This window comes from Malus sylvestris, chromosome 15 (assembly GCF_916048215.2).
Source record: "Malus sylvestris chromosome 15, drMalSylv7.2, whole genome shotgun sequence".
In the NCBI taxonomy this organism is placed as follows: Eukaryota; Viridiplantae; Streptophyta; class Magnoliopsida; order Rosales; family Rosaceae; genus Malus; species Malus sylvestris.
Window position 1 is genome coordinate 54375176 of NC_062274.1, and position 72089 is coordinate 54447264.

The 72089-nt window shown below is 40.6% G+C and overlaps 2 protein-coding genes and 1 long non-coding RNA gene across 3 annotated transcripts; 2 read left to right on the forward strand and 1 right to left on the reverse strand.

Annotated features, from left to right (window-relative positions):
- Nucleotides 1-7497: 7497 nt before the first annotated feature.
- LOC126605289 (uncharacterized) lies at nucleotides 7498-7989 on the reverse strand. Its single transcript, XR_007616908.1, has 2 exons — nucleotides 7837-7989; nucleotides 7498-7799 (listed from the first exon to the last, which is right to left on the reverse strand). It is a non-coding gene; the product is annotated as an uncharacterized LOC126605289 (long non-coding RNA).
- A 3174-nt stretch (nucleotides 7990-11163) lies between these two features.
- LOC126603114 (uncharacterized) lies at nucleotides 11164-27793 on the forward strand. Its single transcript, XM_050269859.1, has 3 exons — nucleotides 11164-11179; nucleotides 24855-25830; nucleotides 27408-27793. The coding sequence occupies exons 2-3, from the start codon at nucleotides 24921-24923 to the stop codon at nucleotides 27791-27793; spliced, it is 1296 nt and encodes a 431-aa protein (XP_050125816.1). The 5' UTR covers nucleotides 11164-11179; nucleotides 24855-24920.
- An 18-nt stretch (nucleotides 27794-27811) lies between these two features.
- On the forward strand, nucleotides 27812-29770 carry LOC126603115 (phragmoplastin DRP1E-like; the record flags this gene model as incomplete). The annotated part of the gene is made up of 1 exon (XM_050269860.1): nucleotides 27812-29770. A coding segment is annotated over one exon (1053 nt), but the record flags the coding sequence as incomplete, so codon positions are not given.
- Between the last annotated feature and the right edge of the window lie 42319 nt (nucleotides 29771-72089).

The window sequence follows — 72089 nt, forward strand, 5'->3', positions numbered from 1 at the left end:
GTGCATTTGGTTTTTCAAAGATGGTCAAACATGTACAAAACTAACAAGAGAATTAGGAATTTCACAAAACACATGTTAACTAAGTTCTTGATGATCATGGTTCAAATTTGATCCAATTATATCATTGGGTCGGGAAACTAACAAAAATCTAATTCAAAACAATAAGGGAAACAAGACAATATTTTTGGATTTTTAAATTTTCTGATTTTTTTAATTTTTAAATTTTTATTTAAATTTTTATTTTTTTTGAAATAAAACAAAACTAATTAAGAAAACAAAAAACAACAACACGGAAACAAATGAAACCCGTTCGTATTTGAAGGTACAAAAAAAATTTCAATTTGGAGATTTTTTTATACTCTTTACCCCCAAACTTAAACTGGACATTGTCCCCAATGTCAGAAAACACTATAATGCAAATAAAAATAAAATAAATAAATAAAAAGAAACAAAATAAAGCTGTTGGACTGAAAACTTCCCTAGTTTGCAGTAAAATCAAGCGATGACCCCCAAGCTAAAATTCTGCAATCAATTTCAAGGGTGGAAATAACCAAAAGTTCCTGCAAAGAAAAGAAATAATTCAGTTAAGTAACACAAGAAAATATAAAAAAAATTGCGAACGAAAAATTGAAAATCACGATAGAAGACAATGAATAGAACTAATAAGTGATCATTGGTCGTGCTTGTAGACTTTCCACAGCTTTCCTCTTGAATGGGGTGATACTTAGCTTTTTACTTGCAAGTGATGATTTGATGATATTGTACGGCGAAGCTTTGCTCTTTGGTGATGTTGCAGTTCCTTATTTGTTCTCCAAGCAGATGTGGCAGCTTCTCTAATTCTTCATCTCAGACTCCTTCTGCTGGGATGATTGTGCAAGCTGCATTCTTCTCTGCTTGTTTCTTCTGCACGACGGGCAGGCACGAGGGAGAGGTTTTGGTCTGTTTCTTTCTTCAATCTTTCCAAGTGCCTGCCTCTTGCTTTCTTTCTCCTTGTCCCTAGCTGAGGATGAATCAGCACGTTGTCTCCACATGCTTCGAGGTATCATTTTCACTTACGAAGAGGAAGTACCAAATGATGAAGATGAGTACTCGAGAGCAAGGCTTGGTAAGCAATCAGGAACAAGGAGAAGGAAGGAGAAAGCATGATATGAGATACTCTTGCTTTCAACCTTTATGATATGAAATACTTTTGCTTTGAATGGGTTGTTCGCAGGAGTATCCCAAGGAATGAGGAACACTGAGTAACTTAGGACGATTCTTTGGGAATGCATTCTCGGAGATGAAGAAGTGCTGAGAGGGTGTGCCTTTGCTGTGGAAGGCGAAGGTAAATACTTATAGGACTTTTCTTCACAACCGGAACTATTCTCTCACTCATTGTCGGCAGCCGGTAGATGGATGAATAGTACAAATTACGCGCTTTCTGACAAAGCTGCCCGTAATTTCCGCAAAGCTGCCAGTTGCATGTGACGAGTGACGACACGTCTGGATAAATTGATCTTTTGAAATCCGGGGTTTGGCTCGTGGTTTCTGAGCAAGCCCATTTTTTGAGAAATGAAACGCCTCTTTTGAGAAAAGAAACCGGCTTTTGAGAAAGGAAACTCCTCTTTTGAGAAAAGAATCAGGCGTTTGAGAAAGGAGCCCCGACTCTTCGATTTGCGAGATGACGCTTCTCTGAGGAGCGCCTCTCCGATTTCTTCTTTTTATAGAGGCGCTAATTTTGTTCCACAACACACTTGAGCTTCCTCTTGCAAACACTCCCTTCGTGCACTTCCAAAATCTTGATCAGTCCGACTCTCCTCTTTCTTCACCACCTCTGAAAAATGTCTGGCCCTTCCGATTGTCTTTTGGACTTGAACTGTGGTGAAGAGGCAGCTCCGCCTTCACCAGACAACATATGGCGCCCATCCTTCATATCCCCTACCGGTCCCCTTACCGTGGGGGATTCGGTGATGAAAAATGACATGACTGCTGCGGTGGTGGCCCGGAACCTTGTCACTCCCAGAGATAACAGACTGCTCGCTAGACGGTCTGATGAATTGGCGGTTAAGGAGTCTCTGGCTCTTAGCGTGCAGTGTGCGGGTTCTGTGTCCAACATGGCCCAACGCCTATATGCTCGAACCCGTCACGTTGAATCGTTGGCAGCTGAAATACAGAGTCTCAAGCAAGAGATTAAAGGGCTTAAGCATGAGAATAAAGAGTTGCACAAGCTCGCACACAGCTATGCCACCAGCATGAAGAGGAAGATTGACCAGATGCAGGACACTGATGGTCAAATTTTACTGGATCATCGGAAGTTTGTGGGTCTGTTCCAACAGCATCTGCCTTCATCTTCTGGAGCGGCACCGCGTAGTGAAGCTCCAATTGATCAACCTCTATTGCCTCCTCCTTCTGTTGCCCCGCCGACTGCTGAAGCACCGCCGACTACTGAAGCACCACCTGACTACTGAAGCACCACCTGACCAATGAATGCTATTAGTTCACACATCATTGTAAAATATTTTTAAGTTTATGTTTTTTTTTTTTTTTTTAATTATATGTAAATTAATGTAGAAAGACTTTGGTTAACTTTCCCCCACACTTAAACTAAATAACACAAACTTACAGAAATTAACCAAATAACACAACTAACTAAACAAAACAAAATGAAAGCAGTAAAGATAAGGGTGTAAGAATTCAAATCTGATTTGGTTAGCGATTCCAAAGTCTCCCTTCGTCGAATGCTTGGGTTGCCTCCCAAGAAGCGCTTGATTTAACGTCTTTAGCCGGACGAATCTTTCCTTTAAACTCCCCTCGGCTCCAAAGCATGGAATTTATCTTTTAATGGGAGGTGATACTTGAAATGATTCGGCAATGGTTTAAATTCAAGAGTGGGTGCCTGAATCATCAAAATCAGAAACATGTTAGTATAAGTTAAAATTAAAATTGGAGAAGATGGCTTACTTTCTTTTTCCGACATAAACTCAATGACAAACACCACATTGTTGAACATTTCCGGGACTTTGAACTTGGCCAGGTTTACTATGATGGTTGTGGCTTGTCCCGTGTCATCAAACTCAACTGCTTTGGGCTTGATTGTCTCATGCACAGCCTCTTGGATGTATTCTTGATATGCTTCAACCACTTCATTTTCTTGAATCTCTTTTCTTGGTGTGCAAGGTTCTTTGAACGTTTCAATACCATCGGGAACTTGTTTTGGTACACCAAGAATTGGGATACCACTTTGCACCTTTGGAAGAGCTTCCACCATGTCTTTTTCACTCTCTTTGATATTTGGAATCAAAAACCTGCAAGGACAAAGGACATTCGGTGGAATAATGTTAGAATGAAGTGAATTTAGAACTTCCTCACCTGAGTTGGATGATATAGGGATTTGAGGAGCTTGCAGCAAGAATTCTTCTAAACTGCCCAGGTCGTCCTCCTCCTCTTCTGCTTGCAGCAGCAATTCATCCATGTTCGGGCTGTGTTTGGATGGTTCTGGGACAGCTTCATCCTTCATGTCACCTTCCAAAGTGATGGCTTCATCGATTTCAACTTCTGCCTTTGAATTTTCAACAGTTGAGTTGGAGAGTTCACTTTGCTCTTGAATTTGTACCATGAATTCCATAATCTCTCCCATTTGACTCATCAATTTATCCAACTTCTTGTCTTGATTTTGTTGGTCCTGCGTCAAAGAGGTTAGTACTTGAAGAATTTGATCACTATCCATGGACATACTTGAATTTGATTGGAATTGTTGTGGGGTATGCGGTGGTGGCTGCATAGGCGTTAAATAAAACTCCTCAGATTGCTGCCAATATCCATCTTGTTGAGCTTCCTTGGCTTGATTTTGTGAGCCCTGCACCAAAGAATTTAATTCATTAAGAATTTGATTATAATTTATTGACGAACCTGAGTTTGATTGAGCATATTGCATAGGTTTTGAATAGAAATCCTCCTCTTGCTGCCAATATCCCTCTTGTTGGAATTGTTGAGTTTCCCCCCACATATAATTTGAATGATCTCTCCAAGCTGAATTGTAAGCGTTGGAAAACATGTTGTTGCTTGGTTGATCATAGCCTTGATAACCCCAAGCATCTTCATTGGCAGAAAATTGAGGACTTTGATATCCTTGCCCATAGGGCACATCAAGTGTAGGGACACTTGGCATTGTGGTCCGTTCGGCATTATGAGTCAATTGAGCAGTGAGCTGTGCCAATTGAGCTTGAATGGTCGCAAGTGCCATGTCTTGCTCCATTTGTACCTAAAATCAAAGAAAGAAAAATAAATCAAATATCAAAAGTAAAATACACAAACACCAATATAAACATAAACAAAAACAAAAATAAAGGGATTAGCAAAGTTGCTAATCCCCGGCAACGGCGCCAAAATTTGATGCGAGAATTACTTGACACACAAATTAAACCCTCTTTTGACAATTGTAGTATAGATGTAAGTAGGGTATCGTTCTAGGCCGGGGATTAGGAGGGATTGCTAATCTATTCTAAATTAAATTAAAAATATTAAACAAGACTCAAGGACACAAAACTAGGCTAAAAACTCTAATAACTCGAAACACACTTAGAAAGACTCAAAATAATGAAAACAATCAAATTAGACACTAGGAACTGAAATGGACGGAAATTAAATTAAAAGACTAACAATAAAGAAAACTAACTAAATAATAAAATTTAATAATGGATGGGTGTTTGGTTTTGATGAAAAGTAAATTAAACTTAATTAAATTACAGAATTGACAAAAACATAAAATTAAGGTGAAAGGATAGGTGACAGACTAGCTAGAGGGTTCTTCTCCACACATGACACATAAGCAACCTAAATTGATTTTCAGTTGTTCTTTCAATAAATTGTAAATCTCAACGCCCCAAATTAACCATGAATTGCATAAATTAATTCTCAGATTTTCCTTAAGTTAATGGATTGGATGATTGCATACGACAACCCAAAACATTCCCCACAAGTTCCCTACATGAATTGCATAATAGAGATACAAGCAAGAATCATTAAGTTCTATGAAAATCATAAGCATTAACGAGGCACTTGTTACTATGAATTGCATGAAACTTATGCCAAGAATTTACTTAACACGATTGTGGTTAACAACCTTCACTACTTGTGAATATAAGTTCATAACGATTAGGTGAAATTCACTTATATTCTAGCATCAAATTCATGCATGTAAATTAAGTATGCATCCTTAATCGACATACAAAAATAAGTTATCTATCAAGCAGTTAAGCAAATTAAATTACAACTCAGAAATCACAACTGAAGGTAATCAATTCATATTACAAATATATTCATGGTTTCGAATTAACCTCTAGCCAAAATAAAATTAATTACACATTATTAAAACAAAAATAAAATAGGAGTTTTGGAAAGATTAAACCGAAAGAAAGGATCTGCTGCTTGGACTCTGAACTGCATTTTCATGCTGACCTCCTGTCCGTGCTGCTCTCCCCGTCAGTCTATTATATTTTCTTCTGAGCTGCCAAAGGCAGCTTGGCTGCTTCTTTCCGTCCCTCTCTCTCCGCGCTGTTTTTTCTACAGCTGCCACGGGGCAGCTCTCTGCTTTAGTTTTCTGCTGCCGCAAGGCAGCTCTCTCCTCTTTTTTTTTTCTTTTAATCCGTCAGTGTGCACTCCACCTCTCTGACCTACTCTCCCTCTTATTCTTCTTTCATCTATTTTTTATTACATAAAATTTCACGTGTTCTATTTTTATTTTCTTTGCATAACAAATCCTATAAACACAAAAATAACGTAAATAGTTCAAAAATATAAGGAACTAACTAAGAAAAGACGAGTGAATTTGAAGTAAAAATATATATAAATATGATCCGATCACTCGGCTACATGCTTACAACAACGTATCACTCTTGCACTTCAAAAGAAGACCGTGCCCTTCTTAGGGACTCATTGCAGGAATTGCACCCCCCGATGGACCAACCATGCTCTCCAGTGCAAAGGGGTAAACCAATTCCCCGACAACCATATGCGTCTGCTATCCAATGTAAGAGGATAAACTAATTGCTCTTCAATGTGAGAGGGTAAACCAATTCCCTGACACCTACATGGGTTTGTTCTCCAATGTGGGAGGATAAACTTACACTCCGAATATCCAAATGTGGATGAGCCGAGCTGCCCTGGTATAACTTGATGCACGATGGCTTGCGCCAAGATTCTAAGAAGTAGCCAGAATGGTCTTTTTCAAGGCTTAGCTAACTAAAGGATTTTAGGTTTCTAGGCCTAATCCGTGGGGAACCGGGCCCCAAGAACCTAAAGGACATAAGCAATGCGACTCGCGTAGCACTACACCCCAGTGCCATAATCCGTGGCCCCAGTTGCACAGATGCCCTTGGCTTTAGCCAAACCAAGTAGTCCAAGCAGTGGTCTGTGCCACAAGACCTCCTCGGCCCATGCCAAGCCAACTCCTGGCCCTTACCAGCCTACGTGCCGCACCACCCCGACGGCTGCCCCGTGATAACACTATCGAAGAAGAAGACAAGGAAAAATAATTTTTTCTTACTTCGGTGCGGCATGGAGAAGACGAAGAAAGCAATGAAAGATGGTCCTTTGCACGGGCAAGTGTAGAAGATTGCTAGGGGAAAGGGAACAAATATCCTCTAGCTTTCTTTCTCTTGTAGGGTAGAATAAATTGCTCTCTAAAGGTGATTCAATCATCTACTTAAGGTAGACTTAAATAGACTTTAGAAGTGATTTATTTCCCTTTCCTAGAAGGATCTAATTTCCAATTAAAGAGGGACTCTACATCAAAATTAGAAACAATCCTACGTTTCCTAAAGCAAGAAGATCTCTACATCTGCTACCCTTTCCTGCGAGCAGCCCAACAAGTATGGGGGCATTTGTGGAGCCAAAAATAATCAAGAAGAATATGAAGGCGACACATGGATTCTAGGGTAAAAAGGACAAAATTACCCTCAAGGAACACCGAAATTCCTACCTGCGAGTAGTGGACAATCATCCCTCAATCAAGTCAAAAGTGCCCAAACTAAGTATTTATTTATAACCTATTTCATCCATCCTCATCAAATCTTCTCCACAAGGTAACCCCTAAATCATTCCTTTCTTATTATATTAATTAGCTAATTAATTGATTAATTATTCAACTAATTTCCTAATTAAACACAAATCATGAACTACACCCACAAAACCATCCAAGTGGCTGGTCCATCTCCTCCCAAGGTGGACGGCCACACCCCTATATAAACACCCCCATTCTCTCCAAAACCTAATTCCAATTCTCTTGCTAAATTCTCTAAAATTTCCATACAATTTTCCCACAAAAATCTAACTTTGGCATCAGAGGTTCTTCAGCCAAAGCCCCCTGTAGACATCGAAATTTCGGTAAAATAAATGTTGATAAAAAAAAATTAAAATTTCAATTTTTATGTGTCACATAAATTTTACACATAGCATGTGACTAAACGAAAAATCAAAATAAATCGGAAAAGTCATCAAACAGGACTGTAGACATTGAAATTTCGTTGAAATAAATGTTAGCCATCACATTAAAATTACATTTGTAAACATTGAAATTTTAGTGAAATAAATGTTGACCATTGCATTAAAACTACAACCTTCACCCAAATTCACCTACAACATACACCCAAATTCACCTACAACAATCCATCCAAATTCACCTACAACCTTCACCCAAATTCACCTACAACATACACCCAAATTCACCTACAACAATCCTACCCAAATTCACCTACAACATACACCCAAATTCACCTACAACAATCCATCCAAATTCACCTACAACCTCCACCCAAATTCACCTACCCAAATTCACCTACAACATACACCCAAATTCACCTACAACAATCCATCCAAATTCACCTACAACCTCCACCCAAATTCACCTACAACAATCCACCAATTCACCTACAACATCCACCAAAACAAATGGATGGTGGTGGTTCATTCCCAAAGCCTATAAATAGGCTCCTCCATCAAAGAATCAAAGGAGGATTTTTTAGATACACTTTCTCTACTCCCAAATTGGAAGAGAAGTCACACCACACCAAAGCCTTGAAGCCTCGAAACTTAGAAGCTCTCAAGCGAATCCCGAAGGATCAAGAAAGCCCTCTTCGTTCTTCGTGAAATCCTCCTTCAAGATCAAGCCCCAACGCCCCTTGAAGAACTTCCACCCATTCAAGATCAAGCCTCGACGGCCCTTGAAGAAGGTGTTCATCGTTCATCATCTGTTCGTCCAAGATCAAGCCTCGACGGCCCCTGGATCAACAACACTACATCTACATGTTTCAAAGATAGAATCAGAGGCCAAATTCGTAGAAGAGATTGTAACCCCTAAATCATCAAACACAAATATTATTTTGTACACGTGTTCTTGTCTCATTCATTGCAGGAATTCCGTGTTTACAAATTTGGCACGCCCAGTGGGACTAGTCTCTACCTCTCATCTCTATCTTTGAATCCGCAACAAGCACAAATGGCGTCAAGGAAGGCCCAAGTTGTTCTCGCTGCCAATGCAAGAAACAAGAGCGTCATCACGGCAGGGGGCATCACTTCAGGCATCATAACTCGAAGCAAGGCAAAAGCTCTTTCCGCCGCCTCTTTCGCCCCTTCGTCAACTCCGCCGAAGGCACAAGAGCACCCGAGGTTCGAACCGGTGATCACCCTGGCCTCGCTCAGGGCGCCAAGAGAGGAAAGCCAGAGGAAGTACTCTGAATCCTTACTTTCCGATGCCGACTCAAGCAGCGGCATAGCTATGCAAGTCATGGTTACTGGAACAACTTCAATTGAGGAGCAGCTGGCTCAGATGAATGAAGCAATCGCAAAGCTCACAAGGACTGTGGAGGAAAAAGACCTGCAAATCGCAGCACTCGTTAACCAGCTAGATGCAAAGCCCGATGAGAAAGTCAGGCAAGGGGATAATCCAGTAAAGAAGGAAAACGACGAGGATGAGGAACCTCCATTGGAGAACGTCGAAGAGACGCTGAAGCCAGACCAAGCGGCGACACTCATGGGGTCTCTCTCTATCCAGCAGCTGCAGGAGATGATCGCCAACACCATCAAGACGCAGTATGAAGGAAGCTCACATGATTCCGTACTATACTCAAAGCCCTACTCCAAAAAGATTGACGCTTTGAAGATGCCGAGGGGTTATCAACCACCAAAGTTTATGCAGTTCGATGGAAATGGGAACCCGAAGCAACATATCGCCCACTTCATTGAAACCTGTAGCAATGCTGGAACAGAGGGAGACTACCTCGTCAAGCAGTTTGTGCGCTCGCTGAAAAGTAACGCCTTTGACTGGTACACCGACCTCGAGCCTGAGTCTATCAACAGTTGGGATCAGCTGGAAAAGGAATTCCTCAACCGCTTCTACAGCACGCGCCGCACCGTAAGCATGCTGGAGCTGACCAGTACGAAACAGTGGAAGGAGGAACCCGTTGTCGACTACATAAATAGATGGCGTTCATTAAGTCTGGATTGCAAAGATCGGCTCTCTGAAACCTCTGCCATTGAGATGTGTGTTCAAGGCATGCACTGGGGGTTACATTACATTCTCCAAGGCATAAAACCAAGAACGTTTGAGGAGCTGGCAACGCGTTCCCACGACATGGAGCTGAGTATCGCCAATCACGGAAAGAATGAGCCGATCACCCACTTCAAGAAGGATAAGGTGTTCGCCCCGAGTGTAGACAAGGCCGGAAAAAAGCCTGCCAAGGAAACTTTTACTGTCAACACTACCCCCATCAAAACCCCATCCATGCCTATCAAAACCCCATCCGCGCCTGTCAAGATTTCCTCCAAGACTAAGGCAAAGGAGACAAAGAGAAGTGAGCCTCCTCGCACCCAAGACAAGTATAAAAACACCTTGAGAGAGTTGGAGCAAAAGACGTACCCTTTTCCTGACTCAGACGTGGATGCAATGTTAGATGACTTGCTGGAAAAGAAGGTAATTGAGTTACCAGAGTGCAAGCGCCCTGAAGAAATGAATCGAACGAACGATCCTAGATACTGCAAATACCATCGTATCGTAAGCCATCATGTGGGCAAATGCTTCGTCCTTAAAGAACTCATCATGAAGCTAGCGCAACAAGGGAGAATCGAACTAGACCTTGAGGACACAGCCGCAACACATACTACTACAGTGGCGTTCGGATCTTTCGATCCTGTGCCTCTCCAAACAACACCCGACCATTCCTATCAATGTGCAAGCTACACGGCGCCTTCTACACAACCATCGCCGGGGGCAAACGAACAAGATGCGTATACCGATGATGATGAAGGATGGACATTGGTGACCTACAAAAAAACAAGGAAACCAAAACCACAAGCCACAAGACCAAAGGTGGAACAAGTGAGAAAACACCGTCGCCGCAACAGTAGGAAGCCTAAAAGAAACGTAAAAGTCGATAAGCCAACGTATGCTGGGGAACCCGTGGAGCAAGAGCCACGCATTCCTGTCTCCTTGCGCGAGTACTTCCCGAATGACTTCTTCCAACAGTGCACTATCGCTGCATGCCATATGGTCGAAGTAGAAACGGAAGAACCTTCAAAAAGCAAAGATACCACCACTGAGGGAGAAAAAACTCTCACGCTCGAAGAAGGTCTGCCAACACACTTTAGCATTGAGGAAGCGCTACGATTACCAAAGAAGATGCGAATAGCATTAGCAGCGGCCTTGGAAAGTCCCAATGAACATGAAGTGCAAGAAAGCAAGAACGAAGACTTGAAGCTTCGGCCACATGAATGTGCCACATGTTGTGCCATAGAGGACGCAATCCATTTCACCGACGAAGACTTGCTGCTAGGATCCAAGCCTCACAACCGTCCTCTCTTCGTCTCTGGGTATGTAAAGGGGCACAAAGTCAACCGCATGCTTGTGGATGGTGGATCAGCCATAAACATCATGCCAAAGTCAACAATGACTACAATCGGCATCAAGGCGGATGAGCTGTCCCTAAGTCGTCTACTAATCCAAGGTTTTAATCAAGGAGGACAAAGAGCGATGGGCATGATCCGAGTGGAGATGACTATTGGTGAACTCAAGTCGAGCACGATATTCCACGTGATTGATGCAAGAACTTCCTACGGCTTACTCTTAGGAAGGCCTTGGATCCATGCGAATGGAGTGGTACCGTCCACCCTTCACCAATGCTTAAAATTCCACCGAGAATGAGTGAAGGTGATCTATGGCGACACCAAACCATTCACTGAAGCCGAATCACATTTCGCGGACGCCAAGTTCTACATGGACGAAGACGTGGTGCCCCAAGCTCTTCCAAAAGAGATCAAATCCACGGGCAAGGCAACACCTAAAAAGCAGGAGCGACAAGCCATGCCCAAGAAGCAAGAAGAAGAAATTATGCCGTCTTCGAGCAAGAACGATAATGAGCTGGCTAGACGTGCAACAACAAAGGGGAGTATGACGCCCTCAAATGGACCAAACACACCCGTCTTCCGATACATCCCGATGTCGAGAAGAAAGAATGGTCAATCTCCGTTCGAATTTGGAGCACACAAAGCCGATGCACAGCGGCATATGGATAATGTAAAGTTGCTCAAGACGAAGGCAGTTTTGCCTCTGACACAGCTAGGCAGCACTAAGGTTGCAAGACTACCACAAGGCTTCATAAAAGCTCTACCGAAGGGGGTGGAACCAAGCTTTCTCCCAACCCAGAGGACCGAAGAAGGTTTTGATCCAAACGCCTATAAACTCATGTCGAAAGCTGGCTACGACTTCGCTTCTTCTTCGGATCATGGAAAAAATATTTCAGACACCGTTAACAATAAAGAACGTGACCTCACCGAGACTCAAAAGAGGTTGAAGAAGCATGGTTACGGAGTTGATAACAACAAAGCTGGACTTGGCTTCACACCAACTGCACCCGTGAAGATCTCAAGCAAAGCGAAAAATGCTAGCACTCAACACATCAGCGTGAGTATTGAACAAGATCATGATGAGCCTAAATCCACCCCTTGGACGTCAGTATTCGATAGGATGAATCGTTCAAGACCCAGAATGTCAGCACTTAATCGCATTGGTGGTCAAAACCGAACCTCCGTCTTCAAGAGACTTAACATGCCAGCATCCCAAAGCTCTGTTTTTGAAAGGTTGTCAAAACCTAAGAGGCAAAGCAACACGACTAGCTCTCTTCCTCGTCAGTCAGCTTTGGAAAGACTTGAAGACAACAAGAAGTTTTTTAGAAATAGGAGGACAGTGTCAAAGGAAGAAAAGCTCGACATGATAGCAGAAAAATGTGATATTCGAAGCTCAATTCCTTCAAGGATGAAGCGCCAAGCAATCTTGGAGGTGGACACAAACGGACCACTGAAAGTAAGAAGGCGCACCATCATCCACACTGGACAATCTTCATGCCAACAAGCCCAAGAGGATGTCATTGAAGAGGAGATCCAAGGCATCTTCCTCGGCACGATCCATAAAGACAAAGAAGATGAAATCCCTAAGGAAGACGTCGCTTCTGGCTCTTTCGACTCAAAATCGCCACCTCGATCGCTGGGGGCATGCTCCAAGTCAAGCGAAGTTGAAGGAATAACTCATGTCACTTCAAAGAAATTACACATGAAACCTACGTCGCATTCACAAATGCACCAGTCGAAAAGGGGGCAAGAAACTATTGGTAGCACACTTTTAAGCATAGATGAAGCTGAGATTGATAACATAAACGAAGCCGATTTAATTCAAGAGGTCATGGATGCAGGACGGAACTTAAATGTTGCCTTTAAAAAATCAGGGGAACTCCGCGCTTACATAGATTTTCGTAACCACAACACCCGAAAGGATGACACCGAAGAGGAATTCCAAGATGTCTTCCACATCACGATCCAAGAAGGCAAAGAAGATGAGATCCCCGAAGAAGATGTCACTGCTGCGCCACCGCAACTTGAGGATGGGGGGCAATCCACGGTCGATGATCTCAAGGAGCTCAACTTAGGCACAAAAGAGGAGCAGAAACCTATCTTCGTGAGTGCGCTGCTAAGTGCAGACGAGGTAGATGAGTATTACCAACTGTTATCAGAGTACAAAGACGTCTTTGCTTGGACTTACAAGGAAATGCCCGGCCTTGACCCTGTCATCGCTGTACATCATCTTGCAGTTAAGCCTGGAACGAGACCAATAAAGCAAACTCAAAGGCGCTATCGATCCGAGCTCATTCCACAAATCGAGGTAGAGATTGACAAGCTAATCGAAGCAGGCTTCATTCGAGATGTGCAATACCCCAAGTGGATCTCCAACATCGTCATCGTCCTTAAGAAATCTGGACAAATACGTGTTTGTGTAGACTTTCGGGACCTCAATGACGCTTGCCCAAAAGATGACTTTCCCTTGCCGATCATCGAAATCATGGTGGACGCAACCACTGGCCATGAGGCACTGTCATTTATGGACGGCTCTTCTGGATACAATCAAATTCGTATGGCTCTCGAAGATGAGGAACTAACAGCATTCCGCACTCCAAAAGGTATCTACTGCTACAAGGTGATGCCCTTTGGTCTAAAGAACGCTGGAGCCACATATCAGCGAGCAATGCAGAAAATCTTCAATGACATGCTACACAAAAACGTAGAATGTTATGTAGACGATGTGGTGGTCAAAACAAAGAAAAGATCAGATCACTTGAAGGATTTGCGAGTAGTGTTCGAAAGGCTGCGAAAATACAACCTCAAGATGAACCCGTTAAAATGTGCATTTGGCGTCACCTCTGGAAAGTTTCTCGGCTTCGTTGTCAAGCACCGTGGCATTGAAGTGGACCAATCAAAGATCAAGGCCATTCAAAACATGCCCGAGCCAAGAAACATGCACGAGCTGAAAAGTCTACAAGGACGACTAGCCTTCATCAGACGCTTCATCTCCAACCTTGCAGGGCGTTGTCAACCGTTTAGTCGACTCATGAAAAAGGATGTCCCGTTCGTATGGGACGAAGCGTGCCACAACGCTTTTGAAAGCATAAAAAAATATTTATCAAGTCCACCTGTCCTGGGGGCGCCTGTGCCTGGGAAACCACTCATATTGTACATCGCCGCTCAGGAAAGTTCAGTGGGAGCACTCTTGGCACAAGAAAACGAATTCCAGAAAGAAGGAGCGCTTTACTACCTGAGTCGAACACTCACTGGCGCTGAGTTGAACTACTCCCCAATAGAAAAAATGTGCCTTGCCTTGGTGTTTGCCATCCAGAAACTCAGACATTACATGCATGCTTACACCATCCACTTGGTTGCTAAAGCTGACCCGGTTAAATACGTCATGTCCAAGCCAGTTTTGACAGGGCGACTAGCTAAATGGGCGTTGATTCTCAATCAATACGAGATCATTTACGTCCCAGCTAAAGCCGTCAAGGGACAAGCATTAGCAGACTTCCTTGCCGATCATCCAATCCCAGCCGATTGGAAAATCTCAGACGACTTGCCTGACGAGGAGGTATTCTACATTGACATATTCCCGAGATGGACGATGTTCTTCGACGGATCTGCACGAGCAGACGGAGCGGGGGCAGGAGTAGTATTCATGTCGCCACAAAGGCAAATACTACCTTATTCATTCCAACTAAGCGAATTGTGCTCCAACAACGTCGCTGAGTACCAAGCACTAATCATCGGGCTCCAAATGGCGATCAACATGGAAATCACAACCCTCGAGGTATATGGCGACTCCAAGCTCATAATTAGTCAACTCTTGACTGAATATGAGGTGAGAAAAGACGATCTCGTCCCGTACTTCCGACTGGCAACTCAGCTGCTACAAAAGTTCGAGGCCGTAACACTAGAACATGTGCCGAGAAAAGAAAATCAAATGGCAGACGCTCTCGCTAACCTAGCCTCGAGTATGACACTAGGAGAAGACGAAGCGGCAGACGTGCCAGTTTGCCAAAGATGGGTCATCCCCCTCGCCACCGAAATGCTACTAGATGATACAAATGTCATCTCGGTACTTCCAGTCGATGTTGAAGAATGGAGACAACCATTGATTGACTACTTAGAGTATGGAAAACTTCCAAATGATCCTAGACACCGCTCTGAAATACGTCGACGAGCACCTCGCTTCCTCTACTACAAAGAAACACTCTACCGGCGCTCTTTCGAAGGAGTACTTCTGAGATGCCTAGGTGAGGAAGAAGCCAATCAAGCCATGGAAGAAGCGCACTCAAGCGTGTGCGGGGCGCATCAATCTGGACCAAAGCTACATTTCCAGCTCAAAAGAATGGGTTACTACTGGCCAAGTATGGTGAAGGATTGCCTGGAACATGCCAAAAGGTGCCAAGCTTGCCAATTCCACGCCAACTTCATACATCAACCACCTGAACCATTACACCCTACAACTGCTTCGTGGCCATTCGATGCATGGGGACTGGACGTCGTGGGACCAATTACTCCAAAGTCATCTGCAGGAGAAGCCTACATCCTAGCTGCAACAGATTACTTTTCCAAGTGGGCTGAAGCCATACCCCTAAGGGAAGTAAAAAAGGAAACTGTTGTCCGTTTCATCAAAGAACATATCATCCACAGATATGGTGTGCCTCGCTACATTATCACGGACAATGGAAAACAGTTCTCCAACCGACTTGTAGACGAGCTCTGTGAGAAATACAAGTTCAAGCAGCACAAGTCTTCCATGTATCATGCTCCGGCCAACGGTCTCGCGGAAGCATTCAACAAAACATTGTGCAACCTCTTAAAGAAGGTGATCGGCCGAACAAAGAGGGACTGGCATGAAAGAATAAGCGAAGCACTTTGGGCATATAGGACGACGCATAGGACTCTTACCCAAGCTACCCCTTATTCTCTCGTATATGGCGTGGAAGCTGTTTTACCGCTAGAAAGTCAAATCCCCTCACTTAGGATGGCTATACAAGAAGGTTTGACTGATGAAGAGAATGCAAAGTTGCGCCTTCAAGAGTTGGAATCACTTGACGAAAGAAGGCTCGAAGCTCAACAACACCTGGAATGCTACCAAGCACGGCTATCCAAAACATTCAACAAGAAGGTCCGCCCAAGGTCTTTCCAAACTGGAGATCTCGTCCTTGCATTACGAAGGCCTATCATCACAACTCACAAGACAAAAAGCAAGTTCACATCAAAGTGGGATGGACCGTACGTAATACAAGAGGTCTACATAAGCGGCGCCTACTTAATCATGGCAGAGGACGGCTTGAAGATCGGTCCCATCAATGGCAGATTCTTGAAGCGTTACTACCCCTAAAAGGCGACGACCAGACTCCTAGCCTGCATGAGCCTAAACTGCACACGGCACAAGGCTCCTGGCCCACAAGAGCATAAACTGTGTACGGCAAAATCATCATCAAAATCACTATAAAAAAAAAATCATCGTTCATTTGAACTACGTTATGACTTGATCCCTCATCAACCGGGGGTACGTAGGCAACTTGAAACTTCAAAACTTCAAGTACAGTCACATCACCAACAAAAACACAAACACTTTGAAGAATAAATAGCAATTCAAGATATGAATATTTTATTTCTTTAAAGAAATGATTTGGTTACAAAGCCATATTACAAAGGTGAGCACTACGCCAACGTCACCACCAAGGGAAAACTGTGACCAAAAGGCATTACACAGCAAAACCCCACCTGCAACACATGGTGCGCACACCCGAAGCAAGTGGACCTCCAAGTCAGCCACGCGACCTCGTCCGCAAACACCTTCTTTTCCGTTGACTCTTCTTCTTCCTCTCATAAAAGTTGCACAGTCACCCACAAACGAAAGGAAGACCTGCAGATGCACAAAATCTGAATCCAGATGTGGTGTTTCTCTCTCTCTCCTTTGCAGCGACGTCTCTCTCTCCAAGCCACAACAAAGACAAACCTGTAGCAACAAGAATGAAGCTGCAGCGGTTGAAGACGGGGAAAGCAACTCGGCCTTGTCATTCGAACCTGCACTCGCATTCACTTTCTCTGACCGAGTCAAGCAGAGCAGACTTTTGATGCCTTCCTAGGTTCTTCGCCGGTTTAGCAACCTCAGCCTGACAGAGCACTATATAAAAAATAAAAAATATATATATATATTTATATATGCGGCAAACCGTCCTCAGCAATAAAACATACCTCACAGAGTGAAGGCAGCGCCCTCCTTCCTCTTCTCCATTGGTGGAAACATTTGCAGCGCCGTCGAGGACGATAAACGGAAGCCCGAGCGGTTGTAGCAACCATGCTGCAGTCCTTCATCCTTCCGTCTTCATACTCTCATGCAACTCTCCCTGAAGCTTGCAGGATAATGAAGTTTGTTGTTGCTGCCCTAATTTTGATGATGGTGAGCTTTTCCTCTGCCGCAGTGAAGACTTCGGATGAACACGATGAACATAGACGTGACCGACTGCAGGGTGATGGGGTTGAAGAAGCTGCACCACTTTTTGTCCAACACCGAGCTCACCACACGGCAGATGAGAAGAGCACGTCGCAGCAAAGAAACAGGAGAGTGCATTTAAGATTCAGGGCAGTAAGCTGGTACAGTGTCTATGTAAAGACTATGCAATGCCCTATGTATGTATGCATGTGTGTATGAATGCGTGTGTATATATATATTGGTCTCAACAGGCTGCAAATAAAACCGGTTTGCATGTAGTGCAGTGACTGTGCAAACAGTGATCCGCATGCGATACAGTGACTGTGTAAAAAAGCAATCCGCATCCAATGAAGATTGTGGTAAGGTGATTGTGCAAGTGAAAAGATGGTCCGCATGCGAGAAGAACGCAATGCAGTGAGGAAGGCAAAAAAAAAAAAAAAAAAAAAAAAAAAAAAAAAAAAAAACCAACTGTGCTATCGTCAAGCCACTCACGAGTGTGTATTACTATTCGCAAGTCAATAATGGAAAAGGAAATGGGTGGTGATGACAAAATGATGCTTCCAGTCACCATCTAAAAAGAAATTGGTGCACTAGTCACCATCTAAAAGGAAGTGGGTGCATAGGGAAGTAATGCATCTTAGTCAGATATGCGTTTTGTTTGCGTTTTGTTTGCGTTTCAACACAACATACTGAATAAAATAAGGCATGTCCATTAATATCTCCGAGAAATTACACGAAAAAAAAAAAAAAAAAAAAAAAAGCCTTCACGAATGTCACTTGTGTGAAGCCTCAGTACTTGGAGCCTTGGTACTCGGTGGAACCCTAAAGGAGGGAGGCACTGAAGATAACTTATTCGGAGCCTCAATACTTGGTTGAATTCCAGATGACGAAGGCAAAAAGTGCCTCCGGAATACATCCACAAACTTCCGATGGTCACTTTGAATTCGACCTTCGGAGTCCGTCAGCTGATCAAGCTTCCTCTTCATGCTCGTCGAATAACTATTTGCAAGCACATGCAACTCTCTATTCTCACGCTTGAGCTGCCTAATCTCTTGACTAAGAGCCGCCACCTCGGCTGTCAATGATTCAACCTGGCGAGTTCGAGCAAGTAAGCGTTGGCCCATGTTGGAAACAGAGTTCGCACACTGGACACTGAGAGCCTGGGACTCTTGAACAGCTAACTCATCGGACCGTCGTGAAAGTATCCTATTATCTTTAGGAGTGATGAGGTTTCTAGCTACAACCGTAGCCGTGGTTGCATCCCTCATCACAGAGTCCTCAACTGTAAGAGGGCCATTAGAAGAAAAAAAAGACGGGCGCCATACATTACCCTGACGCGGTGCACCTGTGTCACTGCTAAGACTCAAATCTAAGCAAATGTTAAAAGGGGAAGCCATTTTCAAAAAATACTAAAAGAAAAAGGTTGGATGAAGCAAAGAGTAGCAGAGATAATTTTTCACGGGCAGGCAATCTTCAAATTTTGCGTGTTGAATACAATTGACACCTCTTAAAAATGAGAGGCAGCACAACCATTCGTTCGTAAATCGAAGAGACACCACTCTCCGAATTTCAAAACCCGGATTTTCCTGCGTAAAGTCCGTCGACACTTTTCAGACACAATCTCAGCTTTCGGCTATCACGTGCAACTTTGTCAGATATCACTGACAAAGTTGAAAACGCGTGAGGTCCATTATGCCAACTACCACACTTCTGCCGACAAGCGTGGGTGACAAGGCCACGCTCGCCCTGCCACTTGATGTTGAGAGCTCACCATATAATTCGACCTCCATCCCATAGCAAGACACGCATCCAGCCTGACCCCTTTCTTCCTTGCCGAAGACATCTGCAACCAAAACTCAGTTTCTTCCTCCCTGAAAACACATCCAGCCTGACCTTTCTTCCTCGCCGAGGGCATCTGCAACCAAAACTCAGTTTTCTTCCTCCCTAGAAACGCCTCTTCAACCAAGCCACACCAGAGTAAAGGTATCTCATATCATTGGGGTTGAGAGCAAGAGTATCTCATAGCATGCTTTCTCCCTATCCTTTTCTTTGTCCTCCCTCTTCACTGCGAAGACAAGGATAAAGAAAGCAATATGTCGGAACCTCCACTCAAGCTCCTGATGATGCAGGTGAAGATGATGCAGATGAAGATTATGCATCGAAGCGTATGGAGACAAGCACGACGAATGCATGTGCTGATCGTCCGCTACTTCTTCAAAAGCAAAAGTATCTCATATCACTGGGGTCGAAAGCAAAGGTATCTCATATCATGCTCTTCCCCCATCTTCTCATTTGCCCTTGCTCTTGCCTGCTGAACAAGGAGAAAGGATGCAATCAGTCGGAACCTGAAATTAAATGTCCGACCAGGAACTGATTGCCCGGAACCTTTGCCTGGTTACTTACCTAGCGTTGCTCTCGAGTGCTCATCTTCAACTGCTGATATGTCTCGAATCCCCTCAGCAAATGCTTCAGGAGTGTGGATCTGTTAACATCGGCGCTTTGCACTGAAGCTGCCAAGCATGGGTGAGTCGCTGAGAGATTATGCTCCGAAGAACCATTTAAAGGCAAAAGGTTGCACACCGCTTCAGCTATGCAAAAGAAACAAGCAGAGAAGAATGCAATACAACGAGCTGGAATAAATCATGAAGCATGAAGCCCTTCCCTGCATAACCACACAATCCAGACGGATGAGTTCAAGTAAAGATCCAAGCTGGACAGCGTTGCTCTAACCAAAAGGCTCGAGAAGCTTTAACAACCCTTCGCTGGCACCGTCACCGAAGAGCAAAGCCTCGATAATCCTTAAAGATCAAGTCACCAACTGGAAGAAGAGCCCATCAATCTTGAAGATCATACTGTTGACCAAACTGCTCAGGGTTCATATGAAAATGCTGCGAACTTCCTTGATCTTTCAAAGCATGTATGTCCTGAAACTGCTCGTGGTCATGTTTAAGTTCGAAATCAAGCCTCAACGACCCTGACTCAAGATCAAGTGTCCACCACCCTTGAGTCAAATCCAGTTCAAGATTAAGTCTGTGGAAAGTCCGTTGGAGGAAACCAGAAAACTCCTCCAGCCTAGTTCAAGATCAAAGCTGTGGAAAGTCAACAAGCACAACAAAATACGTGCCGATTCATCCATTATCAAAGCCAAGGATCGTCTACTACGTGAGGCTTCTTGTGGTCCAATTTCATCCAAGATCAAGCCTCAACGGCCTTTGAAGAAATTTCAAACAAAATTCAAGAACAAGCCTTAACGGCACTTGAAGAAACTCCCAGACCAGTTCAAGATCAAGCCTCAACGGCCCTTGGATCGACATCTACATTAAGGGACTTCAAAACGCATCTTCTACACGTGGCAAGCACATGTATACTACGCGCCTTGAAGTGGGGGCATTTGTAGACATTGAAATTTCGTTGAAATAAATGTTAGCCATCACATTAAAATTACATTTGTAAACATTGAAATTTTAGTGAAATAAATGTTGACCATTGCATTAAAACTACAACCTTCACCCAAATTCACCTACAACATACACCCAAATTCACCTACAACAATCCATCCAAATTCACCTACAACCTTCACCCAAATTCACCTACAACATACACCCAAATTCACCTACAACAATCCTACCCAAATTCACCTACAACATACACCCAAATTCACCTACAACAATCCATCCAAATTCACCTACAACCTCCACCCAAATTCACCTACCCAAATTCACCTACAACATACACCCAAATTCACCTACAACAATCCATCCAAATTCACCTACAACCTCCACCCAAATTCACCTACAACAATCCACCAATTCACCTACAACATCCACCAAAACAAATGGATGGTGGTGGTTCATTCCCAAAGCCTATAAATAGGCTCCTCCATCAAAGAATCAAAGGAGGATTTTTTAGATACACTTTCTCTACTCCCAAATTGGAAGAGAAGTCACACCACACCAAAGCCTTGAAGCCTCGAAACTTAGAAGCTCTCAAGCGAATCCCGAAGGATCAAGAAAGCCCTCTTCGTTCTTCGTGAAATCCTCCTTCAAGATCAAGCCCCAACGCCCCTTGAAGAACTTCCACCCATTCAAGATCAAGCCTCGACGGCCCTTGAAGAAGGTGTTCATCGTTCATCATCTGTTCGTCCAAGATCAAGCCTCGACGGCCCCTGGATCAACAACACTACATCTACATGTTTCAAAGATAGAATCAGAGGCCAAATTCGTAGAGGAGATTGTAACCCCTAAATCATTAATACAAATATTATTTTGTGCACGTTGTTCTTGTCTCATTCATTGCAGGAATTCCGTGTTTACAAGGACACGTGTCAACACCTGGCAGAGATGATTTATTCCATCTAATTATTTAAATCCAAAAAATCAAGTTTTGGAATTCCATAAATAGAAGGCCAAGGCATTCATTTGAAGGACACCAATTGATAACCAATTCACATTACACTAAAACCTTGAAGCTTTGAAACTCAAAAGCTCCCAAGCAAATCCCGAAGAATCAAGAGAGCTCTCTTCGTTCTTCGTCAAATCCTCATTCAAGATCAAGCCCCAACGGCCCTTGAAGAACTTCCACCAATTCAAGATCAAGCCCCGACGGCCCTTGAAGAAAGTGTTCATCGTTCATCATTCGTTCATCCTTAGATCAAGCCCCGACGGCCCTTTGGATCCACGACGTCAACAAATCTGCACAACTGTTTATCCCAAGATCAAGCCCCGACGGCCCTTTGGACCAACAACATCAAATCCACCCATTGCAAAGATAGAATCAGAGGCTAAATTTGTAGAAGAGATTGTAACCCCTAAATCATCAATACAAATATTATTTTGTACACGTGTTTCTTGTCTCGTTCATCGCAGGGAATTTCCGTGTTCACAAATTTGGCACGCCCAGTGGGACCATCTCTACCTCTCATCTCTATCTTTGAATCCGCAAAAAGCACAAATGGCATCAAAGAAGGCTCAAGTTGTTCTCGCAGCCAATGCAAGGAACAAGAACGTTATCACCGTAGGCGGTGTCACTTCGGGCATCATAACTCGAAGCAAGGCAAGAGCTCTTTCTGCCGCATCTTCCACCCCTGCATCAACTCCGCCGAAGGAACAAGAGCACCTGAGGCACGAACCTGTGATCACCCTGGCTTCGCTAAAGGCGCCAAGGAAGGAAAGCCCAAGGAAGTACTCTGGTTTCATGCTTTCCGATGCTGACTCAAAAGGCAACTCAGCCATGCAAGTCATGACTACTGGAGCGACATCAGTCGATGAGCAGCTGGCTCATATGAATGAAACAATCGCAAGGCTAACACGGATTGTGGAAGAAAAAGACCAACAAATCGCCGTACTAGTCAATCAACTAGATGTAAAGCCCGACGTGAAAATCGAGCAAGGGAATGGTTCAGTAAAAAAGGAAAACAACGAGGATGAAGAGCCTCCGGTGGAGAAAATCGATGTGAAGCTGGAGCCAGGCCAAGCAGAGGCACTCATGGGATCTTTTTCTATCCAACAACTGCAAGAGATGATCGCCAGCACCATCAAGGCGCAGTACGAAGGGAGCTCAAATACCTCATCATTCTACTCAAAGCCCTACTCCAAGAAGATTGATGCCCTAAAGATGCCAAGGGGTTATCAACCACCAAAGTTCATGCAGTTTGATGGAAAAGGAAACCCGAAGCAACATGTCGCACATTTTGTCGAAACCTACAACAATGCAGGGACGGAAGGAGATTACCTCGCCAAGCAGTTTGTGCGCTCGTTAAAAGGAAACGCCTTTGAATGGTACACAGACCTGGAGCCTGAATCTATCAACAGCTGGGAACAGTTGGAAAGGGAATTCCTCAACCGCTTCTACAGCACCCGCCGCACCGTGAGCATGTTAGAGCTGACAAGCACGAAGCAATGGAGGGATGAGCCAATCGTGGATTACATCAACCGATGGCGCAATCTGAGCCTCGACTGCAAGGACAGGCTTTCGGAGATCTCTTCGATCGAGATGTGCGTCCAAGGCATGCAATGGGGGTTACACTATATCCTTCAAGGCATCAAACCACGAACATTTGAAGAGTTAGCCACCCGTGCCCACGATATGGAGCTAAGTATTGCCCATCACGGGAAGAAAGAGCCGATCACCGACTTCAAGAAGGATAAGGTGTTCTCCCCAAATGTAGACAAGACTGGGAAGAAACCCCCCAATGAAGCGTTCACCGTCAGCACTGCGCCCGTCAAGACCGTCTCCACGCCTATCAAGATCTCCTCTAAAACCAAAGCAAATGAGATAAAGAAAAGTGAGCCTCCTCGTACCCAAGAAAGGTACAAAAGCACCTTGAAGGAATTGGAGCAGAAGGTATACCCTTTTCCTGACTCAGACATGGATGCAATGTTAGACGACTTGCTAGAAAAGAAGGTAATTGAGCTACCCGAATGCAAGCGGCCTGAAGAAATGAATCGCATAAACGATCCTAAATACTGCAAGTACCATCGAATCGTGAGCCATCCTGTGGGTAAATGCTTCGTCCTCAAAGAGCTCATCATGAAACTAGCACAACAAGGGCGAATCGAGCTCGACCTCGAAGACACGGCCGCGACGCACACTACTACAATTGCATTTGGATCTTTCGATCCTGTGCCTCTCCAAGTAGCACTTGACCATTCCTATCAACGCTCAAGTTACACGATACCTTCTGCACAACCATCACCGGGGCAAACGAACAAGATGCACATGCCGATGATGAAGAAGGATGGACATTGGTGACCTACAAAAAAATAAGGAAACCAAAACCACAAGCCATAAGACAAAAGGTGGAACAAGTGAGAAAGCACTGTCCCCGCAACAGTGGGAAGCCCAAAAGGAACGTAAAAGTTGATAAGCCAATGTATGTTGGGGAACCTACGGAGCAAAAGCCACGCATTCCTATCTTATTACACGAGTACTTCCCGAACGACTTCTTCCAACAGGGCATTATCGCTGCATGCCACACTTTACCATTGAGGAAGCGCTGCGATTACCAAAGAAGATGCGAATAGCATTAGCAGCAATCTTGGAAAGTCCCAATGACCACGAAGTGCAAGAAAGTAAGAACGAAGGCTTCAAACTTCGGCCACATGAATATGGCACATGCTGTGCTATCGAAGACACAATCCATTTCACCGACGAAGACTTGCTGCTAGGATCGAAGCCTCACAACCGTCCTCTCTTCGTCTCTAGGTACGTAAGGGAGCACAAAGTCAACCGCATGCTTGTGGATGGTGGATCAGCCATAAACATCATGCCAAAGTCAACAATGACTACAATCGGCATCAAGGTGGATGAACTGTCCTTAAGTCGTCTACTAATTCAAGGTTTTAATCAAGGAGGACAAAAAGCAATGGGCATGATCCGAGTAGAGATGACTATTGGTGAACTCAAGTCGAGCACGATATTCCACGTGATTGATGCAAGAACTTCCTACGGCTTGCTCTTAGGAAGGCCTTGGATCCATGCAAATGGAGTAGTACCGTCCACCCTTCACCAATGCTTGAAATTCTACCGAGAAGGAGTGAAGGTGATCTATGGCGACACCAAACCATTCACCGAAGCCGAATCACATTTCGCAGACGCCAAGTTCTACATGGATGAAGACATGGTGCTCGAAGCTCTTCCAAAAGAGATCAAATCCACGGGTAAAGCAACACCTAACAAGCAGGAGTGGCAAGCCATGCCCAAGAAGCAAGAAGAAGAAGCCATGTCGTCTTTAAGCAAGAATGATGATGAGCTTGCTAAACCTGCAACAACCAAAGGGAGTAAGACGCCCTCAAATGTATTAAACACACCCGTTTTCCGATACATCCCGATGTCAAGAAGAAAGAATGGTCAATCCCCATTCGAAACTGAAGCAAGCAAAGTCGATGCACAACGGTACATGGATAATGTAAAGTTGCTCAAGACGAATGCAGTTCTACCTCTGACACAGCTAAGCAACGCTAAGGTTGCAAGATTACCACAAGGCTTCGTAAAAGCTCTACCAAAGAGAGCGGAACCAAGTTTTCTCCCAACCAAGAGGACTGAAGAAGGTTTTGATCCGAACGCCTACAAACTCATGTCAAAAGCTGGGTACGACTTCGTTTCTTCTTCAAATCCTGGAAAAAAGGTTTCAAACACCGTCAACAATAAAGAACGTGACCTCACCGAGACTCAAAAGAAGTTGAAGAAGTATGGTTACGGAGTTAACAACAACAAAGCTGGACTTGGCTTCACACCAAATGCACCCGTGAAGATTTCAAGCCAAGCGAAAAATGCTAGCACTCAACATATCAGTGTGAGCATTGAACAAGATCAAAAGGAGCCTAAATCCACCCCTCGAACGCCAGTCTTCGATAGGATGAATCGTTTAAGACCTAGAACGTCAGCCCTTGATCACATTGGTGGTCAAAACCGAACCTCCGTCTTCAAGAGGCTTAACAGGCCAACCTCCCGAAGCTCTATTTTTGAAAGGTTGTCAAAACCTAATAAGCAAAGCAACACAGCTAGCTCTCCTCCTCGTCAGTCAGCTTTGGAAAGACTTGAAGACAACATGAAGTTTTCTGGAAATAGGGAAACAACGTCAAAGGAAGAAAAGCTCGACAGGCTAGCAGGAAAAGGTGATATTCGAAGCTCGATTCCTTCAAGGATGAAGCGCCAAGCAACTTTGGAAGTCGACACAAAAGGACCACTGAAGGTAAGGAGGCGCACCATCATCTACACCGGCCAATCTTCACGGCAACAAACCCAAGAGGACTGCACTGAAGAGAAGGCCCAAGAAGACAAAGAAGACGAAATCCTGGAAGAAGACGTCACTTCCGGCTCTGTCAACCCAAAATCTTCACCTCAATCGCTAGGGGCATGTTCCAAAAACATGCCAGTCAAGCCGAGTGAAGTTGAAGGATGGACATATGTCACTCCAAAGAAACTGCACAAGAAACATATGTCTTTTCCACAAGTTCACCAATGGGAAAGGGGGCAAAGTAGCTCTTGTTCACCTCCAGAACAATGTGAAAGTGTTAGAGATAATGAAACTTTGACACGAAGATCATCCGTCCCCATCACGATGCGTGATTTCTTTCCTGAAGACTTCTTCAACTACTCAGTCAAGGCTCCTTGCTATGAAGATTGCGAGGAACGACTCTCTCAGATCGCTTGACGAACAAAGCTCCTTGTCCGCACGAGCCTAAACTGTAGGACACGAAGCTCCTCGCCTACACGAGCCTAAACTGCATGGCACAACACTCCTGGTCTGCACGAGCATAAAAGGCAATACCAAATGCTCCTTGTTCGCACGAGCCTAAACTGCACGAACCAAGGCTCCTCGCCTGCACGAGCCTAAACTGCATGGCACAACGCTCCTGGTCTGCACGAGCATAAAAGGCAACACCAGAGCTCCTGGCCCGCAAGAACATAAACTGTGTACGGCAAAATCATCATCAAAATCATAAAAAAAAAATGGATTTGAACTACGTTACGACTTGATCTCTTCTTTGGAGGGGTACGTAGGCAGCTCGAATGTTCAATTTTTCGAGTTCAGTCACATCAAGATAAAAAAAATAAAAATAAAATAAATGTTTTATTAAAGAAAGTCAATTTTTGTTTAAAAAAAAAAAAATATATATATATATATATGAGTGTTTCGGCCCAGCAGGCCACAAGCCCAATTCGGTTCTTCATATGCGAAGAAACCCAAACCAGACTTCTCCAAAGCAGCGGGTATAATCACCGGTGCTAGCCCGAGTCCGAGCCCACGGCGAGAATGGAAGCTTTTTTCAGAGGTTGGCGTCAGCACTACCGTCGGAAACTTCAAAGCCGCAATCTCCAACAGAGTTCCTCTGTCCGATCCCTGGCTCTCTGATGACTCCCGTGGATCTCTCCTCCCTTTCCCTTCGTCTCTGTAGAAATTTGGGGCACCCGGAGGGCACCCAAATTCAGTCTCTCTCTTCAGTTCCCACAGCGCCGTAGTTTCTGATCTATGATGCACGGGTTGGATCGACAACCTCCTCTTCTGCTTCTACCTTCACCGTCAATCAGACCAAAGTCAAACAAATCTCATGGAACCCTAGAGCTTTCATGTACGAAGGTCTGCTGACAGACGCCGAATGCGATCACTTGATCTCCATCGCGAAATCAGAGCTGAAGAGATCCGCCGTCGTTGGAGCATCGAGGAGCCACCCGGCATCGCTGAGCGAGTCAAGGCTATTAGAAGACATCACAGGAGGAATCTCGACGACCCCAGTCCGTCAAACCAGGAGGCTGACCCAAATCCCAAATCTTCCGAGACCTGTTGCTCGACTTTATTGCAGAATCAAAATTTTCCCAATCCAAGATCCTCTCTTTCTCTCTTCGATGGCTCCGAGGAAACTGGTAGAAGACCCGCCGGCCGCCCTGGTGGAGAACTTTGACGATAAAGATCAGAACCAAATGGACTCTGACCCAAATCAATCCAGTGTGAATTGTCTGATGATTCATCCCCACTGAAGATTGGACTCTTCATAACCTCCCCAATCGAAATGCTCTCCGCTTCTTCAAAAATGGTGCTTGCACCATCCCTGTCTGAGAGCCTGGTCATTCAAAGCTCTCCTCGTCGTCGTCGGCGGCCAGAGTTCTGGAAAGTCGTTGGTGTTAGAGAGCATCGTCGGGCGTGATTTTCTTCCGAGAGGATCTGGAATGGTGACCAGGAGGCCATTGGTCTTGCAGCTGCACAAGACAGAACAGGGAATGCAGGAATACGCCGAGTTCCTCCACTTGGAAAAGAAAAGATTCACTGATTTTTCTGCTGTTCGAAGAGAAATTCAGGATGAAACTGACAAAATTACTGGGAGATCAAAACAGATATCTAATGTTCCTATTCATCTCAGTATCTACTCCCCAAATGTTGTCAATCTAACTTTGATAGATTTGCCTGGTTTAACCAAGGTTGCTGTAGAGGGACAGCCAGAGAGTATCGTTCAAGACATTGAAAACATGGTTCATTCTTATGTTGAGAAGCCTAATTGCATCATTCTGGCAATAACTCCAGCCAATCAGGACATAGCAACATCTGATGCTATCAGGATTGCTAGACTAGTTGATCCTACAGGTGAAAGGACATTGGGTGTGTTGACAAAGCTTGATTTAGTGGACAAGGGAACAAATGCTTTGGATGTTCTTGAAGGAAGGTCTTATCGGCTGCAACACCCTTGGGTCGGAATTGTGAACCGTTCACAAGTTGATATTAACAAAAATGTGGATATGATTGCTGCCAGGCGGAGGGAGCGTGAATTTTTTAATTCCAGTCCAGATTACGCACATTTGGCAAGCAAAATGGGTTCAGAATATCTTGCAAATCTTCTCTCAAAACATTTGGAGTCTGTAATTAAAGCTCGCATTCCAGGAATAGCATCTTTGATCAATAAAAGCATCAGAGAACTTGAAGCGGAGTTGGATTATCTTGGTAGACCTGTTGCTATTGATGCAGGGGCACAGTTATATACTATCCTAGAGTTATGCCAGGCATTTGACCGGATATTCAAGGAGCATTTGGATGGAGGACGACCTGGTGGAGATTAACCAGAAGCTGATTGCTGTCGGGGAAAGTGACGACGAGGACGAAATCGAGATCGTGAAGTCCCTGCCAGAGCCACTTCGTGAATTTGCTTCACAGTTTCTTATTGAATTGGCTTCAAAAGCTGCATCATCCAATCTAGTGCTTGCAGAGCTGATTAAATGCTCCTCGAAGATGGGCTTGTCGTACTTGATTCCAAATGCCCATGTTCAGATGGCTCCACCAGTGCTTCATATACCTTCAAGGATAGTGGTGTTTTATCCGATCGACATGCAGCTACAAAGGAGTTGGAGGTTGATATCCCAGATTCATCCAAGCTCTATTCTCCCTCTGGGATGGTTGAATCAAAGTCAGTGGGAACGTTTTCATCTTTCCAAAAGCAAGATAGTCACAGGGGTCTCTTTGTGGATAGGGGTGTTGGATTTCCTAGGCTAGTTAAATCTTCTAGTACTAGTACTTCCTCCGAGTCCAGGTTTGATACAAACAAAAAAAAAAAAAAAAAAAAGAATTCGATGCTAGAAGCTGCTGGAGCGGTTGCGGCTGCAGATGTAGCTGATCAAATGCTTGGACCAAAGGAAGATAAACATTTGGCAATTGTCCTGGTTGGTTTGCCTGCTCGTGGAAAAGCTTTTACAGCAACTAAGCTTACAAGGTACCTCCGCCATGGTTGCTGCCTTTGAATGTGATTGACAAAACCAAAGTTTGTCAACTCACACCCAAAGGCCTTCTCTCCGTCCGTAACAAACAACAACGACGAAGAACTTCAATAAACCGCCATCAAACGACTAGCCGGTAGTGAAGCTCAATGCCTTGCATTCTACCTCAAGCTCTAGCTGCTTCTGCACCTCCGCCATGGTTGCTGCTTTTGAATGTGATTGACAAAATCAAAGTTTGTCAACTCACACCCAAAAGCCTTTTTCTCCGTCTGTGACAAACAACGACGACGAAGAACTTCAATAAACCGCCGTCAAACGACTACCCGGTCATGAAGCCTCGACTGCAGCTCACCGTCCGTCGAGTTCCATCCCTACAAAGCACCATATATAAAGAAAAAAAAATAAAAAATAAAAAAAAAGGTTTTCAAATGGTGGCCAGCCACCGAAAGCAAAGAAAGAAAGTGATTGACAGATTGACAGGCACCATCCAAAAGGAAATGACAAAAAAAAAAAAAAAAAAAGAAGGTTTTCAAATGGTGACCAGCCACCGAAAGCAAACAAAAGAAATGATTGATAGGCACCATCCAAAAGGAAATGACAAAAAAAAAAAAAAAAAAAAAAAAAAAAAAAAAAAACAAGAAAGGCAGGTCATGGTGTATGCTACTATTAGCAATTATGAAAAAGGAAACAGGTGATGGAGACAGAATAATTGAAAAGAAGAAAGCAGGGGGAAGACGACGAATTTCCGTCTAAAAAAATAGGGAGTAAAAGAATAGTGCACATTAGGTACCATCTAAATTAAAAAAAATAAAAAAAAATAAAAAAAATAAAAAAAAATAAAAAAAATAAAAAAAGAAAAGAGGGAGTAACACATCTTAGTCAGATATATGTTTTAGCACAACATACTGAATAAAGTAAAGCATGTCCATTGATATCTCAAAAAAAAAAAAAAATTACAAGGATGTTAAAAAAAAAAATAATTAAATAATAATTAAAAAAAAATTATTAAAAAAAAATAAAATGAAGTCAAATCAAATTTACAGGAAGGGATCTTCAAGGATGATCAGGTGGCGCCTCATCACTCGGCGGAGCTCCAGAAAGACGAAGCACCAGAGATTGATTATCCGGAGCTTCAACACTTGGTGAAGCGCCAGGGGACGAAGGCAGAAGTTGCCGCTGGAGTAACGTCACAAACCTCTGATGATCACTCTGAATCCGAACTTCGGACTCCTGCAATTGGTCAAGCTTCCTCTTCATGCTTGTTGAGTAATTAGTTGCGAGCATGTGCAACTCTTTATTCTCGTGCCTAAGCACCCTGACCTCTTGCCGAAGACTGGCCACCTCAGCCATCAACGACTCAACCTGACGAGATCGAGCAAGAAGGCGTTGGCCCATGTTTGAAACTGAACCTGCACATCGGACGCTGTAGGCCAGAGAGTCCTGAACAGCCAGTTCATCGGACCGCCTGGAAAGCATCCTAGTGTCTCTAGGAGTGAGAAGATTTCTGGCCACCACCGAAGCGGTTGTATCGTTCATCATCATAGAATCCCCAATTGTAAGAGGACCATTGGGAGATACGAAGGACGGCTGCCAAATGTTGTTTGAAGAAGATATGTCATTATCTTCCCCGACATTCAAGTTAAGACGACGGTCAGAAGGGTAAGACATTTTCGAAGGTGTGAAGAAAAAGAAGAGGTCGGACAAATCAAGTTCTTAGAAGTGCAAGTAGGGAGCTTCTACAGGCGGAAAATTCAAGTATGCTTTGGAATGTGATGCGTGCCTTTCTTTTAAAATCAACACTTTCAGAAATCGAAGAGGCGAGTTCAGAAATCGAAGAGGCAAGCTCAAAGATCGAAGAGACGTCTACTTTCTCAAAAGCTGGGCTGCTCAGAAACCACGGGCCGATCTCAGATATCGAAGAGGCGCCAGTCTTTTTCAGCCTCGTCAGCACCTATCACATGCACACTCAGCTGTGCGAAAATCACGGATAATTTGTCGAAGCGCCTATCTCAGATATCGAAGAGGCGCCAGTCTTTTTCAGCCTCGTCAGCACCTGTCACATGCACACTTAAATTTGCGGAAATTACGGGCAATTTGTCGAAGATTTCTGATGAAGAAGAAAACGCGTAGAGCCATACTAATCAATCACTCAATGGTTGCCAACACGAGTGAAAGAATAGTACCTCTACAGGTATTAAAGAACTTCCTATAACTGTCCACCTTCACCGTCCATAGCAAGGCAGACCTGCAAAAAAAAAAAAAATGCCTAACCCTTCCTTATTTCCGAGAGTACACTCTCAGCAGAGCCTCTCGAAATACCCAGTTTTCTTCTTCTCCTCTGCAAACAAATGACACCCAAAGCAAAAGTATCTCATATCACCAGGGTAGAAAGCAAGAGTATCTCATATCATGCTTTCTCCCTGTCTTTTCCTTTGTCCTTGTTCTTACCTGCAAAGACAAGGATAAAGAAAGCAATATGTCGGAACCTCCACTCAAACTCCGGGCAAGGAACCGACTACCGGGAACCTTTGCCCGATTGCTTACCTGGCTTTGCTCTTGAGTACTCATCTTCAGTTACTGATGTACTTCCGAAAAAGATGCCATATTTTCCCGGAGAACAGATAAGGCAAGTGAAAATGATACCTTGAAGCATGTGGAGACAACGTGCTGATTTCCTTCAAGATCAAGTCTCCCCTTCTTTGCACAATCCACCAACCCAGCAGAAGGAGTCTGAGTTGAATCCAAGAGCTCGAGAAGTTTCAACAAACATATTGGCGGCACCATTGTCGAAGAACAAAGCCTCGCTGTGCAACGCTGTTAAATCGCCACCACTTCTTCGAAAGCAAGAGTATTTCATATCATGCTTTCTCCCTATCCTTTTCTTTGTCCTTGTTTTTACCTGCGGGACAAGGAGAAAGAAAGCAATCAGACAGCACTTGGTATCAAACTTCCGATCTGGAATCAACTGCTTGGAACCCTTCCCTGATTGCTTACCTAGCACTGCTTTCGAAATACCCATTGTTTCAACATCTTATGCTTCTAGAGAAAATACCACATCTGCCTGAAGAACAGATAAGGCAAGGAAAATGATACATTGAAGCATGTAGAGACAAGCACAACAAAACACGAGTCGATTCATCCGTTACTTCTTCAAAATCAAAAGTATCTCATATCATTAGGGTTTCAATCACTCTGGGTTTGGTGGACCTGTTTTGACCCTCAAATTCTTGGGTCGACCCGCTAGACGTTGTGAACTACACGTGCCGATTTACCACCCTTGAATCAAATCCTTAAAGATCAGGTCACCAACTGGAAGAAAAGCCCATCAATCTTGAAGATCATACCGTTGATTAAACTGCTCAGGTGTGAATTGGAAAGATTGAACAAAGCAACAAGTCGTCACTTTCACCTCGTGCCTGCTTGCAATATGTTCGAGTCAACCTTCAAGAATCAAGTCTCAACGGCCCTTGAAGAAGTTTCCAGCCAAATTCAAGATCAAGCCTCGACGGCCCTTGAGGAAATCACAAGTCCGATTCAAGATTAAGTGTCTACCACCCTTAAATCAAAACCTAGTTCAAGAATAACATGTGGAAAGTCAACAATTGGAGGAAACCAAAAAAAAAAGTCCTCCGAACCAGTTCAAGATCGAAGCTGTGGAAAGTCAACAATTGGAGGAAACCAGAAAATCCTCCGAACCAGTTCAAGATCAAAGCTGTGGAAAGTCAATAAGCGCAACAAAATACGTGCCGATTCACCCACTACCAAAGCAAAATATCATCTACCACATAAAGCTCATTGTGGTCCAATTTCAACCTTCAAGATCAAGCCTCAACGGCCTTTGAAGAAATCTCAAACAAAGTTCAAGATCAAGCCCCAACGGCCCTTGAAGAAATCATCAACCCAGTTCAAGATCAAGCCTCAACGGCCCTTGGATCAACATCTGCAGTAAGGGACTTCAAAACGCATCTTCTACACGTGACAAGCACATGTATACGATGCGCCTTGAAGTGGGGGCACTTGTAGACATCGAAATTTCGGTAAAATAAATGTTGATAAAAAAAAATTAAAATTTCAATGTTTATGTGTCACATAAATTTTACACATAGCATGTGACTAAACGAAAAATCAAAATAAATCGGAAAAGTCATCAAACAGGACACGTGTCAACACCTGGCAGAGATGATTTATTCCATCTAATTATTTAAATCCAAAAAATCAAGTTTTGGAATTCTATAATAGAAGGCCAAGGCATTCATTTGAAGGACACCAATTGATAACCAATTCACATTACACTAAAACCTTGAAGCTTTGAAACTCAAAAGCTCCCAAGCAAATCCCGAAGAATCAAGAGAGCTCTCTTCGTTCTTCGTCAAATCCTCATTCAAGATCAAGCCCCAACGGCCCTTGAAGAACTTCCACCAATTCAAGATCAAGCCCCGACGGCCCTTGAAGAAAGTGTTCATCGTTCATCATTCGTTCATCCTTAGATCAAGCCCCGACGGCCCTTTGGATCCACGACGTCAACAAATCTGCACAACTGTTTATCCCAAGATCAAATCCACCCATTGCAAAGATAGAATCAGAGGCTAAATTTGTAGAAGAGATTGTAACCCCTAAATCATCAATACAAATATTATTTTGTACATGTGTTTCTTGTCTCGTTCATCGCAGGGAATTTCCGTGTTCACACCCCCTCCCTAATTCATCGTGGGCGCGTGAGGCTTTTGTCCTTTGTGGAGCTTTTTTCACAAGGCGACATGTGGATTTTTGGGTAAAAAGAACAAAATTACCCTTGAGGCACATTGGGATTCCTACGCATGAGCAATGGACAATCATCCCTTAATCAAGTCAAAGGTTCCCAAATAGGTATTTATTTTTAAACTTATTTCATCCATCCTTAACATATCTTCTCCACAAGGTAACCTCTTAAACATTCCTTTTAAATTATGTTAATAGCTAATTAATAGATTTATTAGATAATTAATCTATTAAATGGCTAATTAAACTACCAATTACAAAAAATACACAAGGGGCCGACAACCTTCCCTCCCAAGGGGACCGGTCATGCCTTATATATACCACCCCATTTTCTCTAGAAAACCAAATTCGAATTCTCTTGCTAAACTCTCTAAATTCTCCAAACATTTTTCCCTCAAAATTCTAACTTTGGCATCGGAGGTTCTTCGACCAAAACCCCCCCCCCCAAACATCATGGGAGCGTGAGGCTATTGGCCTTGACCTAAGGTGTTATTCGTTTTGTAGGTGCAATTTTGTCCAAGATCAAGGAGGAAGAAATTTGCATCCACAGCTTTGACCTAAGATGTTATTTATTTTGTACGTGCAATTTTGTCCAAGAGCAAGGAGAAAGAAATTTGCATCCACATAACTCGTAGACCCATAAAGTGGGATGATGTTCTCATTACCCATATTCATTCGAAAATCTATATTTCAAGATCTTTTCTTACAATTCAAGAGCCTAAATGTTTCGTATTCTTTTCATTTTGGGCAGAGATGATCTCTAATGGATCACCTACGAGATGCATGGTTGGATTTTCGAAACATAACCCGTAGACCCATAAAGTGGGATGATGTTCTCATTACCTATATTCATTCGAAAATCTCTATTCCGGGCCCTTTTCTTTCAATTCAAGAGCCTAAAAGTTTTGTATTCTTTTTATTTTTGGCAGAGAAGATCTTTAAGGGATGACCTATGAGATGTATAGTTAGATTTTCGAAACATAACTCGTGCACCCATAAAGTGGGATGATGTTCTCATTACCCGTATTAATTCGAAAATCTGTATTTCGGGTTATTTTCTTTCAATTCAAGAGCTTAAAAAGTTTCGTATTCTTTTTATTTTAGGCAGAGAAGAACTTTAAGGGATGACCTATGATATGTATAGTTGGATTTTCGAAACCTAACTCATACAGCCATAATGTGGGATAATGTTCTCATTAATCGTACTAATTCGAAAATCTGTATTTCGGGCTCTTTTCTTTCCATTCAAGGGTCTAAAGGTTTCGTATTCTTTTTATTTTTGGTAGAGATGATCTTTAAGCAATGACCTATGAGATGTATAGTCAGATTTTTGAAACATAACTCGTAGACCCAAAAAGTGGGATGATGTACTCATTACCCGTATTAATTCAAAAATCTGTATTTCGAGCTATTTTCTTTCCATTCAAGGTCTAAAAGTTTCGTATTCTTTTTATTTTTGGAAGAGAAGATCTTTAAGGGATGACCTATGAGATGTATGGTCGGATTTTAGAAATATAACTCATAAACTCATAAAGTGGGATGATGTTCTCATTACCTATATTAATTCAAAAATCAGTATTTCGAGTTCTTTTTTTTCTATTCATGGGTCTAAAAGTGTCGTATTCTTTTTATTTTTGGCAGGGATGTTCTTTAAGGGATGACCTATGAATACAGTTTGTTTTTGAAACATAAATCGGAGACCCAAAAAGAGGGATGATTTTCTCATTGGCCGTATTAATTCAAAAATCTATATATCAGGCTCTTTTCTTTCAAATCAAGGGTCTTAAAGTTTCGTTTTATTTTTATTTTTGGCAGAGAAAATCTTTAAGGGATGACCTATGAGTTGTATAGTCGTATTTTTGAAACATAACTCGTAGACCAAGAAACTGGGACGATGTTCTCATTACCCGTATTAATTCGAAAATCTTTATTTCGGACTCTTTTCTTTCAATTCAAGGGTCTCAAAGTTTCGTATTGTGTTTATTTTTGGCAGAGATGACCTTTGAGGAATAGCCTACAAGATGTACAGTTGTACTTTTGAAACATAACTCGTAGACCCATGAAGTGGGACGATGTTTTTATTACCCGTACTAATTCGAAAATCTTTATTTTGGACTCTTTTCTTTCAATTCAAGGGTCTAAAAGTTTCGTATTCTTTTGATTTTTGGTAGAGATGATCTTTTAGAGATGACCTATGATGTACAGTCAGAGTTTTGTAACATAACTAGTAGACCTATAAAGTGGGCAGATATTCTCATTACCCATATTAATTTGAAAATTTGTATTTCGAGATCTTTTCTTTCAATTCACAGGTCTAAAAGTTTCGTGTTCTTTTCATTTTTGGCAGAGATGATCTTTAAGGGATAACCTATGAGATATATGGTCCGATTTTTCAAAAATAACTCATAGACCCATAAAGTGGGATGATATTCTCATTACCCGTATTAACTAAAAAATCTGTATTTTGGGCTCTTTTATTTCAATTTAAGGGTCTAAAAGTTTCGTATTCTTTTTATTTTTAGTAGAGATGATCTTTGTGGGATGGCCTATGAGATATACAATTGAATGTTTGAAACATAACTCGTAGACTAATAAAGTGGGATGATGTTCTCATTACCCGTATTAATTCGAAAATCTTTATTTCGGACTCTTTTCTTTCAATTAAAGTGTCTAAAAGTTTCGTATTCTTTTGGTTTAATCTCAGTTTACTACCTTCAAGTTCCATGGCTTTCAACATTTGGTACATAAAGTTTTTTTCATTCCAGGCTCATACCTCAAGTCTTAATTTTGGGACAGTTTCATACATCCGTTAATTTTTCTGTTAAAACTTTTGTTAACCAATGACGTGGCACCAACGTGGACAATAACTGAGCGCCACATGTCAATATGGGCCCCTTTCAATATTAAAAAATTCGGCAAAAGACTGTTTATTACCCTCATGTTTCATGGTTTTCAACATTTAGTACATCAAGTTTATTTCATCCCAGAGTTATATCTAAAATGTAAATTTTGGGACAGTCTCATACATCCGTTAGTCAAACTGTTAAGGGGTGGTTTGGAAGTGAGGTGCTTAAAAAAAAAGCACCCATGAAAAAAGGCTTATTTTGGAAGTTACTGTGAGAATAAGCTGAAATCAAAGGAAAAAGCTGAAGCTGCTATTTGTAGCTTTGGAAAACTGGCTTTTTTTCAAAGCACACGGAGCTATAGTGCTCCTTTAATGAAAAGACCCACTATGAGATTGTTTTTTTTTTTCCAAAAGTACTTTTACAAAAAAGTTTACCAAACACTCTGCTGATTTATTTCACAGCCGCTTATTCTCACAGCACAGCCGCTTATTCTCACATCAGCTTTTTTAAAAAGCACAGCAATACCAAACCAGCCATAAGTCTCCCGTTAACTGTGACGTGGCGCACATGTGGACAATGACTAGGCGCCACGTGTCATCCATGTGAAAATTAAAAAAATACCAGAAGAAGAAGAAGAAGAAAAAAAAACGAATCTGCCCAGAATAAGAAGAAGAAGAAGAAGAAGAAGGAAGAAGAAGAAGAAGAAGAAGAAGAAGAAGAAGGAAGAAGAAGAAGAAGAAGGAAGAAGAAGGAAGAGGAGGAGGAGGAGGAGGAGGAAGAAGAAGAAGAAGAAAAAAAAAACCGAATCTGCCCAGAAGAAGGAAGAAGAAGAAGGAGGAGGAGGAGGAGGAAGAAGAAGAAGGAAAAAAAAAAGAATCTGCCCAGAAAAAGAAGATGGAGGAGGAAGAAGAAGAATGAGGAGGAAGAGGAAGAAGAAAATAAAAACGAATTTGCCCAAATGAGGAAGAAGGAAGAAGAAGCAAAATAAAAAAAGGACACGAATCTGCCCAGAAGAAGAAGAAGAAGGAAGAAGAAGAAAAAAAAAACACGAATCTGCCCAGAAGAAGAAGAAGAAGGAAGAAGAAGAAAAAAAAACACGAATTTGCCCAGGAGGAGGAAGAAGAAGAAGGAAGAGAAGGAGGGAGGAGGAGGAGGAGGAGGAAGAAGAAAAAAAAAAAAGAATTTGCCCAGAAGAAGAAAAAGAAGAAAGAGGGAGGAAGAAGAAGAAAAAAAAGAAAAAAAAATTCAAAATTTTTGGCGGGAAATTTTTTTTGAACCCCTAAAAAAAGTGAAAACCCCTTCTTTCAAAAACAAAAAAAAAATCCACGTGGCGTCCAGTCGTTGTCCACATGGGCACCACGTCACAGTTAACGGAACACTTAAGGGGTGGTTTGAAAGGGGCCCATTTAGTACATCAAGTTTATTTCATCCCAGAGTCATATCTAAAATGTAAATTTTGGGACAGTCTCATACATCCGTTAGTCAAACTGTTAAGGGGTGGTTTGGAAGTGAGGTGCTTAAAAAAAAAGCACCCATGAAAAAAGGCTTATTTTGGAAGTTACTGTGAGAATAAGCTGAAATCAAAGGAAAAAGCTGAAGCTGCTATTTGTAGCTTTGGAAAAATGGCTTTTTTTCAAAGCACACGGAGCTATAGTGCTCCTTTAATGAAAAGACCCACTATGAGATTGCTTTTTTTCTTTTCCAAAAGTACTTTTACAAAAAAGTTTACCAAACACTCTGCTGATTTATTTCACAGCCGCTTATTCTCACAGCACAGCCACTTATTCTCACATCACCTTTTTTAAAAAGCACAGCAATACCAAACCAGCCCTAAGTCTCCCGTTAACTGTGACGTGGCGCACATGTGGACAATGACTAGGCGCCACGTGTCATCCATGTGAAAATTAAAAAAATACCAGAAGAAGAAGAAGAAGAAAAAAAAACGAATCTGCCCAGAATAAGAAGAAGAAGAAGAAGAAAAAGGAAGAAGAAGAAGAAGAAGAAGAAGAAGGAAGAAGAAGAAGAAGAAGGAAGAAGAAGGAAGAGGAGGAGGAGGAGGAGGAAGAATAAGAAGAAGAAAAAAAAAAACCGAATCTGCCCAGAAGAAGGAAGAAGAAGGAGGAGGAGGAGGAGGAGGAGGAGGAAGAAGAAGAAGGAAAAAAAAAGAATCTGCCCAGAAAAAGAAGATGGAGGAGGAAGAAGAAGAATGAGGAGGAAGAGGAAGAAGAAAATAAAAACGAATTTGCCCAAATGAGGAAGAAGGAAGAAGAAGCAAAATAAAAAAAAAACACGAATCTGCCCAGAAGAAGAAGAAGAAGGAAGAAGAAGAAAAAAAAAACACGAATCTGCCCAGAAGAAGAAGAAGAAGGAAGAAGAAGAAAAAAAAAACACGAATTTGCCCAGGAGGAGGAAGAAGAAGAAGGAAGAGAAGGAGGGAGGAGGAGGAGGAGGAGGAAGAAGAAAAAAAAAAGAATTTGCCCAGAAGAAGAAGAAGAAGAAAGAGGGAGGAAGAAGAAGAAAAAAAAGAAAAAAAAATTCAAAATTTTTGGCGGGAAAATTTTTTTGAACCCCTAAAAAAAGTGAAAACCCCTTCTTTCAAAAACAAAAAAAAAATCCACGTGGCGTCCAGTCGTTGTCCACATGGGCACCACGTCACAGTTAACGGAACACTTAACAGTTTGACTCACGAATGTATGAGATTGTCTCAAAATTTACACTTTAGGTATGACTTTGGGACGAAAAAAAATTGATGTACTAAATGTTGAAAACTATGAAACATGAGGGTAGTAAACAGTCTTTTACCCTAAAAAATTAGAAAAATACAAAAACACAAAAAAAAAATAAAAAAACTGATCCTCGCCTCACCCCCCACACCCTCCCCCTCCCTTCTCCCTTCTCTCTTCCCCAATTACAAGCCCCAGTTCTCCTCGCCCACAACACCCCCGCCGTCGCCCTCTCCACTTACACCATTCTCTCTGACCCCAACACTAGGTTCTCCTTCTGCAACACAGTGCAGCCACCATTCTCTCCTTCCTGATCGTCGCCGAGGTAACCAGTCTCTACCAAAATGTGTGGATGTTGGCCAACGATGTCGCCTGCAAGCCCAAACCTTAAGCCTTCTTCTACAATAGCTTGATTGTGAACAGATCGTCATCTGGGTCTTCTCCATTTCCCCTGAAACCTCTAATCCCAACTTCTAGTCCAATTTGGCTCCCATTCAAATGTTTAATTTAACTCATTTCTTTTGTTTTTAGGTGGTCACCAATTGCAGCAAGATTACCAGGACGCAACGATAATGAAATACAAAATGTATAGCACACCCACTTGAAAAAAAAGACTCAAAGACCATACTACAATAACATCACCAACAAGTAGTAGTAATTGTACTTTCAATGTCACAAGCCAGTCTGTTGATCAACCAAATGGGTCAAATTGATATAAAATCAAGAGGTGTTGGGATTTGGGTGGGGTAGGGTTGTCTGACTTTCGCCCCTAGATGCTTTTGGGGATTAGGATTTTTGCAATGGGTGGAGGTGAAAAGGATGGAGGAGGGAGAAGGGAGGAAAGGTGAAGAAGGTGGGAGTGGCAGAGGAGAGAAGAGAGGGTACGGGTTGCAGAGGGAAGAAGGAAGAGAGGGGATTAGAGAGGTAGAAGACGGGTGGGTTTTTCTTTTGTGTTTTTATATATTTTAAAATATTTTCAATATTGAACTGGGCCCATATGGACACGTGGCACACAATTATTGTCCACGTGGGAGCCATGTCATCAGTTAACAAAAGTTCTAACGAAAAACTTAGCGAATGTCTGAAACAATCCCAAAATTAAGACTTCAGGTATGACTCTGGGATGAAAAAAACTTCATGTACCAAATGTTGAAAACCACGAAACTTCAGGGTAGTAAACTGAGATTAACCCTATTCTTTTTATTTTTGGCAGAGATGATCTTTGAGGGATAACCTATGAGATGTATAGTCGGATTTTAGATATATAACTCGTAGACCCATATAGATGATGTTCTCATTACCGGTATTAATTAAAAAATCTGTATTTCGGGTTCTTTTCTTTCAATTCAAAGGCCTAAGGTTTTGTGTTCTTTTAATTTTTGGTAGGCATGATCTTTAAGGAAGACCTATGAGATGTATGTTAGGATTTTTGAAACATAACTCGTAGACCCATAAAGTGGGATGATGTTCTCATTACCCTTATTAATTGGAAACTAGATATTTCGGGCTCTTTTCTTTCAATTCACATGTCTAAAACTATAATATTCTTTTTATTTTTGGCAGATATGATCTTTAAGAGATGACCTATGAGATGTACTTTCAGATTTTTGAAACATAACTGGTAGACCCATAAAGTGGGATGATGTTCTCATTACTCGTATTAATTTGAAAATCTATTTATCAGGCTCTTTTCTTTCAAATCAAGGGTCTAAAAGTTTCGTATTCTTTTTATTTCAGGTAGAGAAGATCTTTAAGAGATGACCTATGAGATGTACAGTCGGATTTTTGAAACATAACTTGTAGACCCAAAATGTGGGACGATGTTCTCATTACTCATATTAATTTAAAAATCTTTATTTCCGACTCTTTTATTTCAATTCAAGGGTCTAAACGCTTCACACTATTTTATTTTTTTGGCAAACACGATCTTTACGGGATGACCTATGAGGTGCACGGTCCTATTTTTGAAACATAAATTGTAGATCCATATAGTGGGACGATACTCTCATTACCCGTAATCATCCAAAAATCTGTATTTGGGGCTCTTTTGTTTCAATTCAAGGGTCTAAAAGTTTCATATTCTTTTTATTTTTAGTAGAGGCCATCTTTACAGGATGACCTATGAGATGAACAGTTGGGTTTTTGAAACATAATTAATAGACCCACAAATTATGATGATGTTCTAATTACCCGTATTAATTCGAAAATCTGTACTTCGGGATCTTTTTTTTCTTCTTTTTCAATTCAAGGGTATAAAAGTTTTGTGTTCTTTTTATTTTTGGCAAAGATCATCTTTAAGGGATATCCTATGCATTGTATAGTTGGATTTTAGAAAGATATGTTGGAAATGTGCCCTAAAGCCAATCATGTGATGATACTTTACGGACATTTCACATGTTAAACTAATCTAGTTTTACATATAAAGGGCAAAGATTATTGTTTGAGCCGTCTCATATAAATGTTATATGCTTAAACGATAAAGTCCAAGGAATATGTGATTGGGAGAATGTAATCTAATGAAGTTAGATTCATGAGACCATTCTTTCGTAGACACATCCTAAACGTTCCTGATCATAGGATTGCCAATTGGGCGTTGACAGTCCGTTAAGATCAGTAGGTACTATGTCTTCTCTCAGGGAGAGTGATTAGTCTCGAGTCATTGGTGTGTGTGACATCAAGACAAGTACGGTAGGTGCTCAATAGAGAATGAGTTCACTGAACGCGATCAACGAAGAGTTCTCATATTCCATGTCACGTGAGAACTCATGGTTGGGATAATGCAAATTAGTCCTTTGACCTGAGGCATCATAGTTGTCTTGTGGTTAAGTCCTTGATCTTTGATTATGTCAAAGTCACTCCATTAGGAGGGTGTCCACGGCATCGTTGGGGTCAAGCCACTTAGCTATGGAGACAAGTGAATGCGCAACAAGGGATCTCTAACCTTCAAACCGTTTGAGGGAGAATACTCTCTGATATGATTTGAATCTCTGGCCAGAGTATGAATGAGATTTGGGAATGTGTTCCGAATCACATTCAAGGTAATCATATAAGCACAAGACACACATTGGATAGTAGACATGAGAAAATAAACTATCAAACCAAACAATGTGGTTAAGAGTATTAGATTAGAGAAAGACCGTATTGCATTTGTAATCCCGAACTGAATAGGTTCTCTAACCTCTTCTGATTAGCTTGGGTAACCATGATATGCTGCTAGGTGTCACTCATGGTTTGTGGAAGCCCTAAACGTGTGTAATCACTAAAGGGAGAATTGAAAATAGTTTCAATTCACAATCAATGTAAAATGGTTTTAATCGCCCACTACCTCGCTAAAAGGAACCTAATGGATCGCACACCATAAGAGGTGGAGATTGGAGATTAAACGGAGATGAGTAAGAATGATTAAATGGTTTAATTATTTATTTATGGCAAGGATTAATTAATATGTTAATTAATCAAACGAATAAGTTCGTTAAATGACTTCGGGATAGTTTTGGACCTTAAGGCCCAATGGGCTTCGAACGTCAAGCCCATTAACTTAAGTTGTATGACAATTTAATGAATAAAGATTCATTAAGGCCCAAAAGCCCAAAATTCCCTAAATGGCCGGCCATAGTGTGATGAATTAGGGTTTTGGTTATTTAGGTCACTTAAAGAAGTGACTATATAAATGACTTTATAGCTAAAATTCATTAAGGGTTTATTTTTGGGGAAAATTGGTGAGAATTGTCTCTCCATTTTCTCTCTAAAGAGGCCAACACCTTGGAGGGTACATCTAGCAATCCTACTACTCCAAGGTCACTCATTTCTTCTACAATCTAACCTTGGTGAAGAGACTTAGAGGTTCTCAATTTTGGGAACTTGGAGATCCTATTCTTCCATCCAAATCCATGGATCTAAGAAGCAAGGAATGAAGGCCCTATCTCTTTGGGTGATTAGCCTTTGCTTATGCAAAGAGGAATCTACAAAGGTATTAATTTCAACTCACTTTGTTTTGAGTTGATTATTGGTTCACCAATCTACTAGGCTTTGAATTTCATGGGTAATGTTTTGTTTTTGAGTGCATGCAAGCATGATTCCGCCTTTAATTGTTAATTGCATGCTATATGATGTTGCTCAAATGAACATGTTTTCACAAAATAATTCCTTCAAGATAACTTGTAGACCCATATAGTGGGATGACATTCTCATTAGCTTGTATTAATTCAAAAATCTATATATCGGGCTCTTTTCTTTCATTTCAAGGGTCTAAAGGTTTTGTATTCCTTTCATTTTTGGTAGAGATGATCTTTAAGGGATGACCTATGAGATGTATGTTTGGATTTTTGAAACATAACTCATAGACCCATAAAGTTGGATGATGTTCTCATTACCCATATTAATTCGAAAATAGCTATCTTGGGCTCTCTTCGTTCAATTCAAGGGTCTAAAAGTTTCATGTTCTTTTTATTTTGGGCATAGAAGATCTTTGAGGGATGAGCTATGAGATGTACAGTAGGATTTTTGAAACATAACTTGTAGACACATAAAGTAGGATGATGTTCTCATTGCACATATTAATTCGAAAATCTGTATTTCAGGATCTTTTCTTTCTATTCAAGAGACTAAAAGTTTCGTATTCTTTTTATTTTAGGAAGATAAGAACTTTAAGGGATGACCTATGATATGTACAGTTGGATTTTCGAAACCTAACTCATAGAGCCATAAATTGGGATAATGTTCTCATTAATCGTACTAATTCAAAAATCTGTATTTCGGGCTCTTTTCTTTCAATTCAAGGGTCTAAAAGTTTTGTATTCTTTTTATTTTTTGGAAGCGATGATGTTTAAGGGATGATCTATGAGTTTTACAGTTGGATTTTTGAAACATAACTCGTAGACCCATAAAGTGGGATGATATTCTCAATACTCGTATTAATTCAAAAATTTGTTTTTGGGGCTCTTTTCTTTCAATTCAGGGGTCTAAACTTTCATATCCTTTTTATTTTGGGCAGTGATGATCTTTAAAGGGTGACCTATGAGATGTACAGTTAGGTTTATGAAACAAAACTCGTAGACCCATAAAGTGGGATGATGTTCTCATCACCCTATTAATTAGAAAATATGTATTTCGGGATCTTTTCTTTCAAATAAAGGGTCTAAAAGTTTCATATTCTTTTTATTTTTGGTAGAGATGATCTTTATGGAATGACATATAAGACCTATAGTCGGATTTTTGAAATAATACTCGTAGACCCATAAAGTGGGATGATGTTCTCATTACCCGTATTAATTTGAAAATCTATATTTCGGGCACTTTTTCTTTCAATTCAAGGGTCTACAAGTTTCGTATTCTTTTTCTTTTTGGTAGAGATGATCTTTATGCGAAGACCTTTGAGATAGATAGTCAAATTTTTGAAACATAACTCATAAACCCATATAGTGGGATGATGCTCTCATTACTCGTATTAATTCAAAAATATATATTTCGAGCTTTTTTCTTTCAATTCAAGGGTCTCGAACTTTCAAATTCTTTTTATTTTTGGTAAAGATGATCTTTGTGCTATGACCTATGAGATGTACAGTTGGATTTTTGAAACATAACTCGTAGACCCATAAAATGAGATGATGTTCTTATTACCCGTATTAATTCAAGAGTCTGTATTTCGGGCTCTTTTCTCTCAATTCAAGGGTCTAAAACCTTCTTACTCCTTTGATTTTTGGCAGAAATAATCTTTAAGGGATGACCTATGAGATGCACAATCAGATTTCTGAAACATAACTCACAGACCCATAAAGTGGGATGATGTTCTCGTTACACATATTAATTCGAAAATCTGTATTTGGGCTCTTTTCTTTCAATTCAAGGGTCTAAAAGTTTCGTATTCTTTTTATTTTTGGTAGAGCTGATCGTTAAGGTATACCTATAAGGTGTACAGTCGGATTTTTGAAACATAACTCATTGACCCATATAGTGGGATGATGTTCTCATTACCCATATTAATTCAAAAATCTGTATTTCAGGCTCCTTCCTTTCAATTCTAGGGTATAAAAGTTTTGTATTCTTATTATTTTGGGCAGAGGGGTGACATATAGTTGGATTTTTGAAACATAACTCGTAGACCCATAAAGTGGGATGATGTTGACACACCCCAACTTAATATTGAGGCATGCTGGCCGTCACGTGAGGGTGACGTAGTCATGTGCACAGTGCGGAAGCAATAATGATATAAGAAATTCGAATAAATAAAAACCAACGGACTAAAACACTAGATGAGATAAGGTGAAAGTGCGATAATAGAAGTGACTATACATAACCAGAGCGCATGTAGCCTAAGTGCAGTCCAGCAGGACGAATACTCATTATACAATACTAAAAATGGTCATACTTTAGCGATAATCTGTCAGAGCTGCCGTGAAATCCTCTTGAGCCACCAACGAGCACTCTTACCTAAAACCTGGAGGGGCACAAAACAGAAAGTATGAGTGGGCAAAAACAAAGCTTTTCTAAACCATTTCACTATCAAAAGTAGTAACCCATTGCCGTAAAACCTGTATAATTATCTGAAAATAATAGATATGATTATATTTCAAAGCATATTCAAAATAGCAATCCACCGAATATAGCATGTCAAATCTCAGAATGAAATAAGTAAGCTAGGTGCAATAAATCAATATGAAATAGTAAACCAGCTGAAGTCACCTAAAGTGACCTGTACGGTTGGGTCCACAACTCATCAATCAAATTCTGCACACGAGTCGGAACCACCTAATGTGGTCTATACGATAGGCTAGGTGTAAATAAATATGCTCAAGTGCTACAGTCACGTGAAGGCTATGCGAAGTATCGCAAGTCACCTACGACTCGAAACCACCTAAAGTGGTATGTACGATAGGTTGGCACCTGCCTTGGATCCAAGGTGAAGGTGTGGTGCGGGAGGTGAACGATCACGTGAAGGCTAGGCCCTATCCTCGAGCGAAGCACTAACATCGGGATGCAGGATAAATAGCTCAAAATGCATCTCAGCACTAATATATTCACTACCATCAATATACTCACCTTTGCTTACCTGAACGTCCACATCGTCAAGCAACAATATATATATATATATATAACCATAATAATGCACAATTACACATAAAGAGCATTTGACATGGCATTTCAAAGTATCAAACCATTTAATTAAGTTTTATTGGAAAAATACGAAGTATGTATATATATACTGATAACCAAAAGCACACTCACTGATATGTGGAAGGGTCGTAACCCCCGAACCTTGCTTGACTGCGCTCGTCCTCACGATAGGTCTCACCTATATATGAAACAACTATTTAAACGTTATTTTTAAGCACATAAACAAAACTAGGTAATAACTTCTCATACATTGCTCAATTGGGGTATATGAATATACCACCGTGATCTACTCAACCTCAGGAACATCCCCATATTTTTAGAAAACTTTTCCGACGACCCATGTGCCGGCCAAGGCATGGCCAGAAACACGGCCCACGCGCAAGCACGTGCCTGGCACATTGACGAATTCCCTACCCGCGATAGGGAATATTCCGTTAAAATATAGAATATGCCGTTAAATATACCTGAAGCCGTTAGAATATTCTGTCAACTTTGACGGAATATTCTCCACCTTCTTCCTTGGTTGCAATTGCTGATTTCTAGAAAATCTTCTAATATTGATATCTTCTTCAATTCTTAACCAAAATTCACGAATTTTATACTAAAATGAAGCTTAGGACAAAAGGAACACATCCTTACCACTTATAAGTCTGAAATCCACCGGAATCTCACCGGAAAAAGTCACAATGATTCGGTCACCCTGCAACTCATAAAACCAGAGCATTTCTACGTCAAAACTCTTCCAAAATTAATCTAAGGTGCTAGAAAAGCAAGAATAGAACCTTTCTAAGTCTCAAAACTACCTGAAACCTCCGCGAACATGTCGAGTGAACAGTGCACCAAAACGGGGTTTTTTGGTTCTTACATTTGACAAGTTCTCATGTCGAACTAAGGGCATGGATGAGCTCCTGGACTCACAGAGAACACAAGAACAACCTTCTCAACGTCGATTCGTGCACGTCAAGGTAAATTTGAGAGTTATCCATACAGTTGTATGGACAATTGAAGAAATCCGAGAGGGAAGAGAGAGAGAGAGTCAACGGTTTGGTATGGGTGTGTGTGTGTGGTTCATTTTGCAGCCAATCAAACAAAACCTTAAGTCTTTTAGTTCTAATTGGGTCCAATTAATTAGGAATAGAACTAATTGGTCCAAAACCTTAGCCTATACACACACACACAACTTAACGATTAAAGGGCATAATAGAAATTTCCATGCTCTCAAGGATAAAATAATATACACAATCGAGATGGGCTGTCACAGATGTTCTCATTACTTGTATTATTTCGAAACTCTATATTTTGCGCTCTTTTATTTTAATTCAAGGGTCTAAAAGTTTCATATTGTTTTGTTATTTATGGCACTGATGGTCTTTGAGGGATGACCTATGAGATGTACACTCAGATTTTGGAAAAAATAACTCTTAGACCCATAAAGTGGGATGATGTTCTCATTACCCGTATTAATTCGAAAATCTGTATTTTGGGCTCAACTTTCGTATTATTTTTATTTTTGTTAGAGATGACCTTTGAGGGATAACCTACGAGATATACAGTCAGATTTTTGAAACATAACTAGTAGACCCATAAAGTGGGATGATGTTACCTTTTAATTTAGGGTTATGTTTCCTATTTTATTTTGGGATTTAGTTTCCTAGTTTGATTGGAAGACCTTTGTTTAGGAGGATTTGATTTTTACTAGGTTAAATAAGCTTGGCCAGCCCTATTATTACTGCTTATTCTCCATGCGTTCTTTGAGGGTGGAAATTGGCCAAGCGTAGAGATTTTCCGACTTTTACATTTAAGGTGCTTTCGATATTATTTCAATAGAGAACTTTGTGATTTTTATTATGAACATGCGTAGTTAATTCTCTTTTTGCTAGGGTGAGGCCACGAGCCTTAGAAAGCATATGTAATTTCTTTTTAATTTGTTTAAGGTTATTTACATGAAGGTTTTCGAATTATTAATCACTGGTTTATACTGTCTAAGTGTCTTAATGATTCGCGACCATTAGGATGTATAGAAAAGTAATTTGATGCAATTTTGGTATAATTTGATCCCTTAAATTGACGAAGGCTTATTGTTATTAAAATGTGCAAGTTCACTTAGGATGAATACCACGTCTTAAGGGTTGCATGGTTTTTCGAAAGGTTTCACAAAACATAATTAGTCATGCATGTTTAGATTTGATCAGAATACCACAAACGGATTGCATGTTTTAAGAAGACCTAACCGTAAAAATATGCATTTATAGGTCATAAGTAATTGGGAGAATTATATAAAATTGTTAAGGTGACGGCAGATCCCTAGTGCTTTCTTAACTTGATTTCTTCAAAACTGTTTCATCTTTTTCCTCATCTTGAATATTGCAGATTTGTGCACTTTCATTAATTAAACTCATTTTTCTAAAAATTAGGTCATAAAATCAATCACCTTAAAACTTTGTTTTACAATAATTAATTGAAATTTGGTTTGTTTCAAATTATTTAATAATCCCTGTGGAGAACGAACTTGCAATAACCATTTATACTACAATATCCTTGTCATTCTTACAAGTATTATAGGTGTTTTTTAACCCTTTTGTGCTTATGGTAAAATCCCTATCAAGAAACTGGCGCCGTTGACGGGGACTATTGAAAATAATTCGTTCTAATCAGATTCTGCGTTAGTTATTAATGTATATAATTTTTGTTTTTATATAGATTACAGCAGTGCAGTGCAGTGCAGTGCAGATTACAACAATCCTTGCATGGTCAGCACAAGTTTAGCAAGGTAGAAATGATTTCCGATTGATCCAGAACCTAAGGAATCTTTAAGAAGAAGACGGAGGGAGCAAAATTTACAGTGGGTTCCTTCATTGTAGGGGATTTTTCTGCAGTTTTTATTTTATGGGGATCTGTACAGCAATGAACCAATTGCTTTTGTTATTCCAAAGGCTGGTCAGCCTTTGGGTGATTCATTGATAACTCATGCCACTAACATACCAAGTTGATCAGAAAATGTCCACATTCCGGTATTGATGGTACTACTCAAATGCATATATTTTTCAGGGGGTTAAGGCCCCGTTTGGGATTGAGGTGATTTAAAAAAAAAACCACTGTGAAAAAAAGCTGAGGGTCATTTTTGTGTTTGGTAAACTGAAAAAAAAGGACTTATTTTGGAACCTGCTGTGAGAATAAGCTGAAAATCAAAGGAAAAGCTGAAGCTACTATTTGCTGCTTTGAAAAAAAAGCCAGTTTTTTCAAAGCACACGGAGCTACAGTGCTCCTTTAATGAAAAGACACTATCATCCTGCTTTTTTTTCCAAAAGCACTTTCACAAAAAAGTATACCAAACACTCTACTGGCTTTATTTCACAGCTGCTTATTCTCACAGCACAGCCGCTTATTCCCACATGTCTAATCCAACTGGGCTTCTCTGAAATAATCTTTGCTACTTATTTCCATAACCTAACAAAACAATACCACCTTTGTGTCGAAAAAGAGGCCATTTCTTTGAGCGCGTTGAGAGAGATTGAAAAGATATTGAGAGATTGTTGTGTAAGCGAGCCGAGGCAGCAGCATATGGATGGAAGTTGTGCATCATCTCTTGGTATTTTGAGATTTAGCCATGAGAGAAAGATTTGTCATTGTCGTTGTGCAGCAGGAGATCGCAGAGGGAAATAACATCTTCCTCAACTTCTTGCTGCTGAAAATCTGAGAAAGTTTCCATCTTTGTGATCTGGGTAGTGGTGCGATTGATTTGTTTGTGTTACTGGTTCCGTTTGGTAGTGGTTTTTGTATCCAGAAGCTTTGAAATTTGCATATGGTAGTGGTTTTTTTGGGTTGTGCAGATTCATGGCGGAGGTGAAAAAATAAAAGAGAACTGACACAACTTTTCATATCGTTTCCCACAGACGGCGCCAAATGTTGATGCACAAAATCGAAGGTCTTGGAACAACGTAAATCCGACCATGAATCTGCAAGAAATGTAAATAACACAAGATGTATCGTGGTTTACCCCAAGGTTTGGGCTATGTCTACACTGATACTGTATTTTTGAGAGTGAGAGCTTGAGGAGGTGAGGAGGCTTAGGAATTGGCCTCCCCCATTGTGAGGGTGAGGAGTCCCTTTTATAGAATAAGAGATCCTCACTTATTACATATTTGCCCCTTCCTTTATTCCATAATTACATTTGAGTCCCCTGAGTATTTATACGAGATCTAAATACGGAGGCCCTAAGTATGGTACAAACAGTTTTGATGTTAGTTTAACTTAGTTTTCAGTTTTACAAGTTTAAGTTGTATTGATTAGCATCTATTCTAATCCTCGGAATAGAACGATCCCTACTTACTCATACTACGATTGCATAATTTATAGGGTTTAATTTGTGTGTTAGTTTCTACCACATCAAGATGTATAGTTGGATTTTCGAAACATAACTTGTGGAGCTTGTTGATGCACAAAATCAGCGAGGACTTTGGTACAACAGAAAATGTTAAGTTTGTGACCTTCGCTAGATTGCTCCGGTCGCTAGTGTGGATAAGTATGTAAATGGATAGACATAGGGAAGCAAACACAAGATATACATGGTTCACCCAGATTTGGCTACATCCACGGAGTAGAGGAGTTCTCATTCATTGTGAAGGGTTTACACAAGTACATAGGTTCAAGCTCTCCATTAGTGATTACAAGTGAATGATTTAGTACAAATGACATTAGGAAATATTGTGAGAGAATAATCTCTATTTATAAAAGAGAGTTTCTAGTTTCATTCTGACATTGACACGTGTCGTGTTGTGATTGGCTTTTGATGTTGACATGTGTCGCGCTATGATTGGCTTATGATGTCGACACGTGTCGCGCTGTGATTGGCCTCTTGGTTGGAGGGAAACTCTTCTGGGTCATTGACGGTATAACGTTGATCGGTGTTTAGTAGTTTCAGGATTGGTCAAGTATGGTACAAACAGTGCTCCCCTAAGTTCCCGAGTGAGGGAAGCTCCTCAGTTAGGGACTTGCAAGATCCAAGCTATTGAGTAATCACGAAACTTCTAAGTACCGAAGTGTGGTATCATTTTCACTTGCCTTATCTGTCTCATATGTAGATGTGGCATCTTCTCTGGAAGTACTTTTCCTCTATCCAGGGGTGGTATCTTTAACCGATGAAGGTGCACAAGGTAATGTATCAATTTCACTTGAAGCTTACTTGTAGTTTCGGGCTTGGTCAAGTGCGATACAAACCCTATAGTAGGAGTCCCCCAAGTCGTCGAGCTAGGAGATTTACCGAATGAGGTAACAGACAAGGTAAGCAATTAGACTTCCAAGCAAGCAACCTAGATCGGAGGTTCAACTTCAGCTTCCGATTGATTGTTCTCATTCTCCTTGTGTCGTAAATAGCACCAAAGATAAGGAGAAGCAAATGGAGAAGAGATGATATGAGATACTTTTTCTTTTGAAGAAGTAACTTTCCACAGGCTTATTCTTGAACTGGGCTAGAGGGTTTTCTAGTTTCCTCCAGTGTATAAGGTCGACTCAAGAATTTGAGAGTCAAAACAAGTTCATCCAATCTAGATTACGTTCGACCCTGATGATATGGGATACTTTCGCTTTTGACAAAGTAGTGGATGTATCGGCATGTGTTCTTTTACGCTTGTCTCCACATGCTTCCTTGTATCCTTCTCACTTGCCCTATCTGTTCCTCAGGCAGATGTGGTATCTTCTCTGGAAGCATAAGATGTTGAAGATGAGTACTCGAGCGCAATGCCAAGTAAGTAATCAGGTAAGGGGTTCCAGGCAATGGGTTCCTGACTGGAAGCTTGATTCTAAGTGCTGACTGATTGCTCTCTTTCTCCTTGTCTTGCATGTAAGAACAAGGCCAAAGGAAAAGATGGGGAAAAAGTATGATATGGGATACTCTTGCTTTTAACCTTGATGATATGAGATACTCTTGCTCTGGTGTGGCTTGTTTGCAGAGGTATTATCCAGAGGAAAAGAAGCTGAGTATTTCCAGAGACTTTGCTGAGAGTGCCCTCTCGGATGTTAAGAAAAGTTGAGCATTTTTTTTATTTGCAGGTTTGCTTGGCTGTGGAGGATGGAGGTCGACATATATAGGAGTTTCCCTAACAACAAGTAGCAATGCTATTCCTTTACCCTTCTTGGTCATAGCAATGTAGTGGGAGCTGCAAGCTTCACGTGTTTTAACTTTGTCAGAGCACTTTGAAAAAGTGGTCTGTGGTATCTGGAAAACTGATGTTGCGTGTGAAGATTGCAAATAAGCTTTATCCAAGGAAATCTAGCTCTCAAAGTTCGGAGAACGGTGCCTATTCGGTTTTCAAACAAGCAATCCTGTCGGGGAGTCTGGCTCTCGAGATTCATAGAGCAGCGTCTCTTTAATTTTTGAGAAAGTAATCATGTTGGGAGTCTGGCTCTCGAGATTCGGAGGGAGGTGCCTCTTTGATTTTTGAGCACGTAATCCTATTGGAAGTCTGGCTCTCGAGATTCGGAGAGCGGTGCCTCTTCGATTTTTGAGAAAGCAATCCTGTTGGGAGTCTGACTCTTGAGATTCGAAGAGCAGTGTCTATTCGATTTTTGAGAAAGTAATCATGTTGAGAGTCTAGCTCTCGAGATTCAGAGGGCGGTGCCTCTTCGATTTTTGAGCAAGCAATCTTGTTGGGAGTGTTTTCTCGAATGTGAGTAAAGGTTAGGCATTTTTGCCAGTCTGCCTTGCCACGGAGTACGGAGGTTGACACACATTGGGATTTTCTAGTTATCAAGCAGTGGTGCTATTCCTTTGCCCTTGTGGGTAATAGTAGGGTAGCTGGACCTTCAAAAAATATGTGTCTAAAATTTATCAGAGATCTTTGACAAAGTTATATGTGGTACCTGAGGAGCTGATGTTGTGTGTGGAAAGTGGTGCCTCTTCGGAATCTGGAGAGTGGTGCCTCTTCGATTTTTAAACCAACGACCATGTTACCCTTTTTTTTATAAGGGCACCAGTGGTGTGCAAGAAGTACATTAAGAGAGTTATTGCTTGTAGGAATTTTCCCTTTACTTTAGAGATTTATTGCACTTATTTCTCCTTTATCATTTCTGAGAATGTCTGGCATATCCGACCGTCGTTTTGACTTGAACTTTGGTGAAGAGGCAGCCATGCCTTCTCAAGACAACATATGGCGCCCATCCTTCTTATCCCTTACTAGTCCTCTTACTGTTGGGGACTTTATGATGAAGAATGATATGACCGTTGCGGTGGTGGCCAGGAACCTTCTCACTCGCAAAGATAACAGACTACTTTCCAAACGGTCTGTTGAGTTGGCTGCTAAGGATTCTCTGGCTCTCAGTGTTCAGTGTGCAAGTTCTATGTCTAATATGGCCAACGCGTATTTGCTCGAACCCACCAAGTTAAATAATTGGCGGCTGAAGTGATAAGTCTCAAACAAGAGATCAGAGGGCTCGAGTATGAGAATAAACAGTTGCACAGGCTCACACATGACTATGCTACAAACATGAAGAGGAAGCTTGACCAGCTACAGGAATCTGATGGTTAGATTTTGCTTGATCATCAGAGGTTTGTATTTTTGTTCCAAAGGCATTTATTGCATTCGTCTTCTGGGGATGTACCACTTAATGAAGCTCCAAATGATCAACCTTCGGTGCTTCCTCCTTCTGGGGTTCTGCCCAATACTGATGCTCTGAATGATCACCCTCCGGTGCGTACTCTTTCTGGGGCTCTACCGACTGCTGAGACTTCTCATGAGCAACCTTTGTGAAGGCTCCCTCTTGTTTGTTTATTTTGATTCATGTATATGTACATATTTGTAACTTATCGGAGATATCAATAAACAAGCTTTGCTTCATTTCAACGTATTGTGTTAAATACACCAAGGCCTTCTTCACTAAGTTCTTTTAGTTTTTTTCTTTTGTTGAAGCTTGTATGTTAAACCTTTGAGAGTGAAGCATGTGTGTTGAGGTAGTGCTCCCTTAATTTCCCGAGTGAGGAAAACTTCTCGTTTGGAGACTTGAAAAATCCAAGTCACTGAGTGGTCGTGAGACTTCTGAGTATCAAGGTGCAGTAGCATATGGTAGGTGTCCCCCAAGTCTCCGATCGAGGGAGTTGACGAATGAGGCATTTCCTTTCTAAGTGGTAGCCCAAAACTCCTCCTTCATATATATTTGTTATGAAAGTTGTTAGGCCCAAAGAAGAGGAGGCCTAGGCAATTTATTTTGTTTTCGAATTTTCGAATTTTCGAATTTTTTTTTTTTGAATTTTTGAATTTTCGAATTTTTGAATTTCCAAAAATATATATGTATATATTTTAAGCTTTGGTGTTGAAACCGTGAATTGATTTGCTTCACACTATCTTGATCAAGATAGTGTGAAGCTTTTGTGTTGAAGCTTTTGTGTGTCAAGCTTTTGTGGGTCAAGCTTTTGTAGGTGAAGCTTTTATGGGTGAAGCTTTTGTGGGTGAAGCTTTTGTGTTGAAGCTTTTGTGGGTGAAGTTTTTGTGGGTGAAGCTTTTGTATTGAAGCTTTTGTAGGTGAAGCTTTGGAGTTGAAGCTTTTGTTAGGTACCATGAATTGATTTTTCTTCACACTATCTTGATCAAGATAGTGTGAAGTTTTTGAGAATTTGTAGTTGTCCTCCATTGATGAAGCTTTTGTTGGTGAAGCTTTTATGGGTGAAGCTTTTGTTGGGTACCATGAATTGATTTTGGTTCACACTATCTTGATCAAGATAGTGTGAAGCTTTTGAGATTTTGTAGTTGTCCTCCATTGATGAAGCTTTGTTGAATTTCCTTTTTTTTTTCTTTTTTTTTTTTTTTGGGAAACTAGAAATTTGAAAATGTGGGAAGGACAACATATACAAATTTTTCTTTCACACTGTTGAGCAAGAGATTGTGATGCAAGCCACACTTTGTAGTAGTCGAAGGTTTGGATGAACCATATAAATTGAATTTGCTTCGAAGGTTAAAGAATTGTAGTTGCCCTCCATTGCTTCGAAGCTTTTGTTGGCACCATAAATTGGTTTTGCTTCACACTGTCTTGATCAAGAATGTGTGAAGCTTTTAAGAATTGTGGTTGAACTCCTTTGATGAAGCTTTTGTTGGCACCATAAATTGGTTTGCTTCACACTATCTTCATCAAGAGTGTGTGAAGCTTTTGAGAATTGTGGTTGCCCTCCATTGATGAAGCTCTTGTTGGCACCATAAATTCATTTTGCTTCACATTGTCTTGATCAAGAGTGTGTGAAGCTTTTGAGAATTGTGGTTGAACTCCTTTGATGAAGCTCTTGTTGGCACCATAAATTGGTTTTGCTTCACACTGTCTTGATCAAGAGTGTGTGAAGCTTTTGAGAATTGTGGTTGCCCTCCATTGATGAAGCTCTTGTTAGCACTATAAATTGATTTTGCTTCACACTGTCTTGATCAAGAGTATGTGAAGCTTTTGAGAATTGTGGTTGAACTCCTTTGATGAAGCTCTTGTTGGCACCATAAATTGGTTTTGCTCCACACTGTCTTGATCAAGACTGTGTGAAGCTTTTAAGAATTGTGGTTGAACTCCCTTGATGAAGCTCTTGTTGGCACCATAAATTGGTTTTGCTTCACACTGTCTTCATCAAAAGTGTATGAAGCTTTTGAGAATTGTGGTTGCCCTCCATTGATGAACCTCTTGTTGGCACCATAAATTGGTTTCACTTGACACTATCTTGATCAAGAGTGTGTGAAGCTTTTGAGAATTATGGTTGAACTACTTTGATGAAGCTCTTGTTGGCACTATAAATTGGTTTTGCTTCACACTGTCATGATCAAGAGTGTGTGAAGCTTTCTACGAGTTGTAGTGTTTGCATTGTTATATAGGGGAAATGTTTAAAGCAGATGCAAAAGGGCTGAATAGCTTGATCTTCGTATGCCATGCACTGAAGTTGTTGTTGGCTTGCAATAAGACTTTGTTGGTGACTATAACTCTTGTTGGGCATAATTGCTCCCCTAGTTCAATTGTCAAGCTTGAGGGTTTTTAATTATTTGTGAATGCTAGGAGTTCATATGTACAAGTTGTACAACTCATCTTCTGGTAGGTGGAATGAATGGTGAGTTGCTTTCATCACTTGGTTGGTGGTATGAAGGTGAGTTCCTTCATCACCTTTCATCACATTTTATAACCTGGTTGGTGGCACAAGGATGAGTTCCTTCTTCCCCTCGTTGGTGGCATGAATGGCAAGTTGCTAAATGATATTAGAGTATGGGTTGTACATTTCATCACCTGGTTGGTGGCATGAAGATGAGTTCCTTCTTCACCTGGCTGGTGGCATGAGTGGCAAGTTGCCAAATGATATTAGAGTATGGGTCGTACATTTCATCACCTGGTTGGTGGCATGAAGTAGAGTACGGGTTGTACATTTCATCACCTAGTTGGTGGCGTGAATGGCAAGTTGCCAAATGATATTAGAGTACGGGTTGTACATTTCATCACCTGGTTGGTGGCATGAAGGAGAGCACGGGTTGTACATTTCATCACCTGGTTGGTAGCATGGAGATGAGTTCCTTCTTCACCTGGTTGATGGCATGAGTGGCAAGTTGCCAAATGATATTAGAGTACGGGTTGTACATTTCATCACCTAGTTGGTGGCATGAAGGAGAGTACGGGTTGTACATTTCATCACCTAGTTGGTGGCATGAAGATGAGTTCCTTCTTCACCTGGTTGGTGGCATGAGTTGCGAGTTGCCAAATGATATTAGAGTACGGGTTGTACATTTCATCACTTGGTTGGTGGCATGAAGGAGAGTACGGGTTGTACATTTCATCACCTGGTTGGAGGCATAAAGATGAGTTATTTCTTCACATTTCATCCCCTTGTTGGTGAGAATAAAGGCAAGGTGTCTAGGCATATTGTAGCAAGTGTCGAATGACACAAAGTATGTTGAACCTTTTCAAAGCACAGTTGGCTTATGTATGAATGTGTTGGAATGTATGATTGAACGAATATACTATGAAGCTGTTCATTTATTTGTATAGTCTTGTTGACATATACTTAGACTTTGTTTCATGTTGGAAGCATTCATGTTGAAGCGTTGAACCCGAGTGTTTCATTGCGAGGAATGTAAGAGGATTAGGACCAAGTTGTCTAAATCACCTCTTTATTGAATTCATGCCAAATAGTCTTTGTTACATAGGATGCCGAACGGCTGAAGCTTAACACTTGTACAATGTGAGTTTACTTGTAATAGTACTTCAAGTGACCAGCGTTCCATGGATGGGCAAGGGTCTTGCCATCGGAGCTTCTAAGCTTGTAGGAGCCAGGGCGACTGATGCCAACAACTTCAAATGGTCCATCTGTTGGAAATGTGCCCTAAAGCCAATCATGTGATGATACTTTACGGACATTTCACATGTTAAACTAATCTAGTTTTGCATATAAAGGGCAAAGATTATTGTTTGAGCCGTCTCATATAAATGTTATATGCTTAAACGATAAAGTCCAAGGAATATGTGATTGGGAGAATGTAATCTAATGAAGTTAGATTCATGAGACCATTCTTTCGTAGACACATCCTAAATGTTCCTGATCATAGGATTGCCAATTGGGCATTGACAGTCCGTTAAGATCGGTACGTACTATGTCTTCTCTCAGGGAGAGTGATTAGTCTCGAGTCATTGGTGTGTGTGACATCAAGACAAGTACGGTAGGTGCTCAATATAGAATGAGTTCACTGAACGCGATCAACGAAGGGTTCTCATATTCCAGGTCACATGAGAACTCATGGTTGGGATAATGCAAATTAGTCCTTTGACCTGAGGCATCATAGTTGTCTTGTGGTTAAGACCTTGACCTTTGATTATGTCAAAGTCACTCCATCAGGAGGGTGTCCACGGCATCGTTGGGGTCAAGTGACTTAGCTATGGAGACAAGTGAATGCGCAACAAGGGATCTCTAACCTTCAAACCGTTTGAGGGAGAATACTCTCTGATATGATTTGAATCTCTGGCCAGAGTATGAATGAGATTAGGGAATGCGTTCCGAATCACATTCAAGGTAATCATATAAGCACAAGACACACATTGGATAGTAGACATGAGAAATAAACTATCAAACCAAACAATGTGGTCAAGAGTATTAGATTAGAGAAAGACCGTATTGCATTTGTAATCCCGAACTGAATAGGTTCTCTAACCTCTTCTGATTAGCTTGGGTAACCATGATATGCTGCTAGGTGTCACTCATGGTTTGTGGAAGCCCTAAATGTGTGTAGTCACTAAAGGGAGAATTGAAAATTGTTTCAATTCACAATCGATGTAAAATGGTTTGAATCGCCCATTACCTCGCTAAAAGGAACCTAATGGATCGCACACCATAAGAGGTGGAGATTGAAGATTAAACGGAAATGAGTAAGAATGATTAAATGGTTTAATCATTTATTTATGGCAAGGATTAATTAATATGTTAATTAATCAAACGAATAAGTTCATTAAAGACTTCGGGATAGTTTTGGACCTTAAGGCCCAATGGGCTTCGAACGTCAAGCCCATTAACTTAAGTTGTATGACAATTTAATGAATAAAGATTCATTAAGGCCCAAAAGCCCAAAATTCCCTAAATGGCCGGCCATAGTGTGATGAATTAGGGTTTTGGTTATTTAGGTCACTTAAAGAAGTGACTATATAAATGACTTTATAACTGAAATTCATTAAGGGTTTATTTTTGGGGAAAATTGTCTCTCCATTTTCTCTCTAAAGAGGCCAACACCTTGGAGGGTACATCTAGCAATCCTACTACTCCAAGGTCACTCATTTCTTCTACAATCTAACCTTGGTGAAGAGACTTAGAGGTTCTCAATTTTGGGAACTTGGAGAACCTATTCTTCCATCCAAATCCATGGATCTAAGAAGCAAGGAATGAAGGCCCTATCTCTTTGGGTGATTAGCCTTTGCTTATGCAAAGAGGAATCTACAAAGGTATTAATTTCAACTCACTTTGTTTTGAGTTGATTAATTGGTTCACCAATCTACTAGGCTTTGAATTTCATGGTAATGTTTTGTTTTTGAGTGCATACAAGCATGATTCCGCCTTTAATTGTTAATTGCATGCTATATGATGTTGCTCAAATGAACATGTTTTCACAAAATAATTCCTTCAAGTGGTATCAGAGCCTAGGTCTAGTAGTTGGTGAATCCTTTTGGGTTTTGTAGTTCATAGTTTGTGATTTAAAAGTTGTAATTGTTACAAGCTTTATTCTTGCTTCTTTGAATGTAAATTTTGTTGGAAAATTTGCCATCTCAAATGTTGTAGATGTTGTTCATATGAGCATGAATATTGGAGCTAAAATTTGGTGCCATGCTTTTGGGAAAATTCGGCCAAATCCAAAGGGTGGATTTTTGGGTTCTTGTTTGACTTGTTAAAAGTGTTTTAATGTGTTCTTTGGAACCCCTAAGTACCCTAGTTTGGTTAGATGTTATTTCCCTTAAGTAAGAATGGTTTTGGAATGTTTTTGGGTAAAAAAAGTTCATGGAAAAATTTGGGTTTTTCATGGATGTTCTTTATTGTTCTTGATGTTCTTGCCAAGAACAAAAAGGTTTGGTGTTTTGATTCAAAGTTTTGAATTATTTCATAAAGTTTATGTGATATGTTTTTAAATGATTTATCATGTATTTAAAGTGTTAGATATTTGTATAAATGATGATTGAAATAATTGTAATTGAATTATTTCATAAACTTATCTTACATACACTTGCATGTTTTTGACAAAACTCACAAATCAACACACACACCAACCTTATCCCTCCCCAAAACCGGCCACTCCCTCAAAGGGAGTACTTTTGGGGCTTTTATGAAATTACATAAAGTTTTGATATTTTTGTGTATTTGCACTTTGGCCCAAAAGTTTACGTTTTTACGTTTAGGTCCAAAAACACTAAAGGACAAATAGTTTTGTTCCTTTAATGAAGTTTTTGCATTATTAAAAGTTTGGGTTCTAGTTGTATTTACATGAAGTAGTGACTTTTGTGTATTGTCCAAAGTGACCCCAAAAGTTTTTGTTATTGCAATATGGCCCAAAAGTTGAGGTTAATTGCATGATGGCCCAAATAGGATGAGAACAAAATTGTTTTGTCTCTTTAAATGAGAATTGGATTTTCATTTTGTTTAGCTCCATTTAAATCAATTTTATGGATACAAAAACCAAATGAAAATGTTGCATTCAATTTAATTAGTTAAAGTGTTAATTAATTAAAGGGTGATTATGAACCTAAGCCTAATATAATTGAGCTATGTGAAAGGCCGTTTCAAATTTGTTTGAACCATGGGAATGTGTAGATTAGATTTTGGTTGTAATTTGATTTGATCAAATGTTGTAAAAGGGCTAAAGCTCTTCTTTACTTTAAAGTAATTTGTTATATGCAAATGTTGTAATGAGCATAAACTCACCTTTACTTTGAAGTACTTCTTTCTTGCTTTATTTGATATGCATGAAAATGAAGTAGTTGGGTCCAACGCCCCTAAGACAACACGCCTTAATGTGATTAAACGCATAACTAAAATTAATCACCATCCCTAGACCGAGATTCAACACAAGGCTCGTGTTGAATCTAAACAAAGGTTCATAATCATCCTAAGGCCCTAAGGCAACTATATAGTCCATCAAATGAATGCAAAGGTTATGTTAGTAGTATCATATACTCTTGCTTTAAAACCGTTTTAAAAGCATAGTGGGAGTATTATGTACAACTAAAACAATGAGATGGATCAATAGTTGTAATAGGACCAAAATTGTTTTAATAGAGATTAAAATGAATGTTTATATGTGATGAGACCTAAAACCCTCAACCAAACCAATATTAAGTTGATAAGCGAGAGATGTTTAGAATATCTCTTCGTGGCCTTCCACCGTGGTGGGATCCAATCGTTTATGACTTGTACACCGGCTTCACCCTATCATGGGGGAGTACAAAGTGCATGCTTATACTCAGGAGGAATCCATACACATATGATGAGGTGAGTGTAGGCAACGAGGATGGCCGACATCGTATCATCGTGAGGCTATTCTTGAACCCCTTCACGCACTAAGCATGGTGGGAATGACTTAACTAAGTGCAATGGAGCCAACATCATATCATTGTGAGGTTACATTCTCTAGAGGCCAAATAAGATGGGTACTTGCATTAGTTGCAAATGAGTAAGCGTACTCTCTCATTATTATTGTTGCTAGCCAAACATCGTATCATCGTGAGGTGGGCTTGGTAATAGTGAGCCTCCCCTAACCTACTAGGAGTTTCATCCAAAACTCTCGAATTCCTTTGAGGGATATGGAATTTGCCAAAAATAGTGGGTGGTGCTATTTTGATTTAAAGACCCGAATCAAATGGCTTAAAATCAATCAATTTATATTCGTTATGTATTTGATTACCAATATATTTGCAAACGCTATCCAACACTTGACAAAACCGAATGTTTTAGTTTCCGGACATGGTACCACAATCCCAAAGAATGTCTTACATGGATTGTATATGTACCTAAGTAGTCTCATCCTCAAAATCGTTCTATTGGTAATGTATCATTGAAAGAACATGTTAGATAAGTCTATCATGAAGAGGACAACACAAACAACCAATGCTTAATCCTTTGTTAAATGAACAAAGGAACTTACGAAGATTAGCGTAATGACAAGGATACTTTTAGTGTTATTAGTTCTTCACTTACAAATCGTTGTATGAAGAAATAATAGTTTCTTTGAACAACCCTTAGTCAATGCAAAGACTAGTGCTTGTTTCTTTGTTAAATGAACAAAGAACTTGAGAAGAAAGCACAAAGGCATGGACACGTTATATGCCATGATTCTTCACTTACAATTTGTTGTATGAAGAAATGAGAGTTGCCTTGTACAACTCTTGAAGGTTTGTAATTATGTTTAGAACATAATGGTTGGTTGACAAAAATAGTCCATTAACATGGACTTATGATGATTTTGAATCATTGAATGTTGAAGTGATAAACCACTTAACGAGACGGAAACTAGGCAAGGACTTCACCTTTGTGTCCCTATCCTAATGGTTCATTAAGTTTATTGTAAACTATGTAGTGAAAAATAACCACATGCTCTCCAAAATGTTTGATGTGTATAACACAATTGAAAAAGGTTTCAAGAGAGATAGTGGGAATTTAGGGACCATGACTATCGTAGTCAAAGGAGAAGTCAAATAAAGAAGATAAATAACTCCAAGGGAACAAACTTTCTTTATGAAAGGATGGACATTGGAAGGGGTATTTGCAAGAAATGTCTTGCAAGTGTCAAGAACACACTTTTCGAAGGTGTTGTAAAATGTTCTTGAATAGTTCAAAACAGTTGGTTCTTCTACTTGAATGTATGATTCCGTATTAGTGACTATGTTTTACAATCGTTGTAAAAGTGTGACTAATAAGAAGTAGAAGATATATGAGAGAAGAGAAAGTACTTCACATTCGAAACGTGAATCAAATGTAGATCTCTGTGAAAGCAGATGGTACTTACTTCCTCATATGAACTACCATAGAAATTGGAAAAACATAGATTGTCTTAATATTCCAATTTTAAGGAACTAAATTCCGTCACTATGTGAAATGGATAAATGTTTTGTTTGACAAAACAATGTTCTTTATTAATCAATGATTGGATTATGGTAATCTAATTAATTATCTCTATAGTAGAGATAATATGGTAGTGTTAACTGTTTAGAAAATAATGATGCTTAAAACCCAAAAGGTTGCAAGGTAGTGACTAATCCCAACTAAAGTTGTGATACCTCTAAAACATAAATTACGAGTTGGTCATAGATGGACGCTTTGGATCGTTAGATCTGGATCCAATACCTTCTTGTTAAAATTTTATGGAGGCGAAATGTTCGAATCTTTATTCTTTTGGAAAGAAGAAAGAATCACAAAGTTGTTGAGGTTAATTCACTTAGATGTTAGTGGCACTTGTCCACAAACATAAATACTACTCATGTTGATTAACATTCACCGAAGATCACTCTCGGTTGGACTATAGTTTATTTTGAATAAACACAAGTCCGAATACTTTGCAAAATGTTTCAAAGAATTCAAGTAATGTAAGTTGATGAGTAAGACGTCTAAAGTATTTACCTCCTTAGATTTGATCCAAGATAAGGTAACACTTTAGAACAGTTTCCTTGAAAGATATCAAGGAAATAAGCATCATAAGATAATGTATTTCTCCATTAGGAGAAGATCGAACTCGAATAAGATTTAGTTCGTTAGATGTTATCTGTTACCCATATATAGGATATATACTTCTAAAAACAATATGATTGTCAATGAGAAGATCTTCCAATATTTTCATGACTCCATAAGATGTAGTTGGAAAGAAAGACAAATCTTAAAGCATGTTAAGATTTGGGGTTGTGTGCTAATAAGCAATATTTGTTTGATAACAATCTTGTAGGATATCCTTAAAATAACTTTTGGATATCGCTTCTATAAACCAACTAACAAATGTTGTTTTGTTGGGTAGTTCATTGTAATTCTACAATGTGATTTGCCTAAAAGCAAATGAACGAGAGATAGAACTCAAAGAATGGGTTCTTTGAGAGACAAGAAAGTAATCAACGAATATAACAACCTAGTTCCTATACCTCAAGCTCCAAGGTAGTCGATAAGGATTTATAAACCGTCTCAGTTGAATGGTTTTGAACTTTATGACTATGTCATAGAGTTGCACCTCTTAATTCGAAAGAAATAAGAATGAAAATCCTTATGACTACATTGAGTGCATATACGATATATACTCAAGGAAATGGTAAAGTACCATTTGACTCGAAATAATGAAACCTTCATAGTTAATTGGTAGCTTAAGGTGACTACAATCAAAGAGAATGGTTGACTTTGAAGAAACCATCTTTGAGATAGTCTTGGTTTCGATTAATTCGAAAAATGATAGCTACAACTAAATGGTGATTCAATGTTTGGACATTATTAAGATAGTCTTGATAATATATGTCTAAAACTATGACTCACAAGACGTGTAAGTTGTAGAGATCCATCCATCATGGATCGTAGCAAGCTAGTGGGAGCTATAAGCGTCTTATGAGAGAAAGGTCAAATCGTTTGATTTCTCATAAAGATGTAAATGAATCTTTTGTTTACTAGTTTTACAAAAGATTAGTGGGAGTTAATCATGTTCCTAAAATTTAAATATATACGATATATTAATTTTGGAAATGAAAAGAATACTTCTTCGTTAAAGTTATGACTTTAATACATTATATGAAGATAGAATGTATATGGGAGATATAGTCTATATACATGGGATGGAAATCTATAATGATATATTTCATGATATAATTGGATTATATCAATCCCTAATAATAGACAATGGATGCTAGGAAGTTTCTCATATGATGATAAACTTCAATAAGAAGGACGATTCTAGTGAGACTAGCAAGTTGCCCTTCTCAAAGGGAACGTGCCCCTTTGACTCCCAAAGAAATAATGCGTAAATTGAATCCTTTATGCGTACGCAGAAAGGTGATTTATGTATTTCATATTGTATGAAAATCATTGATATGAGTTGTACCTAGAACGGTACAAGACGATATCAGTGCAAGCCCAGGATCAGAACCATGGCAATTGTCAAGTGAGTCCTTAAGTATTTAAGAAATATTAAAGGATAAATTCCTCAAAGATCGAGGAAGAATCAAAGTGACGTAATGGAAGCGTAAATGTATTAGATTATGAATCTAATCCATCATTGGATGTTTCTTCATTATGAATGAAGAGATAAACATATATCTCTTTATTATGACTAAAGAGATATTTGGATGGAAACATTAAAGTAATGACTTTAGTGTGTTCCATTATGAATGCAAAATATATTGCCATAAAGAAGTTTACAACAATGTTGTTTGGATGGGAAAGTTCATTTATGAACTCTTTATTCGATTCCAACCAGAAAGTGTATGACACTAATGGGGTGATAGCTCAAGCCTGGGAATCAAGGTCTCATCAAGATCCGAACACAAATGAGAGACTGAACCACATGATTGAGAATCATGTATAATGGTGACGTCGTTATTCTCAAGGTTGCTTCTGTGGATAACACATATAGATGTCCACTGTCTAGGCCTACTATTCAGCCATTTATGAAATGACTACAGAAGAGGTATCATCAAGATGACCTAGCTGATTGGCTCTAGTGCAAGTGGGAGATTGTTGGAAATGTGCCCTAAAGCCAATCATGTGATGATACTTTACGGACATTTCACATGTTAAACTAATCTAGTTTTGCATATAAAGGGCAAAGATTATTGTTTGAGCCGTCTCATATAAATGTTATATGCTTAAACGATAAAGTCCAAGGAATATGTGATTGGGAGAATGTAATCTAATGAAGTTAGATTCATGAGACAATTCTTTCGTAGACACATCCTAAATGTTCCTGATCATAGGATTGCCAATTGGGCATTGACAGTCCGTTAAGATCGGTACGTACTATGTCTTCTCTCAGGGAGAGTGATTAGTCTCGAGTCATTGGTGTGTGTGACATCAAGACAAGTACGGTAGGTGCTCAATAGAGAATGAGTTCACTGAACGCGATCAACGAAGGGTTCTCATATTCCATGTCACATGAGATCTCATGGTTGGGATAATGCAAATTAGTCCTTTGACCTGAGGCATCATAGTTGTCTTGTGGTTAAGACCTTGACCTTTGATTATGTCAAAGTCACTCCATCAGGAGGGTGTCCACGGCATCGTTGGGGTCAAGTGACTTAGCTATGGAGACAAGTGAATGCGCAACAAGGGATCTCTAACCTTCAAACCGTTTGAGGGAGAATACTCTCTGATATGATTTGAATCTCTGGCCAGAGTATGAATGAGATTAGGGAATGCGTTCCGAATCACATTCAAGGTAATCATATAAGCACAAGACACACATTGGATAGTAGAAATGAGAAATAAACTATCAAACCAAACAATGTGGTCAAGAGTATTAGATTAGAGAAAGACCGTATTGCATTTGTAATCCCGAACTGAATAGGTTCTCTAACCTCTTCTGATTAGCTTGGGTAACCATGATATGCTGCTAGGTGTCACTCATGGTTTGTGGAAGCCCTAAATGTGTGTAGTCACTAAAGGGAGAATTGAAAATTGTTTCAATTCACAATCGATGTAAAATGGTTTGAATCGCCCATTACCTCGCTAAAAGGAACCTAATGGATCGCACACCATAAGAGGTGGAGATTGAAGATTAAACGGAAATGAGTAAGAATGATTAAATGGTTTAATCATTTATTTATGGCAAGGATTAATTAATATGTTAATTAATCAAACGAATAAGTTCGTTAAAGACTTCGGGATAGTTTTGGACCTTAAGGCCCAATGGGCTTCGAACGTCAAGCCCATTAACTTAAGTTGTATGACAATTTAATGAATAAAGATTCATTAAGGCCCAAAAGCCCAAAATTCCCTAAATGGCCGGCCATAGTGTGATGAATTAGGGTTTTGGTTATTTAGGTCACTTAAAGAAGTGACTATATAAATGACTTTATAACTAAAATTCATTAAGGGTTTATTTTTGGGGAAAATTGGTGAGAATTGTCTCTCCATTTTCTCTCTAAAGAGGCCAACACCTTGGAGGGTACATCTAGCAATCCTACTACTCCAAGGTCACTCATTTCTTCTACAATCTAACCTTGGTGAAGAGACTTAGAGGTTCTCAATTTTGGGAACTTGGAGAACCTATTCTTCCATCCAAATCCATGGATCTAAGAAGCAAGGAATGAAGGCCCTATCTCTTTGGGTGATTAGCCTTTGCTTATGCAAAGAGGAATCTACAAAGGTATTAATTTCAACTCACTTTGTTTTGAGTTGATTAATTGGTTCACCAATCTACTAGGCTTTGAATTTCATGGTAATGTTTTGTTTTTGAGTGCATACAAGCATGATTCCGCCTTTAATTGTTAATTGCATGCTATATGATGTTGCTCAAATGAACATGTTTTCACAAAATAATTCCTTCACCAAAAGCAAGCGAGAATGGGGTTTCTCAAGCTCAAATAGGACAACTGCCTTTGTACCAAAAGCAAGCGAGAATGGGGTTTCTCCTATTGATGCCCGATACGAAGTGCGATATGACCAAAGAACTTGGGGCACAAATTCTGGCCAATAACCTTTAGCCTTGTCCAATCTGGTGGTTTAAAGTTTGCTTGATTATTTTGTTGACAGCTTCAACTTGTCCATTAGACTAGGGATGAGCTGGGGAGGCAAAACATAAGTTGATGTTGAACTTAGAGTAGAACATTCTGAACTTATTGTTGTCAAACTGTCGCCTATTGTCGGTGACTATCGCATTGGGAATGCTGAATCTGGAAATGATGTTTTTCCAAACAAAGTCTTCTATTTTTGCCTCAGTAATGGTTGCCAAGGGTTCTACTTCGGCCCACTTTGTGAAGTAGTCAACTGCAATGATTGCATAGCGAACTTTGCCCTTCCCTGCAGGCATTGGGCTGATCAAATCAAGTCCCCATTAGGCGAAGGGCCAAGGGCTGATCATAGGAGTGAGCGGCTCGGGAGGGGAGTGAGGAATAGTTACGTAGCGTTGACACTTATCACATGAGCGGGATATTCTGATGGCATCTTGGTGGAGTGTTGGCCAGTAATATCCTTGGTGAAAAGCCTTGTGTTCTAGGGATCGAGATCCAGTTTGATCTCCGCAGACTTCTTCATGTATTTCCTGAAGGACAGTTTCCGCCTCTGCGGGTGTAAGCCATCTTAGGTATGGTAGGTTAAAATCCCGCTTGTAAAGTTGGTCATTAATGATCAAGTAACGGGTAGCCTTGCCTCGAATTTGCTTAGCTTAGACTTTGTCATTTGGAAGGGTGCCATGAGTAAGGAATCTATAAATCAGGGTAATCCAACTATCCCCCTATTGTAAGTTGCACACTTCTGCAGCCATGGTGCTTGGTGTTGCCAACAATTCGACCTGAATTTTTCTCCCAATCTTGTCTTCCACCGCTGAAGCGAGGCGAGCCAAAGCATCTGCATGACTGTTTGCCGCTCTAGGAATTTGGGTGATCTGGTAGTGGAAGTGCTTGAGCAACAATTGTGTTTGTGCCAGATATGCTGCTATGGAGCTATCCTTAGCGTCAAAGTTGTTGGTGACCTGGTTAACCACCAATTGGGAGTCACTGAAGATATCAATTCGTTTAACCGCAAGGTGTTTGGCCAAACGTAAGCCTGCTATGAGGGTTTCATATTCGGCCTCATTGTTCAACACCTTGAATTTGAAACGAAGAGCATACTTCAATGCCACTTTGTCAGGGGTTGTAAGGACTAGTCCTACTCCACAACCCTGTTTGTTGGACGAGCCATCAACATATAGGCTCCATGCTAGGGCTATTGGTTATATTTTCTGAGCTTCTGACGGTAATGAAACCACTTTTTAAGGAGTAGAAACAATGTCAAAAGGATATGTGAAGTCGGCGATGAAGTCTGCCACTGCTTGGCCCTTATCAGCTAGCTTTGGTTGGTAGGAGATGTCAAACTCACCCAATGCTATCGCCCATTTGATCATTCACCCAGAACTGTCAGAACTTTGGAGTATCTGTCAAAGCGGATGATTGGTAAGCACGATGATGGAGTATGCTTGGAAGTAAGGGCGAAGTTTTCGAGCAGACATGACCAATGCTAGAGCCAATTTCTCAATGTTGGAGTATCGTGTCTCCGCATCTTGTAAGGTCTTACTAGCGTAGTAGACAGGCCATTCGACATTACCATCCTTTCGAATGAGAACGGAGCTTACTGCTGAAGCTGATACCGACAGATAGATAATGAGAGTGTCAATAACCTCAGGTTAGGAGAGCAGAGGGGCTTTACTCATGTAGTTAACATCAAAACCCAAAAAATCATCCACAACATAGAAGAATGGGAAGCAAGAAACTGAGATGGTTTTTCATTGTGATGGCCTCACTGGTCGTGGCAACAATGGCAACAATTCTCCATTGACGAGAAAGGGTGTGCAGACCAGATGGCATCCCATCCACGGCGTCCATTCTTGCCTTCAACCTGGTAGCATCCTTGCAAAAGCAGGCTCCTCAAACGCAAAAAACCTGTTGTCATCTCAATTTTCCAGCGAGTCCAGGCTCCTCAGACATAAAACCCCACAAAACAGTGCGGTTATGGCCAAGATCAGCTTTTTGCAGCGATCGTCCTCAGTCAAATCCCGATATCATCTATCACTCTCAACCAATACGGAAAGCGTTGTCTGCCATTCACCAAAAGAGAAAAGAGAAAGCAAAAGCAGAAAGCAAAAGAGAAAGCAAAAGCAAGGAATAAACACCCCACCAAAATGATGTAATTTATTTTTATTATCTTTCGGAGACATCTGTATAAACCCAATCAGAGGGTAATATGTATAAACCCCATCATATGGTAATTTAAAAAAAAAAACGGAAAAACCCAAAATAAATGGGCTGGAATGTTGTGTAGAGGGCGAAGGCCCATAAGCCCAAAATAGCTCCAACCAGGCGATCAAAAATACGCATGGTACTTCCAAAATTATTCGGCAACCCGCTGCTATTATCACCAACCAAGTGACCAAAAGTACGCCCAGTACTCAAAAAATTATTCGGCAACCTGCCGCTATTACCACCAACCAGGTGATGAAATGTACAACCCGTACTCTAATATCATTTGGCAACTTGCCATTGATGCCACCAACCAGGTAATGAAATGTACAACCCGTACTCTCCTTTATGCCACCAACCAAGTGACCAAAAGTACGCCCAGTACTTCATATTATACATAAGCATTACTCATGTCAATCATACATAAACATTCATGAGCATCACTCATATCAATCATACATAAACATTCATGAGCATCACTCATGTCAACGTCCATGAGCATCACTCATGTCAATCAAACATTCATGAGCATCACTCATGTCAATCAGCTTCAAAAGCTTCATTTACAAAAGCTTTAGCTTCAAAAGCTTCATTTACAGAGCTACAGCTTCAAAGCTTCACTTACAAAGCTTCAGTGAAGGGTATACAAATACAGCCTCCGAACAACCGCCACTTCGGCCCATACATGGATTCAATTTGAAGTCTCCAGCCAACAGACTCTATTGACTGAAGACTTGGGGGACTACATTACGTACCATATATTGGGCCTCAACTGGGCCTCATGAAAAATACTTGGGGGACTCTAGCCCATCATTCATGTATTGAGGAATGAGCCCTTATTCTATAAAAGGGACTCCCTCACCACCATTAGAGAGCATTAACTCTAGCCCGTATTTATGTATTGAGGAGCGAGCCCTTATTCTATAAAAGGGACTCCCTCACCATCATTAGAGAACATCGCCGCCTACTGAGCAACCGCCTCACCGCGAGCATCAAATCTAGCACATATTTATGTATTGAAGAGCAATCCCTTATTCTATAAAAGGGACTCCCTCACCTTCAACGCCACAAGCCGAGCCAACCAAGGCAACATAAGCCACGAGCCGAGCAGCCTCGCAGCATGTGCTACTTCTAGTTGAGCATCATTTCAAATTGAGCACCGCCTCATATCGAACATCAGTTCAAAACAACATCTAGTTACTTCGGCCCACACATGGACTGAATTTCAAGTCTCCAGCCAAAAGACTCTCTTGACTGAAGACTTGGGGGACTACTGTTTATACCATATTTAGGGCCTCGTATTTAGATCTCGTACAAATACTCGAGAGACTTAAATGTAATTATGTGATAAAGGAAGGGGCAAATATGTAATAAGTGAGGAGTCTTTATTCTATAAAAGGACCCCTCACCCTCATAATTAAGGGAGGCCATTTCCTAAGCCTCTCTTATCTAGGGCAAAGCTCTCACACTCTCTCCCTCACAAATACTCTCAGAGAAATACAATCAATGTGGACGTAGCCCAAACCTTGTGGTGAACCACGATACATCCTGTGTTATTTACATTACATGCAGATTCACGGTTGGATTTACGTTGTTCCAAGACCTTCGGTTTTGTGCATCAACAGAGCCAAAAATAATCAAGAAGAATATGAAGGCGACATGTGGATTCTAGGGTGAAAAGCACAAAATTACCGTCGAGGAACATCAAAATTCCTACGCGTGAGCAGCAGACAATCATCCCACAATCAAGTCAAAAGTGCCAAAAATAGG

Coding starts and splice junctions, on each gene's coding strand:
- LOC126603114 (XM_050269859.1), top strand. CDS start 24,921: ATGGATGAAGACATGGTGCTCGAAGCTCTTCCAAAAGAGATCAAATCC. Junction 25,831..27,407: donor CACAGCTAGCTCTCCTCCTC/GTCAGTCAGCTT, acceptor GTCTGCTGACAG/ACGCCGAATGCGATCACTTG.